Genomic DNA, 60,948 nt, shown 5'->3' with positions numbered 1-60,948 from the left:
CAGTAATCTAATTAATTAACAAAAAATCATTTTAACTACTTAAAAAAAAACAAAACCCTCTCAGAACCTCCCCCGAGGGTAACCACAGAGGAGTCAGGGCTGATAGCAACAGAACAGATGGTCCCCGCCCGCCCAACCCCACCCCCACCCCAACAACCCAGGGGTGAGGACTGTCTTCTGTGCTCAGGACTCCCTGCTTCAGTTTTTGGAGATGTCTCAGCTCCAGCCCCGCACGGCTTACCCTCAGCCTCCGTGACTGACCCAGTGCTCCAGGCTCTGCTCCAAGGATCCAGTAAGTCTTGGGTCACCCTCTTCTGTAGGAGACTGGGTGCTGAGTTCACATCCTCCTAAAGAGACCTCTGCAACCCCAGAGTGGAGGGGGTCAGTCCAGCTCCAGCCTGAGGGTGGAGAGACCCGTTTTACAGATGAAAACAGGAGCTGGGAGCTCTTGTGTTTTGTGTGAGAATCAGTGGTGGGGGGTGGCCAGCGGGAGGGGAGGTTCGATCAGTGCCTGGAGGTTCTTGCACGTGTGCTAAGTCACTTCAGTCATGTCTGACTCTTTGTGACCCTATGGACTGTAGCCCGCCAGGCTGCTCTGTCCATGGAGATTCTCTAGGCGAGAATACTGGAGTAGGTTGCCATTTCCTCCTCCAGGGGTTCTTCCCAACCCAGAGAGCGAACCAGCGTCTCTTACATCTCCTGCATTGGCAGGCAGGCTCTTTATCACTCACTTTTTTTTTTGAATGATGCTCAAACAATAGTGAAGATTATCTTTATACAGGGCTTATGATATATGGGCCACCCACTTCAGTCTCTTGCATACCGTCTGCCTTTTAAATCTATGAGTTCCTCATCTGCTGATATGAGGGAACTGTAAAGGACTTGCATAACAGCAGATGTTGGTGTCTGTAGGTAATGATGGTAGGTTGTTGTTCAGTCACTCAGTCATGCCTGTCTCTTCACGACCCTGTGGACTGTAGCACACCAGGCCTCCCTGTCCTTCACCATCTCCCGAGTTTGCTCAAGTTAATGCTATGTTGATTTGTATTCAATCACCTTAAGGTTTGTACACCCAGCAACACTTTGAAGCTGGTCTCTTATTTATCTTTGGCAATAACAACAGCAAAAAGGTAGTAAAATATACATGACATAATATTTACCATCATAACTGTTCTTTTCAAAATTCAGCCCCAACACCCACATGCTTCACAGGATCTTAGTTCCCCCACCAGGGATCAAATGCAGGTCCATGGCAGTGAAAGTTCTCACTCCTAGCCACTGGACTGCCGGGGAATTCCCACCTACATCATTTTTAAGTGTGCAGTTCACTAATGTTAAGTGTATTTACATTGCTGTCCAGCCAATCTGAAGAGCTCTTTTGTATCTTGTAAAATGGAAACTGTGCCCCATTTAACAATACCTCCCCATTTCCCCCTTAACCCCAGCCCCTGGCAAACCACCATTCAACTTTCTGTCTCTATGGCTTTTATCCTCTTGATACGTCATAGAAATGGAACCATACAATATTTGTATATTGGCGAGTGGCTTAAGGGTGGCTCAGATGGTAAAGAATCTGCCTGCAATGCAGGAGATCTGGGTTCAATCCCTGGGTTAGGACAATCCCGTGGAGGAGGACATGGAAACCCACTCCAGTATCCTTGTCTAGAGAACCCCATGGACAGAGAAGTCTATTGGGGTTGCAAAGACGTGACTGAGCAACTAACACACACAGACAAGGGAGTGACAGGAAGCTTTTCCCAAGCCTTTTGGGTCTTAATTACCTTTAGCTCATAAAGAATCCTTGAGTTAAAATGGCACATTTGGGAAGACATATTCTTGTACCCCTCACTTCTCTTCAAGCAAATCTTCGAGTAATCTTGAAACATTAAAAATCTTCTTTATTTTAAGAAACCAAAGTTCCCACAGAGAGAACTTGCCCAGTGTGTCCTTTTACCACCTGCTCCCCATCCCTCCATTCCTCTGTGGAATTGAGCTTCCAGGGTCAAGGGCAGATGGACATCATTGATGACTTCATGCCTTGCTTTTTCAGCAGATCGTAGCCCCCTCAACTATGTCTACGATGCTGGGTCAGTATCTTCGCCAGTTTGGTCAGAAGCTGGTCCGCAGGAAGCCACAGTTCAGGGAGGAACCTGAGAGTTCTGAGACCCCTCCTCCGAACACCCTGGACCTGGTGGTGATAGGTTTGGACAACATGTTGGGAGCTGGCATATACATCCTGATTGGGGGAGTGGCCAAATACGTAGCTGGACCAGCAATCATCCTTTTCTTACTGGTGGCCGGCCTGACTACTCTGTTGTCTGGGCTGTGTTATGTTGAGTTGGCAGCTGGAGTAGAAAAACCTGGTACTGTGTACTTCATCAGCTATGTCACAATGGGACAACTGTACGCCTTCATCACTGGCTGGAACCTCTTACTGTATTTAATTACTGGTGAGATGATGGGGAGTGGGGAGAAGTGGGCCTTAAGATGGAGAAAGTAGGAGAGATGAGTAGGGGCTTCACTCATTCATCAGAACTCTGTTATCCACCTTTGGGGCAGGGTTGGGAGAGGGGAAATGGTGGCAGGAAAACTGCACAACCTCGTTGCACGCAGGTCTGTCCTGCTTTCCTTAAGTGATGGACAGAGAAACCAGAGTAAAGGGAACTGTAGGGAGCAGGTGAGAGGGAAGCACATCCCTAGGCTCATCCTCTGACCACAGTGAAGTCTTTGCTGAGCTGTTGCCTTCCTGGATTTTCCCTTACACCTCAACTTAAAAATTCAACTCTGATATAGTCCCTCCTAGTCTCATTTACCTGTGTTTCTTTGTTTTCCATCACTTCTATCTTCTAGAATATTAAATAGTTGGCCCTTTTGTGAACCACCTGGGTCTCCCCTGTCCACCCCATGAGAAGAAACTCTTTGAGATCAGGTGTATTTTTGCTCACCTCCTGCCCCAAATATCTCACATGGTGCATAATAGGGGCTCAGTTTCTGTCTGCTTGTAAACATTCCTTCTTCTGTTGCTGCAGCCATTGCCTGTATAGCCCAGGCCTGGAGCTCCATCTTTGACAACCTGATTGGGAACCACATCTCTGAGGCATTAGAGGGAACTTTCTCTCTGCAAATGCCCTACTTCCTGGCCTCATTTCCAGACTTTCTTGCCCTGGGCCTGGTGCTGCTGCTCACAGTTGAGAAGGGACCAGAGACAGAAAGGAAAGAACAGGGTATGGAGGGGGAGCTGGCATGGGGAAGGCTTAGGGTGGCAGAAGGGTGGGGAATTAAGACTGGGAAAAAGGGTTTGGAATAAGAAAGAGAGGAAGGCAAGACAGAGAGCATTTTTTCTACCCTTGGACTATTGGTAACTTAGATTGGATCATTCTTTGGTGTGGGCTGCTGTCCTGTACATTTTCTGTTTTTTTTTTTTTTTTTTTAATGTTGTTGGGGGAATTCCCTGGTGGTCAAATGGTTAGGACACTGTGCTTTCACTGATGAAGTTTTGGGCTCATTCCCTGGTCAGGGAACTAAGATCTCACATGCCAAGAGGGGTACCCCCCAAAAAATCATTCTTGGATGTTGAGTAGCATCTATGATCTTTATGTACTAGGTACCAGTGACACCCAACCCCCAAACTGTGACAATTGGGATGTCAACAGGCAGGGCCAATGTCTCTTAGAGCAAAAAATCACCCCAGCTGATAATCATTTACCTACACCAACAAGTTTCTTCCTCTGTACTGAGATCAAAGCTATGTGTTTTTGTTTTTTTTTTTAACTGAGAGGAAATTCATGTCAATTTAACCATTTTATTGTTTTTCCCAGCTTTAAGTAAGTGTTAGTCACTCAGTCGTGCCCGACACTTTCCCATGGAGTACAGTCCACCAGGCTCCCCTGTCCATGAGATTTTCCAGGCAAGGATACTGGAGTGGGTTGCCATTTCCTTTTCCAGGGGATCTTCCCAACCCAGGGGTCAAACCCAGGTCTCCTGCACTGCAGGCAGATTCTTTATTGACTGAGCTACAAGGGAAGATATAATTCACTTCATGCAAAATAGATGGGGAAAACATGGAAACAGTGAGAGGCTTTATTTTCTTGGGTTCCCAAATCACTGCAGATGGGGACAGCAGCCATGAAATTAAAAGGCACTTGCTCCTTGGAAGGAAAGCTATGACAAACCTAGACAGTATATTAAAAAGCAGAGGCATCACTGCTGACAAAGGTCCATCTAGTCAAAGCTATGGTTTTTCCAGTAGTCATGTACAGATGTGAGAGTTGGACCATACAGAAGGCCGAGTACCAAAGAATTGAGGCTTTTGATTGTAGTGCTGGAGAAGATTCTTCAGAATCTCTTGGGCTGCAAGGAGATCCAATCAGTCCATCCTAAAGGAAATCATTTCTGAATATTTATTGGAGGAACTGATGCCGAAAACATAAGCTCCAATACTTTGGCCACCTGATGAGAAGAATGGACTCATTGGAAAAGACCCTGATGTTGAGAAAGACTGAGGGCAGGAGGAGAAGGGGACGACAGAGGATGAGATGGTTGGACGGCATCGTTGACTCAATGGACATGAGTTTGAGCAATCTGTGGGAGATAGTGAAGGACAGGGGAGCCTGGAGTGCTGCAGTCCATGGGGTCGCAAAGAATCAGACATGACTGAACAACTGAACCACAACAACAGCTGACAAACAGCATTGTAAAAGTTTAAGATGATTTGATAGACATGGATATTGTGAGATGATGGTCACAGTAAGAAAATATCCATCAGCAGGTGTCCAATTCAGCGGCACTTAGTACATTCCCAGTGCTGTGTAACCACCACCCCCATCCAGTACCAAACGTTTCCATGACAGCAAAAGGAAACCCTGTACCCACTGAGCAGTCACTGTCCATCTGTCCACAGCCACCAACCACCAACCACCAGCCCTGGGCAACCACTCATCTGCTTTCTGTCTCTATGGATTTAGTTATTGATTTCTCTAGCGTCACTGCAATGCATGGGGAACTCCCAGACCAGGGATTGAACCTCTGCTCCCTGTAGTGGAAGCTCAGAGTCTTAACCAATGGATTGCTAGGGGAGTGCTGGATTTAGTTATTTTGTTGTCTCATTTTCCATTTTTCCCACAGGACTCCTGGCTCTGAGAGTTTATGAGTCAACCCTGATTTACAAAGTGTTCACAGGCTTGAACATTTTGGTCCTCAGCTTCATCATCCTCTCTGGCTTCATTAAGGGAGACTTGCACAACTGGAAGCTCACGGAACAGGACTACACATTGGCTGCAGCTGGATCTGGTGATGCCTACAGGTTAGGAGGGCACCCTTGGTTGTATTAATGCATGTGTGTGTGGTGTGCAGAGTTGGGAATATGCTGGGGACTAATGAGACCTGGTGTGATTGTCCAAGCGTGGTCCTGGAGCCCAGGACCTGTGGTACTAAGGGAGGAGCCCAGTAGAGATGGCTGAACACAGCTCACCCACATTCTTCCTCTTTGCTTCTCTCACCATAGCTTGGGCCTTCTGGGTTCTGGAGGGTTTCTGCCTTTTGCTTTTGATGGAATTCTCCAGGGAGCAGCTACATGTTTCTACGCATTTGTTGGTTTTGCTGGCATTGTCAATGCAGGTAACATGGGCATCGTGTGTCCCATTGGGGTTTGGGAACAGAATGGGCTGCCCTTGGACACAGGGGTGGGTAGAAGGTTAGGTTGCTTTTGAAGTTTGAAGAGTAAAGTGAGTTTGGTGTTTACTGACCCAATACCTTCTCCGGAAGGGAGAAAAGCCAGCAATCCTCAGTGGTCCATGCCCTTGGCTGTCATGATCTCCCTCTTCATCTGCTTTTTGGTGTGTTTTGGTGTCTCGGCGGCCCTCACCCTCATGGTGCCCTACTACCTGATTCAGCTTGAGAGCCCCTTGCTGCAGCCTTTCATCTATGTTGGGTGGAACTCTGCCAAATATGTCATGGCTGTTGGCACCCTCTCCATTCTTTTATACAGGTCAGTGTCATGGTTTTCTCCTCACCTACTGTCAGATGCTCGGGTATCCCCGGCCCTTGGGACTGAGAGATGAGAGAGAAAGACATCTTGCCCCATGTAGACCAGGGAGCAAAAGCCCCGGTCTCTCCTGCTTCTGCACCTTCTCACACATTCCCATTTTCTCTTCCAGCCTTCTGAGTATCATGTTTATCATGTCTCAGTTGACCTATGCAATGGCAGAGGATGGGCTCCTTTTCCGGGGACTTGCCTGGATCCCTGCCCACACCGATGCCCACACCATCATTATCCGCACCACCTATGCCCGCATCATTGTCCACACCGTTGCCCCCACAGGAACCCCCATCATGGCCATCTTGGTTCCTGGAACTCTTGCAGGTGAATAAACAAAACTCACCCTTTTAAAATCATACTTCTTAACTTGCATATTTCCAGTCGTTTCTAACTCTCCCCCCACCGTCTTTGCTCCCTCATCCCAGCGGTCATGGCGTTACTCTTCGACTTCACTGACCTGGTGGACCTCATGTCATTTCAGTCCCTGCTCGCTCACTCCCTGGTGATATTTTCTGTCCTTGTCCTCAGGTGAGACCCCATGACACCTTGACTGGGGGGGGGGGCGGTCTTTGACTTGTAAGGGTTGATGGGGAGGGAATCATCTTCTACCTTCATGCTGCCTCCTCAACATTCTGTACCATTGATTGGGGAAAGAGAGGCATTAGGCAGACTGATGTTGGATCAGCAGTAGGGGCTGTTACTAATATTGCCTTAGTATTTCAAATTCAGGTATCAACCAGCCCAGAACGGAAGCAAGAAGGAGAAAACAGAGGAGGAAACTGAGACAAAGCCTGAAGTTGAAGGAGGTCCTTTGGAATCTGAACCTGAAGCAGGAACCTCAAACATTCTACAGAGTCTGTGGTTCCCTCCAAGCACCATCCCCACCCGGAAATCTGGCCAGATTGTCTATGGATGTGCCTCCCTTGGTGAGCAGTGGTGATTTCTCTTTGGTCATATTCTGAAATTGACAGGATGGTACTGGAGTGTGTATTTTGTCAGTTGGAGATATGATGGAGATCTTGGAGATATGATGGCTCTTTCTGATGTGGGCATCCTGGGGAGGGATGTGACCCAAGGCCCTGACATCTTCGTCTTTTGAGTCCAGCCTGTTCTCCACCTTGACCCTTACAGTTCTTCTGCTGATAATCCTGAGCCTGATCCTGTACCGTTGGTCCAGCCAGGTGTTCTCTGGAGACCCCGTGCTCACAACAGTGGCTGTGCTGCTGCTGCTGCTCATCACTGGGGTCACGGTCATCATCTGGAGGCAGCCCCAGAACCCCAGTACTCTTCCGTTCAGGGTAGGTGACCTCATGTGCCCAAAGTGTCCACCTCGAGTGAAGGAAGTCTGCGTGCTTTAGGTCTAAACATCCTTTGCTGGACAGGCAATGAGGGGATTTGCTGAAACCAATGGACTCTTCCCTAATCCACCCTCAGTGCTTTACAAACTCAGTCTCACTAAGCACTGAGCACACAGTCTGAGTAGAAGTGGAGTTTTCCTGCCCACAAGGGGTAGGGTCTCCCTTTCAGACATATGGGGTGTGTTCAGGAATGAACTGACTTTGCTCACAGGTCCCTGCTTTGCCTGCCCTCTTCCTGGTGAGCACCTTTATGAATGTTTACTTAATGATTCAGATGACCACTCGGACCTGGGCCCAATTTGGCATCTGGATGGCGATTGGTGAGTGGTTTTCTGGGCTACAGAGGCCTCTTGAGTGACGGAGTCCATTATTCTTCTTACTACCTCTCTCCTAAACTGTGTCAGACACCATGATAGGAGCCTTATTGGGCATCTGTAAGTGAGGAGGGCACCTACTTTCCCTTCTCACTGTCTCATTTCCCTACTAGGATTTGCCATATACTTTGGATATGGGATCCAACACAGCCTGGGAGAGAACAATGATCAACAGCCAGCAGCCTCCACTTTTCAGACTTAACAGAAACATCCCTAGTCATGAATTGTCTTAACTAGAGGACATAGATGCTGTGTGGAATCCCTCCATGCACTGGAAGATCTGCTGGTTCGAGGGGCACTGTGAGCCTCTATGGTCGTGAAGGTGGAATGCATTTACAGCCGTGTATTTATTGCTAGTGGACAAAGTGACTTTAATGCTGCAAATGCTGATGGAAACATTGAAAAGCATAATACACATCCAGAAAAGTGAATTTTCATGAAAAATGTACAAAAATGTAAGCAGAAACCAGAGGAAGAAATAAAGTATTAACTTGAACATAAGCACGGCCTCCTTGTGCCTGTTTCCAGTGAAAACACATAAACTGTCACATGGAAGGAAACACAGGAGCCATATATTGTGACAAGAAAGTCAAAGTCGCTCAGTCGTTTCCGACTCTTTGTGACCCCATGGACTATATAGTCCATGGAACACTCCAGGCCAGAATACTGGAGTGATCAGCCTTTCCCTTCTCCAGGGGATCTTCCCAACTCAGGGATGGAACCTAGGTCTCCCACACTACAGGCGGATTCTTTACCAGTTGAGCTACCAGGGAAGCCCAAGATACTAGAGTGGGTAGCCTATCCCTTCTCCAGCGGATCTTCCTGAGCCAGGTGCCGAACCAGGGTCTCCTGCCTTGCAGGCAGATTCTTTACCAACTTAGCTACCAGGGAAGCCCATATTATGACAAGAGTTGCACTTTAGGGGGTTTCCTGGTCGTCCAGTGGTTAAGACCTGGCCTTCCTATGCAGGGGGTGCCCATTTGATCCCTGGTTGTGGAACTAAGTTCCCACATGCCTCATGGCCAAAAAACCAGAACACAAAATGGAATCAATAAAGACTCTAAAAATGGTCCACATAAAAAATATATATATTAAAAACAAAAGAAAAAGAGTTACACTTAGAGTATTCAATGGAGGTCTAGGAGTTAGGGCTCCGCACTTTCACTGCCTTGGCCATGGTTCAGTCCCCAGTCACCAAACTAAGATTCTAAAAACTGTGCAATGTGGCCAAAAAATAAGAAAAAGAGATTAAAAATGAATTTAAAAGAAAGAATTTCACTTTAAAAAAATTGAAAATCTAATCAGCTTTATTTAATGTCATGACTTTAAACATATTCTCATACTGCTTTTTTTTTTTTTTCTGACAGAGCTTATAAAGTGTCCATATTATTTTTTCTTTAAATATTTGATAGAATTTAAGCAGAGAATTCATCTGAGGCTCAGCTTTGCTTTGTGGGAGGATTTGTAACTACCAATTCATGTTCCTGTTATATGGCAACTCAAATCTTTCTTTAGAAAAAAGAGGTGCAATTTAAACATGAGAAAAGAGACAGGTTGGAAGTAGAAGGAAAGGAACAGATACATCATGCAAACAGTAACATAGAAAGCTAGCATAGCAATATAAATACCAGACAAAGTAGATTTTAAGAAAAAGAGCACAATAACAGATAAGGTGGGTTATTTTACAGTGAGAAAGATAATTAGTCATTTTCATCTTTTCCTCCAGCTTCCCTGAGATACAGAATCACACTGTGTAATAAGCACTTTACTCTTCCATCATAGACCCTAAGAGTTACACAGTAGAATCGATGAGGAAAAGTTCTTAATTGAAAACAAACAAACAAACAAACAAAAACCTCCTGCATTGCCAGAGGTGGGTGAAGGGGATGGGAAGTAGTGGTTGGTTGATAAATGGTTACAGTTGAATGGAAAAGGAACTAAAAGATGGGACATGAAACAGGGAAGTCAAAATAAAAAAGTGTTGCTGCAAACAGAAAGCTTGTAATTGAGATTATAGACATTGAAGATGTTGGTAATAATGAGGTGGAGGACTGTTTGTGGGAACGAGCAACTGAAATACAGTGAAGGAGAGCTGGAGTTCAAGATACTGAGTAGCAAAGTTTTTCAGTTCATTTCAGTTGCTCAGTCGTGTGTGACTCTTTGTGACCCCATGGACTGCAGCATGCCAGGCCTCCCTGTCCATCACCAACTCCTGGAGTTTACTCAAACTCATGTCCATCGAGTTGGTGATGCCATGCAACCATCTCATCCTTTGTCATCCCCTTCCCCTCCTGCCTTCAATCTTTCCTAGCATCAGGGTCTTTTCAAATGAGTCAGCTCTTCGCATCAGGTGGTCAAAGTATTGTCATTAGAAAAAACCAAAGTTATTAAATGAATTTAAAATAGATGGAGGAGGATGAACAGAATTAGGCAAAGTCACTGCCTTGCAAGTTCTAATGAAATCAGATTTAAGACACAATTAATATGACTGATTCTGTCAGGTGAAACTCTGATGGAGGAGGCTGACATCACCTGATGGCTGTTCCTCCCTTACTGCTGGGGGACAACCGGATATCCCGTATTACCCAGGGTGCTGTAACAGGCAGCACAGAACACCGCCTGGAACACAGTCCTGATGAAAAGCTGAATCAGAAAGTCATCAAGCCTCTAGATCAACTACAGCTCATCGTGAACATAAGGGACAGATTCACATTTCGAGTGAAAACACAGTCAACCAAAACCAGAATGTTGACAATTCTCCAGGGCGGAAAAATGATGCACTTTTTATGTTGATTAAATGGTATGACCCACAGCCATAAAAAGGAATGCATTTGACTCAGTTCTAATGAGGTGGATGGACCTAGAGCTTTTAATACAGAGTGAAGTAAGTCAGAAAGAGAATAAATCTTATATATTAACACATGTGTATGGAATCTAGAAAGATGGTGGTACTGAGGAACCTATCTGTAGGGCAGTAGTAGAGACACAGTCATAGAGAACAGACTTGTGGGCACAGTTGGGGAAGGAAACGGTGAGAAGAATTGAGAGAGGAGCATTGAAACACATCCATTACCATGTGTAAAATAGATCACTAATGGGAAGTTGGTCTATAACACCGGGAGCTCAGACCCGGTGCTCTGTGACATCCTAGAGGGGTGGATGGGGTGGGAGGTGGGAGAGGAGGCCCAGGAAGGAGGGGACATACGTGTACCTATGGCTGATTCATGGTGATGTATGGCGGAAACCAACATAATATTGTAAAGCAATTATGTTTCAATTAAAAATAAATAAATTTAAATATAAATAAATAAATAAACGATATGACGCAAAGTGAAGAGCCAATACAGGCATATCTCAGAGATGTTGAGTCATTGGGGTTGTAAAGAGTCAAACATGACTGAGCAACTGAATTGCAGTATTTTACAACTGGTAAGCAGAATTGCAATTTCTCCTTGGAGGCATTATGCCCCCTAGAGGCTAATTGGTGTGACAGTTGGACAGTGTCTAAACTCTCAACAACACCTTAAACGACTTTATTCCACTGTGTGTAGTTGGATTTTTGAAGAAAAAAAAAAATTTACAGTATCATGGGAAATAGATGGGGAAACAGTGGAAATAGTGTCAGACTTTATTTTTCTGGGCTCCAAAATCACTGCAGATGGTGACTGCAGCCATGAAATTAAAAGACGCTTACTCCTTGGAAGGAAAGTTATGACCAACCTAGATAGCATATTGAAAAGCAGGGACATTACTTTGCCAACAAATGTTCGTCTAGTCAAGGCTATGGTTTTTCCTATGGTCATGTATGGATGTGAGAGTTGGACTGTGAGGAAGGCTGAGCGCCGAAGAATTGATGCTTTTGAACTGTGGTGTTGGAGAAGACTCTTGAGAGTCCCTTGGACTGCAAGGAGATCCAACCAGTCCATTCTGAAGGAGATCAGCCCTGGGATTTCTTTGGAAGGAATGATGCTAAAGCTGAAAGTCCAGTACTTTGGCCACCTCATGTGAAGAGTTGACTCTTTGGAAAAGACTCTGATGCTGGGCGGGATTGGGGGCAGGAGGAGAAGGGGACGACAGAGGATGAGATGGCTGGATGGCATCGCTGACTTGATGGACGTGAGTCTGAGTGAACTCCGGGAGTTGGTGATGGACAGGGAGGCCTGGCGTGCTGCGATTCATGGGGTCACAAAGAGTCGGACATGACTGAGCGTCTGATCTGATCTGATACTTCAATTAAAAAAAAGAAGTTAATGTAAGAGTCAACTACTACATTTAAGTCCTGCTTTGACGGTCTGTGTCCAGGGTCTTATCTTAGGGGTTACTTGATAGATTTCAGAATCTAGTCAGCCCTTCACCACTCCACTTCCCGCTCCCTGGTTTTCCTTCCTGAAGACTGGAGCTCCTTACCTCTTACATCCCGTTTCCCTCCTTGCCTGTGTGCTCAGCAAACAGAACTCCTTGAAGGATATTTTCTCATTTACCCTCTTCCACCTCTTTGTGCAAGGCTGGACACAAGTGCGATGTTTATTCAATGCTGTGCTGCTTGAATTAATATCAGATGTTAAATTCCCCTCCTCCTGGTTGGGGTCCAGCTGGGCTTGGGGTGCACCCACACTGGAGTGTCTCAGGTCGTGTACAGACTGTGGGGAGTTGAGAAGTTTAAGAGGACTGGGAGGGAGCAGGGTCTGAGTGGGACCCCCAGTTTCACAGCCCCTAGCCCGCAGGGTCCTTGGTCATCAAAAATTCAAGCAGCCAAAGAAATAATCAATAAACAATCTATAATGGAAATAGGGAAGCATTTTGTTTGAGCCAAATTGAGGATTATACTCTAGAGACAGATGCTCAGATAACTCTGAGGAACTGCTTTCTTGAAGCACCTTTTTCAATACTGTCTTATACCTTGTCTGACCAAAGAGCAAACACCACGCATGACAGGGTTCTCTCCTTCAAGGTTTCAAGAGACAAGCTAGTGCACAGACAGTGAGACGACAGGACCCTGGTGTCTAGGAAGGGAACTTTACCTTCCAGGGTGTGGACCTGTGAGAAGACAGTTGCTCATCCTTATCTTCAAAACAGATTTTCTTTTTTAAAAAATTAATTTAATTATTTTAATTAGAAGCTTATTACTTTACAGTATTGTAGTGGTTTTTGCCAAACATTGACATGAATCAGCCTCGGACCCAAATGTGTTCCCCATCCAGAACCCTCCTCCCACGTCCCTCCTCATCCCATCCCCCAGGGTCATCCCAGTGCACCAGCCCTGAACACCCTGTCTCATTCATCAAACCTGGACTGGCGATCCGCTTCACATATGATAATATACACGTTTCAATGCTATCCTCTCAAATCATCCCACCCTCACTTTCTCCCACAGAGTCCAAACAACTGTCCTTTAAATCTGTGTCTCTTTTACTGTCTCACATATAGGATCATCGTTACCATCTTCCTAAATTCCATATATATGCATTAGTAACTGTATTGGTGTTTTTCTTCCTGACTTACTTCACTCTGTATAATAGGATCCAGTTTCATCCACCTCATTAGAACTGATTCAAATGAATTCTTTTAATGGCTGAGTAATACTCCATCGTTTATATGTACCACTGCTTTCTTATCCATTCGTCTGCTGATGGACATCTAGGTTGCTTCCATGTCCTGGCTATTATAAACAGTGCTGCGATGAACATTGGGGTACACGTGTCTCATTCAATTCTGGTTTCTGCAGTGTGTATGCCCAGCAGTGGCATTGCTGGGTCATATTGCAGTTCTATTTCCAGTGTTTTAAGGAATCTCCACACTGTTCTCCACAGTGGCTGTACTAGTTTGCATTCCCACCAACAGTATAAGAGGGTTCCCTTTTCTTTGCACCCTCTCCAGCATTTACTGTTTGTAGACTTTTTAATAGCAGCCATTCTGACCAGTGTGAGATGGTACCTCATTGTGGTTTTGGCTGGCATTTCTCTGATAATGAGTGATGTTGAGCATCTTTTCTTGTGTTAGCCATGTGTATGTCTTCTTTGAAGAAATGTCTGTTTAGTTCTTTGGTCCATTTTTTGATTGGGCCATTTATTTTTCTGGAATTGAGCTGCAGGAGCTGCTTGTTTATTTTTGAGATTAATTCTTTGTCAATTGCTTTGTTTGCTATTCTTTTCTCCAATTCTGAAGGCTGTCTTTTCACCTTGCTTACGGTTTCATTCATTGTGCAAAAGCTTTTAGGTTTAATTAGGTCCCATTTGTTTATCTTTGCTTTTATTTCCATTGCTCTGGGAGGTGGGCCATAGAAGATCCTGCTGTGATTTATGTCAGAGAGTGTTTTGCCTACGTTTTCCTTTACAAGTTTTATAGTTTCTGGTCTTATATTTAGATCTTTAATCTGTTTTGAGTTTATTTTTGTGTATGGTGTTAGAAAGTGTTCTAGTTTCATTCTTTAGCAATTGGTTGGCCAGTTGTCCCAGCAGCACTTGTTAAAGAGATCGTCTTTTCTCCATTGTATATTCTTGTCTCCTTTGTTAAAGATGAGGTGTCCATAGGTGCGTGGATTTATTTCTGGGCTTTCCATTTTGTTCCATTGATCTATATTTCTGTCTTTGTGCCAGTACCGTACTGTCTTGATGACTGTAGCTGTGTAGTATAGTTTGAAGTTAGGCAGGTTGATTCCTCCAGTTCCATTTTTCTTTCTCAAGATTACTTTGGCTATTCGAGGTTTTTTGTATTTCCATGCAAATTGTGAAAGCATTTGTTCTAGGTCTCTGAAAAACACCATTGGTAGCTTGATAGGGATTGCATTGAATGTGTAGATTGCTTTGGGCAGTATACTCATTTCCAGTATATTGATTCTTCCAATCCATGAACATGGTATATTTCTCCATCTATTTGTGTCCTCTTTGATTTCTGTCATCAGTGCTTTATAGTTTTCTATATATAGGTCTTTTCTTTCTTTAGGTAGACTTATTCCTAAGTATTTTATTCTTTTTGTTGCAATAGTGAATGGAATTTTTTCCCTTAATTTCTCTTTCTGTTTTCTTATTGTTAGTGTATAGGAATGCAAGGGATTTCTGTGTGTTAATTTTATATCCTGCAACTTTACTATAGTCATTGATTAGCTCTAGTAATTTTCTGGTGGAGTCTTTAGGGTTTTCCATGTAAAGGATCATGTCATCTGCAAACAGTGAGAGTTTTACTTCTTCTTTTCCAATCTGGATTCATTTCTTTTACTTCTCTGATTGCTGTGGCTAAAACTTCCAAAACTATGTTGAATAGTAGTGGTGAGAATGGGCACTTGTCTTGTTCCTGACTCTTGGGGAAATGCTTTCAATTTTTTCCCCATTGAGGATAATGTTTGCTGTGGGTTTATAATATATGGCTTTTATTATGTTGAGGTATGTTCCTTCTACTCCTGCTTTCTGGAGGATTTTTATCATAAATGGATGTTGAAATTTATCAAAGGCTTTCTCTACATCTATTGAGATAGTCATATGGTTTTTATCTTTTAATTTGTTAACATGGTGTATCAAATTGATTGATTTGTGGATATTAAAGAATCCTTGCATCCTTGGGATAAAGCCCACTTGGTCATGATGTATGATTTTTTAATATGTTGTTGGATTCTGTTTGCTGAATTTCGTTAAGGATTTTTGCATCTATGTTCATCAGTGATATTGGCCTGTAGTTTTCTTTTTTTTTTGTGGCATCTTTGTCAGGTTTTGGTATTAGGGTGATGGTGGCCTCATAGAATGACATTGGAAGTTTATCTTTCTGCAATTTTCTGGAAGAGTTTGGGTAGGATTGGTGTTAACTCTCTTTAAATTTTTGATAGAATTCAGCTGTGAAGCCATCTGCTCCTGGGCTTTTGTTTGCTGGAAGATTTCTGATTACAGTTTCGATTTCCGTGCTTGTGAGGAGTCTGTTAAGATTTTCTATTTGGTCCTGGTTCAGTTTTGGAAGGTTATACTTTTCTAAGAATTTCCCCATTTCTTCCAAGTTGTCCATTTTATTGGCATATAGTTGCTGATAGTAGTCTCTTATGATCCTGTGTATTTCTGTGTTGTCTGCTGTGATTTCTGCATTTTCATTTCTAATTGTGTTGATTTGCTTCTTCTGCCTTTGTTTCTTGATGAGTCTGGCTAACGGTTTGTCTATTTTATTTATCTTCTCAAAGAACCAGCCTTAGCTTTGTTGATTTTGGCTATGATCACCTTTGTTTCTTTTGTATTTCTTTCTGCCCTAATTTTTAAGATTTCTTTCCTTCTACTAACCCTGGGGTTCTTCGTTCCTTCTTTTTCTAGTTGCTTTAGGTGTAGAGCTAGGTTATTTATTTGGCTTTTCTCTTGTTTCTTGAGGTAAGCTTGTATTGTTATGAACGTTCTCCTTAGCACTGAGTCCCATAGGTATTGGGTTGTTGTGTTTTCATTATCATTCGTTTCTATGCATATTTTGATTTCTTTTTGATTTCTTCAGTGATTCGTGTTGTTTAGCCTCCATACGTTTGTATTTTCAACAGTAGTCTTTTTTTTTTTTTTTTGTATTTTTTCCTGTAGTCTTACTGCATTGTGATCAGACAAAATGCTTGGAATGATTTCAATTTTTTTGAATTTACCAAGCCTAGATATATGGCCCAGGATGTGATTTATCCTCTAGAAGGTACTGTGTGCACTTGAGAAAAGGGTAAAATTCATTGTTGGGGTAAATGTCTTATAGATATCAATTAAGTCTAACTGGCCCATTGTGTTATTTAAAGCTTGTGTTTCCTTGTTAATTTTCTGTTTAGTTAATCTATCCATAGGTGTGAGTGGGGTATTAAAGTCTCCCACTATTATTGTGTTCCTGTTAACTTCCCCTTTCACAGTTGTTAGCGTTGCCTTACATATTGTGGTGCTCCTATGTTGGGTGCATGTACATTTTTAATTGTTATATCTTCTTCTTGGATTGGACCTTTGATCATTATGTAGTGTCCTTCTTTGAATCTTTCATGGCCTCTATTTCAAAGTCTATTTTATCTGATGAGTATCACTACTCCTGCTTTCTTTTAGTCTCCATTTGTGTGAAATATCTTTTTCCAGCTCTTCAGTTTCAGTCTGTATGTGTCCCTTGTTTTGAGGTAGGTCTCTTGTAGACAACAGATATAGGGGTCTTGTTTTTTGTATCCATTCAGCCAGTCTTTGTCTTTTGGCTGGGACATTAAGCCCATTTACATTTATGGTAATTATTGATAAGTATGATCCTGTTGCCATTTAATTTGTTGTTTTGGGTTTGAGTTTATAAACTATTTCTGTGTTTCCTGTCTAGAGAAGATCCTTTAGCATTTGTTGAAGAGTTGGTTTGGTGGTGCTGAAATTTTCAGCTTTTGCTTGTCCGTAAAGCTTTTGATTTCTCCTTCATATGTGAATGAGATCCTTGCTGGGTACAGTCATCTGGGTTGTAGGTTTTTCTCTTTCATCAGTATAAGTATGTCCTGCCATTCCTTTCTGGCCTGTAGAGTTTCTATTGAAAGACCAGCTGTTATCCTTATGGGAATCCCCTTGTGTGTCATTTGTTGTTTTTCCCTTGCTGCTTTTAATATTTCAAAACAGTTTTCTTTACCTCAAGGTTAAAGCAGATGTGCTTTGAGGGTCTGACAGGCTGTGTTTTTTACACAAAGTTCAGGCTGAACCACAGATAAGCCAAACTGACTTCCCCATACCTCAGTATGTGAACTATTTCTCCATCACAGAATATAAAATATCTTAAAAACATATAATCCTGCAATTCTACTTCTGAGGATAAACCCAGAAGAGTTGAAATCACACTTGGGAAGAGACATGTGTACACACATGTTCACAGCACCATTATTCACAGTAACTAATCCTGGAATGTGAAGTCAAGTGGGCCTTAGAAAGCATCACTACAAACAAAGCTAGTGGGGGTGATAGAATTCCAGTTGAGTTATTCCAAATCGTGAAGGATGATGCTGTGAAAGTGTTGCACTCAATATGCCAGCAAATTTGGAAAACTCAGCAGAGGCCACAGGACTGGAAAAGGTCAGTTTTCATTCCAATCCCAAAGAAAGGCAATGCCAAAGAATGCTCAAACTACCACACAATTGCACTCATCTCATACGCTAGTAAAGAAATGCTCAAAATTCTCCAAGCCAGCCTTCAGCAATATGTGAACCGTGAGCTTCCTGATGTTCAAGTTGGTTTTAGAAAAGGCAGAGGAACCAGAGATCAAGTTGCCAACATCTGCTGGATCATCAAAAAAGCAAGAGAATTCCAGAAAAATATCTATTTCTGCTTTACTGACTATGCCAAAGCCTTTGACTGTGTGGATCACAATAAACTGTGGAAAATTCTGAAAAAGATGGGAATACCAGACCACCTGATCTGCCTCTTGAGAAATTTGTATGCAGGTCAGGAAGCAACAGTTAGAACTGGACATGGAACAACAGACTGGTTCCAAATAGGAAAAGGAGTTCATCAAGGCTGTATATTGTCACCCTGTTTATTTAACTTATATGCAGAGTACATGATGAGAAACGCTGAACTGGAAGAAACACAAACTGGAATCAAGATTGCCGGGAGAAATATCAATAACCTCAGATATGCAGATGACACCACCCTTATGGCAGAAAGTGAAGAGGAACTAAAAAGCCTCTTGATGAAGGTGAAAGAGGAGAGTGAAAAAGTTGGCTTAAAACTCAACATTCAGAAAACGAAGATCATGACATCCGGTCCCACCACTTCATGGGAAATAGATGGGGAAACAGTAGAAATAGTGTCAGACCTTATTTTTCTGGGCTCCAAAGTCACTGCAGATGGTGACTGCAGCCATGAAATTAAAAGACACTTACTCCTTGGAAGGAAAGTTATGACCAACCTAGATATCATATTGAAAAGCAGAGACATTACTTTGTCAACAAACGTTTGTCTAGTCAAGGCTATGGTTTTTCCAGTGGAAATGTATGGATGTAAGAGTTGGACCGTGAAGAAAGCTGAGCACCAAAGAATTGATGCCTTTGAACTGTGGTATTGGAGAAGCCTCTTGAGAGTCCCTTGGACTGCAAGGAGATCCAACCAGTCCATTCTGAAGGAAATCAGACCTGGGATTTCTTTGGAAGGAATGATGCTAAAGCTGAAACTCCAGTACTTTGGCCACCTCATGCGAAGAGTTGACTCATTGGAAGAGACTCTGATGCTGGGAGGGATTGGAGGCAGGAGGAGAAGGGGACGACAGAGGATGAAATGGCTGGATGGCATCACTGACTCGATGGACGTGAGTCTGGGTGAACTCTGGGAGTTGGTGATGGACAGGGAGGCCTGGCGTGCTGCGATTCATGGGGTTGCAAAGAGTCGGACACAACTGAGCGCCTGATCTGATCTGATTTGAAGATATGAAAGCAACCCAAGTGCCTATTGACCAAAGTATGGTTAAGCCAATGTGGTAGGTACCAATAACACAGTATATTCCACATTTAAAAGGAATAGAATATAATACATGCTACAACATGGGCACACCTAGTGGACATTATACAAATAAAATAAGGCTGACAAGAGAGGACAAATATTGGATGGTTCCACTGAAATGAAGTGGTCAGCGTGGTCAGATTCATAGGGAGAAAGTAGAATGGTGTTGCCAGGAGCTGGGGAAGGAAAAAGGGGGAATTGTTGGTTAATGTGTACAGAGTTTCTGTTTTTCCAGAGGAAAAAAAGTCCTGGGGTTTGGTTGCACAAAATGTGAATGTACTTAACATGGAAATGGGGGAGGTCGTTGACCCCCATGTCCTCTGCCTGCCTTCTGTCTGTGGTAAAAGCTTATCAAAAGAATAAATTTACTCCAAGAAGGGAGAACATGCAGAAACAAAGGAAAACAGTCAAAGGAGAACACATAATAATAATAATAATATAGTGATTAAGCATAGTCAAAGACCATTAGTTCCTTCTCAAGGGCTACAGACAATATTCTGAGAGCATGTAGATACAGACATTTCCACCAGCTGGAAGAAGTTATCTAACTGATGACCAGAGGGTAGCCATGACAACAGGTGCCCCAATTCTGAGAACTAGCCTCAAGGAAATGGGAACAAGCTGACCTTGTTACTGAAGTTTAACTGTACCTAAAACAGTCAAGACAACGCTGGTCAGCTCACTGATGACCAATTTCAAGATGACTGTCAGAGTGAACTGTGCTGTTTCTGAATGTATCACCCTCTCTGAGACTATAAAAGCTCTTGTGCTCTGCTCAGGTATGTCTGACTCTTTTCAAACCTATGGACTGTAGCCCACCAGGCTCCTCTGTCCATGGGATTCTCCAGGCAAGAATACTGGAGTGGGTTGCCATGCCCTCTCAGGGAATCTCCCAACCTAGGGTTTGAACCCAGGGCTTTTGCATCCAGGCAGATTCTTCAGTGTTTCAGCCACCAGGGAAACCCAAGGATACTGGAATGGGTAGCCTATTCCTTCTCCAGGTGATCTACCTGACCCAGAAACTGAAGTGCTATCTCCTGTACTGCGGGTGGAATCTTTACCAGTTGAACAACAGGGAAACCCACTGAAGCTGTTACTGTCTGCTTGTTGGGGTGGGCAGGGGAGTTGACCTTTGGCAGTAGTATAACCCTCCTCCCACCCATTGCTGGCATCCAAAATAAAGCAAACTTTCCTTCCACCAACCTGGCCTTCTTAATGGCTTTTGAGGAGCCAGCAGCCAGACTCTGCTTTTGGTTATGACACAACTGAACTAATTAGTTAAAGAGGGTTCAGTTAAGTTCAGTTCAGTTGCTCGGTCATGTCTGACTCTTTGTGACCCCATGAATCACAGCACACCAGGCCTCCCTGTCCATCACCAACTCCCAGAGTTCACCCAGACTCACGTCCATCGAGTCAGTGATGCCATCCAGCCATTTCATCCTCTGTCGTCGCCTTCTCCTCCTGCCTCCAATCCCTCCCAGCATCAGAGTCTCTTCCAATGAGTCAACTCTTCGCATGAGGTGGCCAAAGTACTGGAGTTTCAGCTTTAGCATCATTCCTTCCAAAGAAATCCCAGGTCTGATTTCCTTCAGAATGGACTGGTTGGATCTCCTTGCAGTCCAAGGGACTCTCAAGAGGCTTCTCCAATACCACAGTTCAAAGGCATCAATTCTTTGGTGCTCAGCTTTCTTCACGGTCCAACTCTTACATCCATACATTTCCACTGGAAAAACCATAGCCTTGACTAGACAAACGTTTGTTGACAAAGTAATGTCTCTGCTTTTCAATATGATATCTAGGTTGGTCATAACTTTCCTTCCAAGGAGTAAGTGTCTTTTAATTTCATGGCTGCAGTCACCATCTGCAGTGATTTTGGAGCCACCCAAAATAAACTCTGACACTGTTTCCACTGTTTCCCCATCTATTTCCCATGAAGTGGTGGGACCGGTTGCCATAATCTTCGTTTTCTGAATGTTGAATTTTAAGTCAACTTTTTCACTCTCCTCTTTCACCTTCATCAACAGGCTTTTTAGTTTCTCTTCACTTTCTGCCATAAGGGTGTTGTCATCTACATATCTGAGGTTATTGATATTTCTCCCGGCAATCTTGATTCCAGTTTGTGTTTCTTCCAGCCCAGCGTTTTCTCATGATGTACTCTACATATAAGTTAAATAAGCAGGGTGACAATATACAGCCTTGACATACTCCTTTTCCTATTTAGAACCAGTCTGTTGTTCCATTAAAATTGTCAATTTCCTGTTATTTGTACATTGTTGGTGGTTTATTCACTAAGACATGTCCGAGTCTTGCGATCCGATGCACTTTAGCTTGCCAGGCTCCTCTGTGTATGGGATTCTCCAGGGGAGAATACTAGAGTAGGTAGCCTATCCCTTCTGCAGAGGATCTTCTCAACCCAGGAATCGAACCTGGTATCCTGCATTGCAGGCAGATTCTTTACCGACTGAGCTATGAGGGAGATGTCATTTGTATGTTACCCCAGTTAAAAAACATCTTTGAAAATCCCGTGACGGTAACCACAGACATGTTAAGGGCTGACAGGAACTTTGCATAAGCTTCCGGTCCTCCCAGCCTCCTCCCCACCACAACTACCCAGGAGTTAAAGGTTGTCTTCTGTGCTCAGTGACTTCCCTCTTTGGTTTTTGGACAAACATCAGCTCCTGCCCTGCGCGCCTTAACTTCAGCCTCCCTGACTGACCCAGTGCTTCAGACTCTGCTCCAAGGATCCAGTAAGTCTCGGGTCACCCTCTTCTGTAGGAGACTGGGTGCTGAGTTCACATCCTCCCAAAGAGACCTCTGCAACCCCAGAGTGCAGAGGGGTCAGCCCGGGTCCAGCCTGAGGGTGGAGAGACCTGTTTTCCAGATGAAAGTAGAAGGAGCTGTGAGCTATTGTGTTTGTGTGAGAAGAGTAGGGGCTGCGAGAGATGGGATCTATGTCCAAAGGCTCTTCGACCGGTTTTAGTCTGGTGCTCACTCAACACTCAGATGACCCTCACATAGAGTTTGTGATTTGGGTACCACTGCCTTCAGTCTCCTGTCTCCTTTCTGCCCTCCATGTCTGCTGATGCCTCATCTAGGAGCTGAGCATTCTGCTGGGGATGACTCACTGGTGTTTCATGTTAAGTTACCTTGGAGTTGTGTACACTCAACAACTCTGTGAAGCTGGCTCTCCTGTTTATCACTGGCATCATTTTTTTTTTCTTAATTGTGGTAAAATATGCATAAATTTGCCATCTTCACCATTTTTAAATGAACGGTTCAGCAATATTGGGTAAATTTACACAGCTGTGACACTAATTTGCAGAACTCTTTTTGTCTTGTAAAACCGAAACCGGGTTCTCATTTAACAATGACTCCCTATTTTTCCTCTCACCCAGTCCCTAGTAAACCACCGATCTATTTCTGTCTGTGTAAATTTGACTATATCAGGTACTTCATTGAAGTGAACCATACAGTATTTGTCTTTTGGAGACTGCCTTTTTATCATTTAGCATATTGTTCTCAAGTCTCTTGTCCACTAGGGTATTGTCCCTGTTGTAGCATGGGTCAGAATTTCCTGTCTTTTTATTGCTGAATAATATTCCTCTGTCGGCACACATCACTTTCTAGTCATCCATTTTTCGTGGATGGCTGTTTGGGTTGCTTTCATCTTTCAGCTATTGTGAACAAAGCTGCTACAAACATGGGTGTGCAAATGTCTCCTGTGACCTCACTTTCAGTTCTTTTGAGTGTATTCTGAGAAGTGGGATTGCCCAACCATGATGGTAATTTCAGTTTTGGTTTTTTTGAGGAACCACCATACTTTATCCATAGCAACTGCACCATTTTATGTTCCTAACGAGAGGTCTCAAAGGTTCATCAGCAGTGTTTGACCGAGAAGGAAACACAGGTCCAGAGAAGTATATGACTTGTTCAAGGGCCGAGAGGTGTTCGTGGGGCCAAGATGCTAATCATAGCTTCCTGACTCTTTGAATGCTTTCCCTCAACCATAATGCTCAACTTGGACCTTAGAGTAACATGGACAGAAGCCCCCTGCCCTTAACTAGTGTTCACTGAGTCAGCCTAGCCTTGCAGAGCAGTGTAATGGGGAGACATTCTATGTCCCAAAGGATTGAAAACACAGTCTCTCGTTTCTGATTCAGAATGAAGATTAGTCCTCCCTCCCTCCAGGCACTTGGGAGGCCATCTGTTTTTCCTTTTTTTTATTTCCAAAAATTTAATAATACTTTATTTTTTAAATGTTTACAATTTTTTTTTTTTTTAGTTGGAGGATAATTGCTTTACAATGTTGTGCTGGTTTCTGTGTAAAACAAGGAGGCTCAGTCATAATTATGTGTATATGTCCCCATCCCTCTAGGTCAGCACGGAGCTCCAGACTGAGCTCCTCATGTTCTACAGCGGCTTCCACGAGCTATCTGTTTCACACATAATCGTGTATAAATGTCAGCGCTACTTTCTCAGTTCGTCCCACCCTCTCCTACCTCAACTGTGTCCACAAGTCTGTTCTTACATCCTTCCCTACAAATAGGTTCATCTGTCCTATTTTTTTAGATTCCATACATATTCATGATACACAATATGTGTTTTTCTCTTTCTGAGTTTTTTCACACTGTATAACAGACTCTAGTTTATTTATCTCACTACAAGTGACTCACATTCATTCTTTTTTATGGCTGAGTAATACTTCATTGTCTATATGTACCACATCTTCTTTATCCATTCATCTATCTATACACATCCAGGTTGCTTCCATGTCCTGCCTGTTGTAAACCGGGCTGCAAAGAACATTCATGTACATGTACCTTTGTGATTTGGTTTGATTTGACTTTGGTTTTCTCAGGGTTTATGCCCAGTAATGGGTTGCCGGGTCATACGGTAGTTTTATTCCTAGTTTGTTCAGGAACGTCCATCCTGTTCTCCATAATCACTGTGTCAGCTTACTTTCCCACCAACAGTGCAGAAGAGTTCCCTTCTCTCCACATCCTCTCCACCATTTATTGTTTGTAGATTTTCCAATTGTGACCATTCTGACATCTGTGAGGTGACAGCTCACTGACATGTGGACCCAGTGGGGGAAGGAGAAGGTTGAACAAACTGGGGGATTAGGATTGACATGCATACACTACATGTGCAAAACAGAAAGCTAATAGGAACCTGCAGAGAGCACAGGCACCTCAGCTTGCAGCTCTGTGATGCCCTAGAAGGTTGGGATGGGGGGTGGGGGATGGGGTGGGAGGGACTCCCAGCAGGTAGGGGATATATGTATACATATAGCTATTCACTGGGCTTCCTTCCCTTGTGGCTCAGCAGTAAAGGATCCACCTGCCAATGCAGGAGATGCCGGTTTGATCCCTGGGTTGGGAAGATTCCTTGGAAAAGGAAATAACAACCCAGTCCAGTATTCTTGCCTGGAGAATCCCATGGACAGAAGAGCCTGGTGGGCTACAGTTCATGGGGTGGCACAGAGTCAGACACAACTGAGCGACTGAACAGCGACAAAGCTGATTCACTTCTTTGTGTCATAGAAACTAACACAACATTGTAAAGCAATACACCCGTGGCTGACTCATGTCAATGTATGGCCAAAACCACTACAATATTGTAAAATAATTAGCCTCCAATTAAGATAAACAATTTTTTAAAAATTTAAAAATAGAACACTCAAATGAATAAAATCAGAAAGGAGATATTATAAATGGTACTTTAAATATAGAGTCTTATAAGAAACTACTATGAAAAACTATATGCCAACAAATTGGATAACCTAGAAGAAACAGATCAAATTTTTAGAAGCATCCAACATATCAAGACAAAGTCAGGCTAAAATAAACAATATGAATAACAAACAAGTAAGGAGGTAAAATCAGTGATCAGAAACCTCTCAGCACAAAAACAAGATAGTTTCACTGGCAAATTTTACAAAACATTTGATTTTTTAAGAACTGTTAAAATGTTGGCCACACTAGGTTTTAGTTGCTGCATGTAGGGTTTCTCTCTGGTTGTGGCGAGGGGGCTGCTCTTTGCTTTGGTGTGCATGCTTCTTGCGGTGGCTTCTCTTATTGTGGCGCACAGGCTCAGTAGTTGTGGAGCACAGGCTTAGTTGCTCCATGGCACGTGGGATCTTCCCAGACCAGGAATCGAATCTATGTACCCTGCATTAGCTGGTGGATTCTCATCCACTGTGCCACCAGGGAAGTCCAAAAAGTAAGAATATCAACAAACACGAAAAAACTACATTTATTTCTAGACTCCTTCCGTTTACAAGATAATGGAGAAAACTCGTGGTGTGTGTGTATGCGTGTTCCCGAGAGGGTCCCCTCATAATGGAAGAATCTTTGACGATACCATGATTGGGAATTTTTTCATCCTCTTCCCAGGTCACATGATTTTCTCTCGACTCCCCTGTGATTTAGTTTCCATTCTGTCAGGGTTAGCCTGGATTTGGTATTTGGATTGGTTTCCAAATGCAACCAAGAAAGGAAACCCACTGGTCTAAGGCACAGTGATGAATTCATGTCAAAAACAGGATGCACGGGGGAGGGGGCAGAAGGCAAGAGAGAAATAGAGTGAGATGAAAAAGTGTTTCCATCTGAGACAGAAGAGGCAGGAAGAGGAGGCACAGATGGGAGGACTAACATGCTGAAGACTGGGTTGGGGGCAGGGGCCAGGGTGGGGCAGGTTATCAACTGTGAATCACAGGTCACAGTGAACTCAACATCAGTGTAAAATATTCACATATAATGTAAACACAAAGTACCCAAACTCAGCGATGGTTATGGAATTGAGTAACAATTTCAGACACTTTTGGAAGTACATAAAAATGAAAAGATGTTAGTATTTGAGAGATAGAGGGCAGGGAAGTTAGGGGAGGGATAATGATCAGCACACTCACTTGGAAACACAGGGTAACTGTTGAATGAAAAAGGAAAAAGAACAGGAATGTGAGCGTACCTCTGACAGTTACCGCAGTCACCGTGAGATGAATTAAAAACATGGGAAATTATGTTGAAAAGATGAGAGGGTGGGGAGAAAGCAGCAGAGTTGGACCTGAGTGACTCTCATGAATCATAACAGGAAGAGACTGCCTGTCAGTTGGGGTTGTCTACTGGGCTTCCCTGGTGCATCAGTGGTAAAGAACCTGCCTGCCAAATCAGGAGACGTGGGTTTGACCCCTGGGACTGGAAGATCCCCTAAAGGAGGAAATAGCAACCCTCTCCAGTATTCTTGCCTGGGAAACCCCATGGACAGAGGAACTTGGCATGTTACAGTCCATGGGGCCACAAAACAGTCAGACATGACTGAGTGACTAAACAAGAAGAAAATTCTGTACAATGTGATATCAGACATGCCATTCTCATGGCTTAAGTCTCTGTCCTTACATTACTTTAAACTCTGTATGTTTTCTCCTATTAAATTACAGTTGTTTAAAAAGTCAGATTTTTAAAAAACCAATGTGGAATTTTTTTCAATATAAGATATGTGGGTTGGATTCCAAATGTCCTGCTGTTGTGAAAGGGGGGAGTGCTCCTTACTACTAAATCCCTAATGCCTATTTTAGATGTCTTATTTTTTAAAATTTAGACTCTCACTCATTGGCTGCTTCAATTTGAGCTATTTTCTTTTCATTTTATTGAAGTATAGTTGATTTACAGTGTTGAGATAATTTCTTCTGTACAGCAAAGTGACTCAAATATACATATATATTGATATATTCTTTTCAATGACATGTATCACAAGATATTGATTATAGTTCCCTGTGCTATACAGTAGGATCTTGTGTATCTATATAGAATAGTTTGCATGTGCTAATCCCAAACTCCCAATCCTTCCTTCTCCCTCTCCCTTGGCCATCATATGTCTGGTCTCTATGTCTGTGAGTCTCTTTCTGTCTCATAGATAGGTTCACTTGCATTGTATTTTAGATTCCACATATAAGTGATATCATATGGTATTGGTCTTTCTCTTTCTGACTTATTTCAGTAACTATGATAAGCTCTAGGTCCATACTGCTGCAAGTATCATTGTTACATTTTTCATGGCTGAGATACATTCCATTGTATGCATGTATGAATATATATGTATGTGTATATATATATATATATATATATATATATATATATATATATATATATTTGTTGTTGGTTAGTCACTCAGTTGTGTCTGGCTCTTTTGTGACCCCACGGACTATATCCTGCGAGGTTTCTCTGTCCATTGGATTACCCAGGTAAGAATACTGGAGTGGGTTGCCATTCTTTTCTCCAGGAGATCTTCCTGACCCAGAGATGGAACTGGGAACTAGTGCATTGCATGCAGATTCTTTACATCTGAGCCACCAGGGAAGCCCTCATCATATTGTAGAAGCATTTAAATTTATTGTTCTTGGGGCAGATAATCTTGTCCTCTATCCTCCTAGGTTCTCTGTCTAGAGCCTGCAAAGAAGACACAGGAAGGGTAGATGAACAGGAGAAAGAACTCCATCTACAACTAGCCTTCTGTTTACATTTCCTGAGGAATGAAGCAGGTGAGGTCCAGGCTAGGTGTTTACATTAGACTTCTGTTTGCACTTTGAGATGGAAATGCCAGGAACAGGGTAAATAGCTGGACTTTGCCTGCTGTGGACATGTTACTATAACAATCATGGCAGGGACAGAAAGGGGCTAAACCCTGTGTGTGTAAAAGATCAAGAGGTCACATATTTTCTATCTTTGGGGCACAACACATGTGCAGAAAGACTCTTTGGGGGGCAAAAAGGAGGTGGTGCCATCTTGTAATAGGTGATGTCCAGGCCCTCACAGGCCTGTGTGCTGGAATTCATCCAGAAAAATAGCTGCACACACCTGTCAGGGAGGATCCTAGGGCAGGTCAGGTGTGGAAAAAGAAACCAGGTAATTGGCCAAGGTAAACAAAGACGGGAGAACTGCCCTGCATAGGCGATTTAACAGTCTCTTTATGGGGCTCCTCCTCCTTCGGGGGGGACTCCCACAGCCTTTCTCTTGAGTGTGAGCTCTGCCTGGCTTCTGTCTTAACTAAACAAACTGTTCCTCTGTGTGCTCCTGCACGACTGTGCTGTGTCTCTAGTAATACACTTTTAACATATTTTTAGTTTTTACCTCCTGGAAAAATGCTTCTTCTTCTTCTTCTTTTTTTTAAACTCTGTACTAGAACCAGGAGAACCTTGTTTCTAGTTTCTAGCCCCCAATGTACTGGCGACTAGGGGTCCTGGTTTTCATACAGCATACTAGAGCCCAATTCTTGGGCAGAGAACTAAGCCAGCACTCCCGGCTCTCTCTCTCCGAGATCATTTGGGGCTGAAACCCAGGATTTCAAGGTAAACTGCCGGTCTCCCCAAACTGCTGGCTGGAGACTTCTGACTCTCTCTCTCTTGCAGGAGGACTTGCTCTCACTCTCTGCTCTGTTCTCTTTCTAAGACCTGCAGGGGTTAATCTAGGTCTGCTCAATGAAGGAGCCCCAGTTATCTTTTTCTTGCCCCTTTCCCCATTTCTCCCATTCTGCCTAAATGACAATCCCCAGCCTGTCCCTCACCCAAGCAGAGCTTCCTCATCAACTTTGGGAGAACCATGCCTGGAATCAAGGCACATCACCTACCACCACAGCCAGCAAATTGCTCCCACTCTGTTGTAGCTGTTGTTTAGTCACTAAGTCACGTGCAACTCTTTGCAACCCTGTGGACTGTTGCCTACCAGGCTCCTCTGTCCATGGGATTCTCCAGGCAAGGATACTAGAGTGGGTTTCCATTCCCTTCTCCAGGGCATCTTCCCCACCCAGGGATCGAATCTGTGTCTCCTGCACTGCAGGTGGATTCTTTACTGCCTGAGCCCGCAGGGAAGCTCAACCCGGGAGGATTCCCTTCAAAAGCCAGATGGGCCAAGAAAAGGAAAACTCGGGTTTGCTTTAACAATGTCTGGCCTTTATTTAAATTGGGAATTGGGAAGTGGCCTAAAACTTGGGTGTCTAGATTATAATGCTATCTTACAATTAGATCTTTGTTGTCCCCAATTGAGAAAATGGCCCAAGGGCCAAGGGCGGGTGGACCTTGCTGATGGCTTCGTGTCTTGTTTCCTGAGCAGATCACAGCTTCTCAACTCTATCCGGGATGCAGTGTCAGGATCTCCACCACTTCGGTCAGAAGCTGGTCCGCAGGCGGCTCCTGGAGCCCACCGAGGATTCTGAGAGTCCCATGGCTCCTCTGAACCCCATGAAGCTGGTGGCCTTCGGTGTGGCCAGCACTCTGGGGGCTGGCGTGTACATCCTGGTGGGAGAAGTGGCCATGTTCATCGCTGGACCAGCGATTGTCATCTCCTTCTTGGTGGCCGCTGTGTCTTCTGTGTTGTCTGGGCTCTGCTATGCCGAATTTGGGACACGGGTCTCATGGACCGGTTCTGCGTATCTCTACAGCTACATCAGTGTGGGAGAACTGTGGGCTTTCATCACTGCCTGGAACCTCATACTGTCCTATGTCGTTGGTGAGGGCATGGATGGCGGGTAGGTGTGGGGCTGAAGTTCTGGAGACCAGGAGCAGGCATTTGGGTCTTCGGTCGTGCACGAGAACTGTGTCATCCACTCTGTGAGGAGAGGAGGGAAATAACGTCAGGAAAAGTCCACAACTTCATTCTTCTCAGCTCTCCCCTGCTGTCCTTAAATGATGGACCAAGAATCGAGAGGAAAGGGCACTGTTGGGAGGCATGGCCCTCAGGCTTATCCCCTCACCATACTGAAGTCTCTGTTTAGCGGTTGCCTTCATAGAGTTCCATTAGCATTTGAACTAAAATTTTAATCCTTATCGCCCAGACATCTTGCTCCTTTGATCTCCCACTGACATTAAATAGTTAACCTATTTTAGAATTATCTGGGTCTATTTCCCCCACCCCATGAAAAGAAGCTCTCTGAGATTTGGTATTTTGTATTTTTTTCACAACATACATGACTTTGTATATTTGTTGTTGTTGTTCCATCACTAAACTGTGTCCAATTCTTTGCAACCCCATGGGCTACCGCTCACCAGGCTCCTCTGTCCTCCACTCTCTCCTGGAATTTGCTCAAACTCGTGTTCACTGAGTCAGTGATGCTGTCCAACCATCTCATCCTCTGCCACTCCCTTCTTCTTTTACCTTCAATCTTTCCCATGTTGGACACCTTCTGACATGGGGGCCTCCTCTTTGGGGCGTCATAACTTTCTGCCTTTTCATGCTGTCCATGGGGTCCTCCTGGCAAGAATACTGGAGTGGGTTGCCATTTCCTTCTCCAGTGGCCCATGCTTTGTCAGAACTCTTCACTGTGACCCGTCCGTCTTGAGTGGTCCTGCATAGCATGATTGAGCTATGCTAGCCCTTCACCATGACAAGGCTGTATCCCTGAAGGGTTCTTGGTTTCTACGAGGGTGCAATTTATATTTGTCAATGAATGTTCCTTCTCATTCTGCTGCAGTCACGGGCAGCGTGGCCAGGGCCTGGAGCATCGCCTTTGACAGCCTGATTGGGAACCACATCTTTCAGGCCTTAGAGGGAACTTTCTCTCCATATATGCCCTACTATCTGGCCAAGTACCCGGACTTTGTCGCCCTATCCCTGGTGCTGTTGCTTACAGGTGAGACAGGGGTCCAAGTTAGGATGGGAAAACTGGGATGTGGGGCAGTGGGGGAACTAGGGTGGGAAAGGCGTGAGGTGGAGGAACTGTGGGAACTAGAAATTAGGGTCTGTGATACGAAAGCAAGAAGTCAAGATGTAGAGCATTGTTTCCCACCCTTGGCATTACTGACCTTCCAGGCTGAAACAGCCTTTGGTGTTGGGGCGTGATGCAGGCACTGCAGGATTTTCTTAATCAATCACTGTCAGGTGTGTAGCATCTTTGGACTTCATTCACTAAACACCTGTGATTCATATTTCCCAAATGTGACAATCGGGATGTCTCCAGACATTGCCAAATGTCCCTTGGGGACCCAAATCACCCCCAGCTGAGAATCATTTACTTAGAGTGACAAGTTTCTTCCTCTCTACTGAGACTTTTTTCAATTGGGAGGAAATTAACATAGCATAAAATTAGCCATTTTATTATTTTTCCTTAGCCTTATTGATATATAATTGACATACAACATTATGTAAGCTGAAGGTGAACATCATGATGCTTTGATAGATGTGTATATTATGTGACTGGAGTAGGAAATGGCAACCCACTCCAGTAATCTTGCCTGGAAAATTCCATGGACAGAGGAGCCTGGCAGGCCACAGTCCATGGGTCAAGGTGTCGGACACGACTGAGTGACTGAGCCCATATTATATGATAATGGCCACAGTAAGAAACTAACCATGTTAAAGTATGCAATTCAGTGGTACTTAGGGCATTCAAGACATATAACAATCACCTTCATCTAGCTTCAAACATCTTCATTATAGCAAAATGAAACCCAGTAAGACAGACTATCCATCTTAATCTCACAGCCCCCTAACCTCTGGCAACTACTAGTCTGCTTTCTATGTCTATGGATTTGATTTGGCTATCTTGGAATGTCTCATATTCCATCTTTCCCACAGGAGTACTGGTTCTGGGAGTTCGTGAGTCAGTCCTGGTTGGAAAAATATCCACAGGCATCAACCTTTTGGTTCTCAGCTTCATCATCCTGTCTGGCTTCATTAAGGGAGACCTGCACAACTGGAAGCTCACTGAACAGGACTATACATTGAACACGTCTGAATCCAGTGACATCTATAGGTCAGGAGGGTGCTCCTGGTCCTTGTCATGCTTGTTGGGGCTGGTGCAAAGCTGGGAATCTGGCGAGGACTAAAGAGATCTGGGCTGGTGGATCTGGATAACGAGGTCCTGGAGCCCAGGGCTGGTGGCATTAACTGTGAAGTCCTGTAGAGATGACTGAACGCACCTCTCTCATGGTCTTTCTTGCCTCTTCTCTCACTGTAGCTTGGGCCCTCTAGGTTCTGGAGGGTTTGTGCCCTTCGACTATGATGGAATTCTCCATGGAGCAGCTCTATGTTTCTACTCGTTTGTGGGTTTTGATGACATTGTCACGAAAGGTAACTGGGTCCTTGTGTGTCCCATCAGGGGATTGGGCTGCCCTTGGGCATAGGGGTTGATAGAAGATTTTGAAAACCTTTTGAAAGTTCAAGAGGAAAGTGGATTTTGTGCTGTGCCATCAGTGTTTTCCTAACCCGAGATGTTCACCCACCCTGCAGGGGAAGAAGCCCCAAATCCTCATCGCTCCATCCCCATCAGCATCATGTCCACGGTCTTCATCTGCTTTTTGGCATATTTTGGTGTCTCAGCGACTCTCACCCTCATGGTGCCCTACTACCAGATTCAGTCTGACAGCCCCTTTCCGCAAGCTTTCCTCCATGTTGGGTGGGGTCCTGCCAGATATGTCGTGGCTGTTGGCATCCTCTGTTTTCTTTTATACAGGTCAGTGTCAAGGCCTTCTCTCCATGAACTGTTCAGATGCTCAGGTGTTTCAGCCCTGGGGATTGAGACAAGAGAGGGAAAGACCCCTGACCCCATGTAGACTAGAGAGCCAGAGCCCTGGTCTCTCCTCCTTCTCAACATTCCCACCTGTGTTCCCACCATCCCTTCCAGACTGCAGAGCTCCTTGTTCCCCGTGCCTCAGGTGATCCAGGAAATGGCAGAGGACGGGCTCCTTTTCCGAGGACTTGCCCAGACCCATGCCCGCACGAAGACCCCCATCATGGCCACCGTGTCCTCTGGAATTCTTGCAGGTGAGCAACAGAACCCACTCCTCCTTTGATCCCATTCCTTATCTGGGTATGTCCAGTGGTTTCTCACTGCCGACCCCCACCTCGTTTGTGCCCTCATTCTAGGGATCATGGCATTGCTCTTTGAGTTCAGTAATCTGGTGGAGCTCATGTCGATTGGACACCTGCTGGTTTACTCCTTGGTTGCGTTTTTTGTCCTTGTCCTCAGGTGAGATTCCACTGTACCCTGACTGGGGCACGTACGTTCCTAAAGACTCAGTGGCAGTTCATCGTCTTCAAGTTTTTTTTTTTTTTTAATTGGAGGCTAATTACTTTACAATATTGGACTGGTTTTTGCCATACATTGACATGAATCAGCCAAGTTTACACATATTCCCTATCCTGAACACCACTCCCACCTCCCGCCCCATCCCATCCCTCTGGGTCATCCCAGTGCACCAGCCCTGAGCACCCTATCTCATGCATCGAACCTGGACTGGTGATCTGTTTCACATATGATAATGTACGTGTTTCAATGCTATTCTCTCAGATCATCCCACTCTTGTCTTCTCCCACAGAGTCCAAAAGACTCTGCTATACATCTGTGTCTCTTTTGCTGTCTCTCATATAGGGTTATTGTTACCATCTTTCTAAATTCCATATATATGTATTAGTATACTGTATTGCTGTTTTTCTTTCTGCCTTACCTCACTCTGTATAATAGGCTCCAGCTTCATCCACCTCATTAGAACTGATTCAAATGTATTCTTTTCAATGGCTGCATAATATTCCATTGTGTATATGTACCAAAGCATTCTTATATATTTGTCTGCTGATGGACATCTAGGTTGCTTCCATGTCCTGGCTATTATAAACAGTGTTGTGATGAACATTGGGGTACATGTGTCTCTTTCAATTCTGATTTCCCCAGTGTGTATGCCCAGCAGTGGGATTGCTGGGTCCTATGGCAGTTCAATTTCCAGGGTTTTAATGAATCTCCACACTGTTCTCCATAGTAGCTGTACTAGTTTGCATTCCCCCCAACAGTGTAAGAGGGTTCCCTTTTCTCCACATCCTCTCCAGCATTTATTGTTTGTGGATTTTTGAATAGCAGCCATTCTGACCAGCGTGAGTTGGTACCTCATTGTGGTTTTGATTTGCATTTCTCTGATAATAAGTGATGTTGAGCATCTTTTCATGTGTTTGTTAGCCATCTGTATGTCTTCTTTGGAGAAATGTCTGTTTAGTTTTTTGACCCATTTTTTGATTGGGCCATTTATTTTTCTGGAATTGAGCTGCAGGAGCTGCTTGTACATTTTTGAGATTAATTCTTTGTCAGTTGCTTTGTTTGCTATTCTTTTCCCCAATTCTGAAAGCTGTCTTTCACCTTGCTTATGGTTTCCTTTGTTGTGCAAAAACTTTTCAGTTTAATTAGGTTTCATTTGTTTATGTTTCCTTTTATTTCCATTACTTTGGGAGGTGGGTCATAGAGGATCCTGCTGTGATTTTTGTTGGAGAGTGTTTTGCCTATGTTTTCCTCTAGGAGTTTTATATTTTCTAGTCTTACATTTAGATCTTTAATCCATTTTGAGTTTATTTTTGTGTATGGTCTTAGAAAGTGTTCTAATTTCATTCTTTTTTTTAAAATTTTATTTTATTTTTAAACTTTACAATATTGTATTAGTTTTGCCAAATATCAAAATGAATCTGCCACAGGTATACCTGTGTTCCCCATCCTGAACCTTCCTCCCTCCCCATACCCTCCCTCTGGGTCGTCCCAGTGCACCAGCCCCAAGCATCCAGTATCGTGCATCAAACCTGGACTGGCGACTCGTTTCATACATGATATTCTATATGTTTCAATGCCATTCTCCCAAATCTCCCCACCCTCTCCCTCTCCCACAGAGTCCATAAGACTGATATATACATCAGTGTCTCTTTTGCTGTCTCGTACACAGGGTTATTGTTACCATCTTTCTAAATTCCATTTATATGAGTTAGTATACTGTATTGATGTTTTTCTTTCTGGCTTACTTCACTCTGTATAATAGGTTCCAGTTTCATCCACCTCATTAGAACTGATTCAAATGTATTCTTTTTACGCCAGTCAGAATGGCTGCTATCCAAAATTCTACAAGCAATAAATGCTGGAGAGGGTGTGGAGAAAAGGGAACCCTCTTACACTGTTGGTGGGAATGCAAACTAGTACAGCCACTATGGAGAACAGTGTGGAGATTCCTTAAAAAACTGGAAATAGAACTGCCTTATGGTCCAGCAATCCCACTGCTGGGCATACACACTGAGGAAACCAGAAGGGAAAGAGACACGTGTACCCCAATGTTCATCGCAGCACTGTTTATAATAGCCAGGACATGGAAGCAACCTAGATGCCCATCAGCAGAGGAATGGATAAGAAAGCTGTGGTACATATACACAATGGAGTATTACTCAGCCATTAATTTCATTCTTTTACTAGTGGTTGACCAGTTTTCCCAGCACCACTTGTTAAAGAGATCATATTTCCTCCATTGTATATTCTTGCCTCCTTTGTCAAAGATAAGCTGTCCATAGGTGTGTGGATTTATCTCCGGGCTTTCCATTTTGTTCCATTGATCTATATTTCTGTCTTTGTGCCAGTACCATACTGTCTTGATGACTGTAGCTTTGTAGTATAGTCTGATGTCAGGCAGGTTGATTCCTCCAGTTCCGTTCTTCTTTCTGAGGATGGCTTTGGCTATTCGAGGTTTTTGTATTTCCAAAAAATTGTGAAATTATTTGTTCTAGTTCTGTGAAATAACTGTTGGTAGCTTGAAAGGGATTGCATTGAATCTATAGATTGCTTTGGGTAGTATACTCATTTTCACTATATTTATTCTTGCAATCTATGAACATGGTATATTTTTCCATCTATTTATGTCCTCTTTGATTTCTTTCATTGGTGTTTTATGGTTTTCTATATATAGGTCTTTTGTTTCTTTAGGTAGATACATTCCTAAGTATTTTATTCTTTTCGTTGCAATGGTGAATGGAATTGTTTCCTTAATTTCTCTTTCTGTTTTCTCATTGTTAGTGTATAGGAATGCAAGGAATTTCTGTGTGTTAATTTTATATCCTGCAACTTTACTATAGTCATTGATTAGCTCCAGTAATTTTCTGGTAGAGTCTTTAGGGTTTTCTATGTGGAGGATCATGTTATCTGCAAACAGTGAGAGTTTTAATTGTGAAATTGTGAAATTATTTGTTCTAGTTCTGTGAAATAACTGTTGGTAGCTTGATAGGGATTGCATTGAATCTATAGATTGTTTAGTGTAGTATACTCATTTTCACTATATTTATTCTTGCAATCTATGAACATGGTATATTTTTCCATCTATTTATGTCCTGTTTGATTTCTTTCATTGGTGTTTTATGGTTTTCTATATATAGGTCTTTTGTTTCTTTAGGTAGATACATTCCTAAGTATTTTATTCTTTTCGTTGCAATGGTGAATGGAATTGTTTCCTTAATTTCTCTTTCTGTTTTCTCATTGTTAGTGTATAGGAATGCAAGGAATTTCTGTGTGTTAATTTTATATCCTGCAACTTTACTATAGTCATTGATTAGCTCCAGTAATTTTCTGGTAGAGTCTTTAGGGTTTTCTATGTGGAGGATCATGTCATCTGCAAACAATGAGAGTTTTAATTCTTCTTTTCCAATCTGGATTTCTTTTATTTCTTTTTCTGCTCTAATTGCCTTGGCCAAAACTTCCAAAACTATGTTGAATAGTAGTGGTGAGAATGGGCACCCTTGCCATGTTCCTGACTTTAGGGGAAATGCTTTTAATTTTTCCCCATTGAGGATAATGTTTGCTTTGGGTTTGTCATATATACCTTTTATGATGTTGAGGTATGCACCTTCTCTTCCTGTTTTCTGGAGAGTTTTTTTTTTTTTTTTTTTTTAATCATAAATGGATGTTGAATTTTGTCAAAGGCTTTCTCTGCATCTGTTGAGAGAATCATATGGTTTTTATCTTTTAATTTGTAATGTGGTGTATTTCATTGATTGATTTGTGGATATTAAAGAATGCTTGCATTCTTGGTATAAAGCCCACTTGGTCATGGTGTATGATCTTTTAAATATGTTGTTAGATTCTGTTTGCTAGCATTTTGTTAAGGATTTTTACATCTATATTAATCAGTGATATTGGCCTGCAGTTTTCTTTTTTGTGGCATCTTTGTCTGATTTTGGTATTAGGGTGATGTTGGCCTCATAGAATGACTTTGGCAGTTTACCTTCCTCTGCAATTTTCTGGAAGAGTTTGAGTAGGATAGGTGTTGCTGCTGCTTCTGCTGCTGCTAAGTTGCTTCAGTCGTGTCCAACTCTGTGCGACCCATAGACGACAGCCCACTAGGCTCCTCTGTCCCTGGGATTCTCCAGGCAAGAATTCTGGAGTGGGTTGCCATTTCCTTCTTCAATGAATGAAAGTGAAAAGTGAAAGTGAAGTCGGTCAGTCGTGCCCGACTCCTAGCGACCCCATGGACTTCAGCCTACCAGGCTTCTCCGTCCATGGGATTTTCCAGGCAAGAGTACTGGAGTGGGGTGCCATTGCCTTCTCCAAGGATAGGTGTTAGCTCTTCTTTAAATTTTTGGTAGAATTCAGCTGTGAAGCCATCTGGGCTTTTGTTTGCTGGAAGATTTCTGATTATAGTTTCGATTTCCGTGCTTGTGATGGGTCTGTTAAGATTTTCTATTTCTTTCTGGTTCACTTTTGGAAAGTTATACTTTTCTAAGAATTTGCCCATTTCTTCCATGCTGTCCATCTTATTGGCATATAATTGCTGATAGTAGTCTCTTATGATCCTTTATATTTCTGTATTGTCTGTAGCGATTTCTCCATTTTCATTTCTAATTGTGTTGATTTGATTCTTCTCTCTTTGTTTCTTGATGAGTCTGGCTAATATTTTGTCAATGTTATTTATCTTCTCAAAGAAGCAGCTTTTAGCTTTATTGATTTTGGCTATGATCTCCTTTGTTTCTTTTGCATTTATTTCTGCCCTAATTTTTAAGATGTCTTTCATTCTACTAACCCTGGAGTTCTTAATTTCTTCCTTTTCTAGTTGCTTTAGGTGTAGAGTTAGGTTATTTATTTGACTTTTTTCTTGTGTCTTGAGGTGAGCCTGTCTTGCTATGACCCTTCCCCTTAGCACTGCTTTTACAGTGTCCCATAGGTTTGGGGTTGTTGTGATTTCATTTTCATTCATTTCTATGCATATTTGATTTCTTTTTTTATTTTTTCTATGATTTGTTTGTTATTCAGAAGTGTATTGTTTAGCCTCTGTATGTTGGAATTAAAAAAAATTTTTTTTCCTGTAATTGACATCTAATCTTACTGTATTGTGGTCAGAAAAGATGCATAGAATTATTTCAATTTTTTTGAATTTACCAGGGCTAGATTTATGGCCCAGGATGTGATCTATCCTCAAGAAGGTTCCGTGTGAACTTGAGAAAAGGGTGAAATTCATTGTTTTGGGGTGAAATGTCCTATAGATATCAATTAGGCCTAACTAGTCCATTGTGTTATTTAAGTCTGTGTTTCCTTGTTAATTTTCTGTTTAGTTGATCTATCCCACATAGATCAACTCTATCCCACAATAATAGTGGGTGAGTGGGGTATTAAGGTGTGAGTGGGGTATTAAGGCCTCCCACTATTATTGTGTTAGTGTTAATTTCCCCTTTCATGCTTGTTAGCATTTGCATTACATATTGCGGTGAGCCTATGTTGGATGCATATATATTTATAATTGTTATATCTTCTTCTTGCATTGACCCTTTGATCATTATGTAGTGTCCTTCTTTGTCTCTTTTCACAGCCTTTTTTAAAGTCTTTTTTATCTGATATGAATATCACTACTCCTGCTTTTTGTTGTTAGTTTCCATTTACGTGAAATATCTTTTTCCAGCCCTTCGCTTTCAGCCTGTATGTGTCCCTTGTTTTTAGGTGCGTCTATTGTAGACAGCATATATAGGGGTCTTCTTTTTGTATCCATTCAGCCAGTCTTTGTCTTTTGCCTGGGGCATTCAACCCATTTACATTTAGGGTAATTATTGATAAGTATGATCCCGTTGCCATTTACTTTGTTGTTTTGGGTTTGAGTTTATAAACCGTTTCTGTGTTTCCTGTCTAGAGAAGATCCTTTAGCATTTGTTGAAGAGCTGGTTTGGTGGTGCTGAATTTCTCAGCTTTTGCTTGTGTGTAAAGCTTTTGATTTCTCCTTCATATTTGAATGAGATCCTTGCTGGGTACAGTCATCTGGGTTGTAGGTTTTTCTCTTTCATCAGTTTAAGTATGCCCTGCCATTCCCTTCTGGCCTGAAGAGTTTCTATTGAAAGATCAGCCGTTATTGTTATGGGAATCCCCTTGTGTGTTATTTGTTGTTTTTTCCTTACTGCTTTTGATATTTATTTTTTGTGTTTGATCTTTGTTAATTTGATTAGTATGTGTCTTGGGGTGTTTCACCTTGGGTTTATCCTCTTTGAGACTCTCTGGGTTTCTTGGACTTGGGTGACTACTTCTTTCTCCATTTTAGGGACGTTTTCAACTATTATCTCTTTAAGTATTTTCTCACGGCCTTTCTTTTTGTCTTCTTCTTCTGGGACTCCCATCATTCGACTGTTAGGGACTTTCACATTGTCCCAGAGGTCCCTGAGGTTGTCCTCATTTCTTTTAATTCTTTTTTCCTCTGTGCTTCATTTATTTCTACCATTCTATCTTCTACCTCACTTATCCTATCTTCTGCCTCGGTTAAACTACTGTTGGTTCCCTCCAGAGTTGTTTTTAATCTCATTTATTGCATTATTCATTATTGATTGACTCATATTTCTTTCAGGTTCTTGTTAAACATTTCTTGCATCTTCTCAATCCTGTCTCCAGGCTACTTATCTGTAACACCATTTTGTTTTCAGGATTTTGGCTCATTTTCACTATCACTTTTCTGAATTCTTTTTCAGGTAAACTCCCTATTTCCTCCTCTTTGGTTTGGTTTGGTGGGCTTTAATCATGTTCCTTTACCTGCTGAGTATTCTCTGCCTTTTCATCTTATTTAGATTGCTGTGTTTGGGGTGGCCTTTCTGCATTCTGGCAGTTTGTTGTTCTCCTTTATTGTGGAGGTTCCTCTCTGTGGGTAGGGTTGGACGGGCAGCTTGTCAAGGTTTCCTGGTTAGGGAAGCTTGTGTCAGTGTTCTGGTGGGTGGAGCTGGATTTCTTCTGTCTGGAGTGTAATGAAGTGTCCAGTAGTGAGTTTTGAGATGTCTATGGGTTTGGTGTGACTTTGGGCAGCCTGTACACCTATGCTCAGGGCTATGTTTCTGCATTGCTGGAGAATGTGCATGGTATGTATGCTCTGGAACTTTTTGGCTCTTGGGTGGTGCTTGGTTTCAGTGTAGGTATGGAGGCTTTTGGATGATCTCTTATCAATGAATGTTCCCTGGAGTCAGGAGTTCTCTGGTGTTCTCAGGTTTGGGGCTTAAGCCTCCTGCCTCTGGTTTTCAGTCTTATTCTTACAGTAGCCTCAAGACTTCTCCATCCATACAGCACTGATGATAAAACTTCTAGGTTAACGGTGAAAAGATTCTCCACAGTGAGGGACACCCAGAGAGGTTCACAGAGTTACATGGAGAAGAGAAGAGGGAGGACGGAGATAGAGGTGACCAGGAGGAGAAGAGGGGGAATCAAAAGGGGAGAGAGCAAGCTAGCCAGTAAACAATTCCCTATGTGTTCTCCACAGTCTGGAACCCTCAGAGAGGTTCACAGAGTTACACAGAGAAGAGAAGAGGGAGGAAGGAGATAGAGGTGACAAGAAGGAGAAGAGGGGGAATCAGAAGGGGAGAGAGCTATCTAGCCAGTATCAATTCCCCATGTGCTCTCCACATTCCTGAAATGTGAAGTCAAGTGGGTCTTAGGAAGCATCACTACGAACAAAGCTAGTGGAGATGATGGAATTCTAGTTGAGCTATTCCAAATCTTGAAAGATGATGCTGTGAAAGTGCTGCACGCAATATGCCAGCACATTTGGAAAACTCAGCAGTGGCCACAGGACTGGAAATGCTCAGTTTCCATTCCAATTCCAAAGAAAGGCAATGCCAAAGAATGCTCAAACTACCGCACAATTGCACTCATCTCGCATGCTAGTAAAATAATGCTCAAAATTCTCCAAGCCAGGCTTCAGCAATGTGTGAATAATGAACTTCCTGATGTTCAAGCTGGTTTTAGGAAAGGCAGAGGAACCAGAGATGAAATTGGCAACATCTGCTGGATCATGGAAAAAGCAAGAGAGTTCCAGAAAAGCATTTATTTCTGATTTATTGACTATGCCAAAGCCTTTGACTGTGTGCATCAGAATAAACTGGAAAATTCTGAAAGAGATGGGAATACCAGACCACCTGATCTGCCTCTTGAGAAATTTGTATGCAGGTCAGGAAGCAACAGTTAGAACTGGACATGGAACAACAGACTGGTTCCAAATATGAAAAGGAGTTCGTCAAGGCTGTATATTGTCACCCTGTTTATTTAACTTATATGCAGAGTACATCATGAGAAACGCTGGACTGGAAGAAAACAAGCTGGAATCAAGATTGCCAGGAGAAATATCAATAATCTCAGATATGCAGATGACACCACTGTTATGGCAGAAAGTGAAGAGGAACTAAAAAGCCTCTTGATGAAAGTGAAAGTGGAGAGTGAAAAAGTTGGCTTAAAGCTCAACATTCAGAAAACGAAGATCATGGCATCCGGTCCCATCACTTCATGGGAAGTAGATGGGGAAACAGTGAAAACAGTGTCAGACTTTATTTTTCTGGGTTCCAAAATCACTACAGATGGTGACTGCAGCCATGAAATTAAAAGACGCTTACTCCTTGGAAGGAAATTTATGACCAACCTAGATAGCATATTCAAAAGCAGAGATATTACTTTGTCAACAAAAGTTCGTCTAGTCAAGGCTATGGTTTTTCCTGTGGTCATGTATGGATGTGAGAGTTGGACTGTGAAGAAGGCTGAGCGCAAAAGAATTGATGCTTTTGAAGTGTGGTATTGGAGAAGACTCTTGAGAATCCCTTGGACTGCAAGGAGATCCAACCAGTCCATTCTGAAGGAGATCAGCCCTGGGATTTATTTGGAGGGAATGATGCTAAAGCTGAAAGTCCAGTACTTTGGCTACCTCATGTGAAGAGTTGACTCATTGGAAAAGACTCTGATGCTGGGAGGGATTGGGGGCAGGAGGAGAAGGGGACGACAGAGGATGAGGTGGCTGGATGGCATCACTGACTCGATGGACGTGAGTCTGAGTGAACTCTGGGAGTTGGTGATGGACAGGGAGGCCTGGCGTGCTGTGATTCATGGGGTCGCAAAGAGTCAGACACGACTGAGCGACTGATCTGGTCTGATGTGCTCTCCACAGTCTCGAACCCTCAGAGAGGTTCATGGAGTTACATAAAGAAGAGGAGAGGGAGGAAGGAAATAGAGGTGAGCAGGAGGAGAAAGGGGGGAATCAAAAGGAGAGAGATAGATCTAGGCCGTATTCTGTTCCCTAAGTGTTCTCAACAGCCTGGAACACACACAGAGATTTACAGAGTTCGTGTGAGGAGAGAAACGGGAGAGAGGAGATAGAGGTGACCTGGGCTAGAAAAAGGAGAGTCAAAAGGGGGAGAGAGTGATCAAGCCAGTAATCACACTCCTAAGTAAAAATCTTTACTGAATATTGGATTCTTAAATGTACAAAATTGATAACAAATACCATAAAGCAAAGATTAAAAAGCTAGAGTAGAGGTTAGACTCTCAAAAATACAGTATTATTTTTTAAAAATCACAAAATGTATGAGAAACATATATGAAGTTTGCTTTAAAAATAGGGTCTTTTTTTGCAATGTAATAGTTGCTTATAAAAATAAAAATTAAAGGAGTAATAGAGGAATTTAAAAAATGAAAAAAAAATTAATTAAAAAAATGATAATAGTAATAGTAAAAATATATGTTGGAGTTTCTCTGGAGCTGTTGTGGGCAGTGTGGGGTCAGTTCAGTTCCAGATAGTTCCTTGTTCCAGCTTATACTTCTCAAGATGTATAGGCCCCTTCCAGTGTAGTCGGTGTTAACTACAGGGATTTTAATCTGTTGCACCTGTCACTTCCAAAGCGGTTCCCTGTGTTTATTTGGCTTCTTGTGTTTGCAGGTCTCTTCAGTGTGTAATATCTGACCTGACACAAGGGGGCGAAGGTGGTCTCTTGTTTAGGCTCACTTGTTCAGTCGTGCTGTGGGGAGGGAGGAACACTGCAAACAAATATCCCTGGCCTGTGTGGGAAGTGCTCACAGTGTCTCAGCCACACTGGGTTTGCCCCTGCTCACGGCGTGTGTGCTTTCCCAGTCTACACTGCTCAGGCTTTAGGTTGCTGTGCAGGGAGCGGGCCCTGGGTTGCATGCACTTCCCAGGTCTAAGCTGCTCAGGTTCAGCTTCTCAGGTACTCCATAAAGGCACAGACTTGGTTGGGCCCGCGTTTTGTGCCCATCCGTGATCCGAGCAGCTCAGGTGACCAGGTGCTTGGCGAGCGCACTCTCCTAGGGTGTGGTGCATCTTATCACCTCCCAGGTCCTAGCTTCTCTGTTTCTGGGGCACACCCGTCTCCGGTGTGCAGTGTGTCTTTTCTGGGGAGCTGATCTCTGGCTGCAACCCTCCTGGCGGATGTTAACCTCGGAGAATCTCAGGAAGTCTTGGTTAGAAACTGGAAGCCTTTTCGCAGTTTGGTAGGGGATGCCCTCTCTGGGGCTGAGATTGCCTCTTTCCGGCTCTGGCTGCCCCCCACCTGCCTCCAGCTGGGGATGGCCGGATCCGCAGCCAGCTAGCTCTCCTCTGGTATTCGTTCAGTCCTTTGTTCTGTGAGCAGGCCGGCAGTGCCTTAGGTTCGGGCTTTTCGCAGGATATTCTCTCTCTATCCCTTTTTCCCTCTCTCTCTCTCTGGCTATCCCACAGTTTAGGTTAGTATCTCATGTTAGCTCCCTCAGATTGCCCTCAAGGCATTCAGGCCTGGTCCTTACCCTAAACAATGCAGCCTGCTCCTCCCCATTCACTGCCACACACACCCCCCTGCCCCCGCCCCTCGCTGGTGGCGGAGGAAAGCATCTGGGGTACTTCTCCGCTGGGAGTTGCCATTAGGGACATAACATGTGGGTTTTATTTATTTTTCCTTTAGGTTTTGTTGCCCTCTGAGATTCCAAACCTCCCCCACAGACCCACCGGTGAGAGGGTTTCCTGGTGTTTGGAAACTTCTCTTTTAAGAATCCCTTCCTGGGGCAGATCTCTGTCCCTAACTATTTTGTCTCTCTTTTTATCTTTTATATTTGGTCCTACTTCCCTTTGAAGACAATGGGCTGCTTTTCTGGGTGGCTGATGTCCTCTGCCAGCGTTCAGAATTTGTTTTGTGGAGTGTGCTCAGTATTCAAATGTTCTTTCAGTGAATTTGTGGCAGAGAAAGTGGTCTCCCCATCCTATTCCTCTGCCATCTTGGCCTCATCCCACCCCCCCCCAACCCCCCACCCCTAGCCCCGACCGGCCACCTCCTTTGGCCTTCTAAACTCCTGCTCTGCCTAAGGCAGGAAAGTGGTGCATTAGGATGCCTGTTTTTGAATGAGTAGGGACTGCTGTTAATATTCCTATAATATCTCGAATTCAGGTACCAGCCAGACTGCAATTTAAGCAAGAATGAGAAAATTGAAGACAAAATTCAGATGAAGCCTCTAGTCAAGGAAAATCCTTTGGACTCTGAACCTGAAGCGGGAAGCTCAAAGACTCTAAAGAGTCTGTGGTTGCCTGTCAGCACCACCCCCACCCAGAAATCTGCCCAGATTGTCTATGGATGTGCCTTCCTGCTTGGTGAGCACTGGGAAGTCTCTTTGGTCATATTTTGAACTTGACAGGACAGAGTGAGTGTGTGTATTTTATCAGTGGAGGAGTCTAGAAGATATGATGGCCTTTCCTGATATTGGTGGTTTCAGGGAGGGATGTTACCCGAGATCCTGACGTCTTTGTTTTCTGGGTCCAGCCTGTTCTTCTCCTCCTTGATCCTTGCAGTTCTTCTGCTGACCATCCTGAGCCTGATCCTGGTCCAGTGGCCCAGCCAGGTGTTCTCTGGAGACCCCGTGCTCACAACAGTGGCTGTGCTGCTGCTGCTGCTCACCACTGGGATCACGGTCATCATCTGGAGGCAGCCCCAGGACCCCTCTCCTCTTCCATTCAAAGTAAGTGAGCTCATGTGTCCAAAGTGTCCACCTTTGGTGAATGAAGTCTGTGTCCTTTGATGGCAAAATATCCTTTCCTGTACAGGGAATGAGGGGAGTTACTGAAACCAATGGACTCTTCCCTGATCCACACTCGGGGCTTTGTGTACACAGTCTCAGTAAGCACTGAGTGCAAAGCCTGAGGAGGACAGGAGTCTCCCACCCACGTGGGGTAGGGTCTCCCTTTCAGACATCTGGACTGTGTTCAGTGATGAACTGACTCTGCCCACAGGTCCCTGCTCTGCCTGTCCTCCCACTGCTCAGCATCTTCGTGAATGTTTACCTGATGATGCAGACGACCTCTGGGACCTGGGCCCTGTTTGGCATCTGGAATGCCTTTGGTAAGTTGCTTTCTGGAATAAAGAGGTTTCTTGAATGACTGAACCCAGCATCTTCCTACGATTTCTCCCCACACTGTATCAGATGCCATAGAAGGTCTACTGGGCATTTGTAAATGAGGTGAGCGCCTACATTTCCTTCTTATCGTCTCATTTCCCTACTAGGATTTCTCATATACTTTGGATATGGGATCCAACACAGCCTGGCAGGGAACAATCATCAACAGCCACCAGCCACCAGCCTCCACCTCCCAGACTCTTGACAAAAACATCCCTGGTGCTGAGTCATCTTAACCACAGGAGGTAGATGCTGCCTGGAATCCCTCCATGCCCTGGAGGATCTGCTGGTTCAAGGGACACTGTGAGCCTCGGTGGAGTGTGAAGGTGGAGGCATGTAAAGCCTGTATTTGTTGCTTGTGGAGAAAGTGACTGGACCATTGTGCAATTTTCGGTAAACTTTTAAAAGCATACTATACATACTTGTAAGTGCATACTTCATAAGTGTGCAGCAAGATGAATTTTCACAAACAAAGTACCACAATGTAAGCAGCAACTAGAAGAAGAAATAAATTATTATGGGCACATTAGAAACACCTTCTTGTACTTATTTTTAACAAGAACACAGAGACTGCCCCATTGGAAGGAAACTCAGGTGAGGATGAATTATATGAAGAGTTATACTCCACGGACTTCCCTGGCAGTCCAGTGGCTAAGACTCCACGCTCCCAGTGCAGAGAGCATGGGTTCAACCCCTGGTAGGGGAACAATGCACTGCATGCCCAATGGTGTAGCCAAAAAAAAAAAAAAAATTGGTTTAAGAATGACTGACTTCCTCCCCACGCTTACCCTTATTAAAATGCAGGTGGACCATACAAGCAAGAGAATCTCCAATTGCAGGTGGGTCACTCGAGCAAGACAGTGTACTGGAGAAAAGAGGAAGTCAGCAGGCTTGCAGCAATGGAAAAATGATCGTGACTTCCTCCCTTAATGATTAACTGAGATTGTTTCCCTTTAAAGATGGTCATGACTGAGCAGAACTCTGATGGATGCAAGTCCACTTTTTCCTCAGATCACTGGCTTTTCGGAATAAAGCATCTTTCTTCTCAATGAAAGCTTGCCCCATGATTTATTGGCAGTTGAGCAGCAAGTGGCTGAACCTGCATTTGGTTACAAATCTAACTCCGGGTGCAGAATAGCCAGTGGGTCCATATGAGTCACCATGTCTCTGAGTTAATATGCTCAGGGGGAATCTTCTATCTTCAAGAGCAAAGAGTGAAAATGGTAATTTATAGTTAGGATGGCCTAATGCTGGAGCCTGGTCTATCGCATATTTTAAAGCATTTATAGCTTTACGGCTTTTGTCATTTGTTCAATGGGTCTGATTGGGTAGAGGTTATTAAGGCACAGAGAGATTGGACAATGTGGAAAAAACTAGGTACCGAATTTCTGTAAAATCGTGTTGTTGTTGTTCAATTGCCAAGTCATGTCAGACTCTTTGCGACCTCATGGACTGCAGCACATCAGGCTTCCCTGTCTTTCACTATCTCCTGGAGTTTGTTCAAATTCATGGCCACTTAGTCGGAAACCCCCTGAGAGATTTCTTTATTCTTAGAATTGAAAAAGCCAGAATTCTCTCAATTCTTTCAGAATCAATTAGTAAGCCTGTCTTAGTGGTGTGTGTGTTTACAAAATCAAGTCTCACTCTTTGCAACCCCATGGACTGTAGCCTGCCAGGCTCCCTTGTCCATGGGATTCTCCAGGCAGGAATACTGGAGTGGGTTGCCATATCCTCATCCAGGGGATCTTCCTGACCCAAGGATCAAACTGGTGTCTTCTGCTTGGCAGGCGGATTCTTTACCACTGAGCCACCTGGGAAGCCTATGAGAAGGGAGTTACTCATCCTTATCCTCAAAATAGATCTTCTTTACCCCAGGGGTTAAAGTAGATGAGCTCTAAGGGTTGGACAATGCACCTTGGTTCACATAAAGTTCAGGCTGATCCATGTATAAGCCAAATTGACCTCCTCTCAATATTTGAACATTTTCTCCATTCATCAATCACCAACAGATAAAAACCTTAGAAACCCATGGTCCAGCAATTCTACCTCTGATGATATACCCAGAGGAATTGAAAGCACACTCTGGAAGAGATATTTGTACGCTCATGTTCATAGCAGCGTTATTCACAATAACTAAAGCATGAGAGCAATCCAAGTGCCCACTGACTGAGAAATAGATGAACCGATGTGGCAGGCACAAATAATAGTGTATCACTTATAATTAAAAAGAAGGGCATTCTGACACATACTACAACATGAAGAAACCTCATGAACTCATTCTCTAAGTGAAATAAACCAGAAGGAAAGGACAAATATTCTTTGATTCCACTTAAATGGAGTATTCGGAGTGGTCACATTCATCAAGACAGAGAGGAGAAGGGTAATTTCCAGGAACTGGTGGAGGAGAAAAGCTCAGCTGGAATTCCATCACCTCCACAAGCTTTGTTCGTAGTGATGCTTTCTAAGGCACACTTCACTTCACACTCCAGGATGTCTGGCTCTAGGTGAGTGATCACACCATCGTGGTTATCTGGGTCATGAAGATCTTTTTTTGTGCAGTTCTTCTGTGTATTCTTGTCACCTCTTTGTAATATCTTCTGCTTCTGTTAGTTTCATACTGTGTCTGTCCTTTATTGTGCCCACCCATGTTTGCATGAAATGTTCCCTTGGTATCTCTAGTTTTCTTGGCGAGATCTCTAGTCTTTCCCATTCTATTGTTTTCTTCTTCTTCTTCTTTTTTTTTTTTTTTTTTGTTGTTGTTGCATTGATCACTTAGGAAGGCTTTCTAATCGCTCCTTGCTATTCTTTGGAACTCTGCATTCAGATGGATATTATCTTTCCTTTTCTCCTTTGCCTTTCTCTTCTTTTCTAACTTATTTCTAAGGCCTCCTCAGACAACCTTTTTGCATTTTCTTTTCTTGGGGATAGTCTTAATCACGGCTGTGAATGTGCTGCACTTAGTATGCCAGCAAATTTGGAAAACTCAGCAGTGACCACAGGACTGGAAAAGATCAGTTTTCATTCCAATATCAAAGAAAGGCATTTCCAAGGAATGTTCAAACTACTGCACAATTACACTCATCTCACACGCTAGCAAAGTAATGCTCAAAATTCTCCAAGCTAGGCTTCAACAGTACGGGAAACAAGAACTTCCAGATGTTGAAGCTGGGAATGTGAGGCTTGAAGAGATCTCTGGCTTCCCTGGTGGCTCAGACAGTAAAGAATGTGCCTGCAATGCAGGAGCTGCTGCTGCTGTTAAGTTGCTTCAGTCATGTCTGACTCTGTGCGACCCCATGGACTGCAGCCCACCAGGCTCTGTGCATAGGATTTTCCAGGCAAGAGTACTGGAGTGGGGTGCCATTGCCTTCTCCAGCAATGCAGGAGACCAGGGTTCAATTCATGGGTCTTCCTGATCCCCTGGAGAAGGGAATGGCACCCCACTCTAGTATTCTTGCCTGAAAGATCCCATGCACAGAGGATCCTGTTGGGCTACAGTCCATGAGTTTGAAGTCAGACACAACTGAGAAACTAACCTAAGGAAACCTGGCCTAATGGGTGCAGGTTGAGGAGGTTCTGGGGCCCAGGACTTGTCATATTAAGGGAGGAATCCAGTATACATGGCCAAACACACCTCACCCACCTTCTTTCTTGCTTCTCTCATGATAACTTCAACCCTCTGCGTTCTGGAGGGTTTGTGCTTTTTGGCCTTGATGGGATTCTCCGAGGAGCAGCTTTATGTTTCCACATGTCTATTGGTTTTGATTCCACTGTCACTACAGGTAACACCCTGTGTCCCATCCAGGGTGTGGGCACGGATTGGGCTGCCCTTGGGCATAGGGGTTTCTTTTGGAGGTTTAACAGTAAAGGGGATTTTGTGCTTTCACTCTGGTGTGTTTCCTGACCCAGTATTTCCTCCAGTCCTGCAGGGGAAAAAGCCCCAAATCCCCAGCGGTCCATCCCATCAGCATCATGGTCTCAGTCTTGATCTGCTTTGTGGTGTACTTTGGTGTCTCAGCAGCTCTCACCCTCATGGTGCCCTACTACCAAATTCACCCTGACAGCCCCTTTCTACAGGCTTTTCTCCATGTTGGGTGGGGCCCTGCCAGATATGCCATGGCTGTTGGCATCCTCTGTGCGCTTTCATCCAGGTCAGTGGCATGGCTTTCTCCTCGTTGACTGTCAGATGCTTGGGTATCCCAGCCATTGGGATTGAGAGACAAGAGAGAAAGACACCTTACCCCATGTAGACGAGGGAGTGGATGCCCTGGTCTCTCCTGCTTCTGCACATTCTCACTCCTCTCTTTTCTTTTGCAGCCTCCAGAACACCCCATGTTTGCCATGTCTTGGTTGATCTACACAATGGCAGAGGACGGGCTCCTTTTATGAGTCCTTGCCCAGATCAACACCCGTACATGTACCCACATCAGGATCATCATGATTTCTGGAAACCTTGAAGGTAGATAAACAAAACCCACCCCCTTTGGATTATCTTTCTTGGCTTGCATATTTCCAGCTGTTTCTCACTCCATCCCCCCAGCTTGTTTATGCCCTCCTTCTAGGGGTCTTGGCATTACTCTTCCATTTCAGTGATCTGATGGATCTCATGTCACTTCGGTCCCTGCTTGCTAACTTGGTGGTCTGCCGGGGTCCAGCCCTGGCTGATCCAGGGTATTCGAAGGAGAGACGGCGTTGGCGAGGATCAGGAAACAATTGCTTAATTAAACGTTAATTAAGGATATAAAGAGTAATAGAATGAGGATAGCTCAGTAGGAAAATTCAGTGAAGAAAAGAGGCTGAAATAAGGATAACTCAGTGAGGAAATTCAGTGGAGAAAAGAGGCTGAATAATTCAGCCAGAAGGTAAGAAAAAGAACGACATGGTGAGACCAAGTTTCGGTGAACAAGGCCCACACTTTATTTTCCAAAGTAGTTTTTATACCTTAAGTTATGCATAGAGGATAATGGGGGAAGGGGTAGAGTCATGCAGCAAGCCAGGCTTTCTTCCTGCAAACTTATCATATGCAAAAGCTTAGGTGATTTGCATCATCTTCTGGCCCGGAGGCCTGTTAACATTTTAAGACCTTTTCTTCAGAAAACTTATTTTTCTCTAAAGGTGATTGGTCAGGAGCCACCCTCCAAAAGCATTAGATAAAGTTGCATTCCTACAGAGCACAGGTGTGGTGGGCTATAACAAGAAAAAGAATTAACTCAAGGGTCCCAGGTTACAAACATTAAAGCTACTACTTACACCAATTATATTAATCAATACACTGCCAGGGACACAGCAGGTAAGGGATATGGAAACTTAGCAGCAAACATTGGCCCAACAAGTGAAAATCCCTTCACCAATACAATTTCTAATCAATCTTTTAACTACTCAAAAGAATCTGTGTTTAGACAGTTCAGAACATCTCCTGCCTCTCACAGTTGGGAGGCTCTGAACAATCACATGTGGCCGGAAAAACCTATTCAGACAGGCTAGAGGATTTCCAAAGGAGTTTGTAGGTTAAACACTGTCACACCCAGGAATTATTAACTGGAACTGTAAGCTAACTCTTTTTTCAGAGAGAGGTAGTGGGGGGCAGCACCCCGTAAAGTCAGAGGTGTAGGTGAAAGCACAAAGCAGAAAGTAGGCAGACACTGGTTTTGGGGCTAGATGCTCGAGAATTTCCAGGGGGACTCCTGAAGCTCGATCCCGCCTTTGCGTATGCCGAGCCTCCTTCCTCATGACCTTTGTCATGGGCGGAGTTCCTCACGCTGGCTCCCAGCAGTGATAGAATTCCAGTTGAGCTATTCCAGATCCTGAAAGATGATGCTGTGGAAAGTGCTGCACTCAATATGCAATATGCCAGCTCCCAGCAGTGGTCGATTTTTCTGCCCTTGTGTTCAGGTGAGACTCCACTCCACCCTGACTGGGGGTCTTAGGCTCGTGGGGATTGATGCGGGCTAATCCTCTCTGCTTCATGGTGCCTTCTAAATGTCCTGCTCTGCTTTTGTGGGAAAAGAGATGGATTCGGCTGTGTGATATTGGGTGAATAGGGATTGCTGTTCATGTTGCCATCATACCTCTAATTCAGGTATCACTCAGACCAGAATTTAAGCAAGAACAGAGGAAGAAACTGAGATGGAGCTTATAGTCAAAGAAAGGTCTTTGGACTCTGTACTTGAAGCCGACACCTCAAGGATTCTAAAGAGTCTGTGGTTCCGTCCCAGCACCATCCCCACCTGGAAATCTGGCCAGATTGTCTATGGATGTGCCTTCCTGCTTGGTGAGCAGTGGGACTTCTCTTTGGTGATACTCTGAAATTGCCAGGATGGATAGGAATGTATATTTGTCTATTGAGTCTTGGAAATACGATGTCCGTTCCTGATGTGGGCAGCCTGGGGAAGGGTGTGACCCGAGGTCCTGACGTCTTTGTTTTCCGGGTCCAGCCTGTTGTCTTCCACCTTGACCCTTGCAGTACTCCTGCTGACCATCCTGAGCCTGATCCTGGCCCAGTGGCCCAGCTAGGTGTTCTCTGGAGACCCCGTGCTCACAACAGTGGCTGTGCTGCTGCTGCTGCTGCTCATCACTGGGGTCACGGTCAACATCTGGAGGCAGCCCCAGGACCCCACTACTCTTCACTTCAGGGTAGGTGACCTCATGTGCCCAAAGTGTCCACCTTGAGTGAAGGAGGTCTGTGTGCTTTAGGTCTAAGCTTCCTTTGTTGGACCAGGGAAGAAGGGGAGTTGCTGAAACCTATGGACCCTTCCCTGATCCACACTCAGTGCTTTACATGCACTATCTAAGTAGGCACTGAACACACAGCCTGAATGGCACTGAACTTGTCCCTCCCACATGGGATAGAATCTCCCTTTCAGATGCCTAGGGTGTGTTCAGGGATGAACTGATGCTGCCCACAGGTCCATGCTTTGCCTTTCCATCCACTGGTAAGCATCTTTGTGAAAGTTTACCTGATGGTGCACATGACCACTTGGACCGGCGTCCTATTTGGCATCTGGATGGGGATTGGTAAGTGATTTTTTGGAGTCAAGAGGCCTCTTGGGTGACTGAACCCAATCCTCTTCCTACCACCTCTCCCCTAAATTGTGTCAGATTCCATAAGAGGAGGCCTATCGGGCATTTATAAGTGAGGAGAGCATCTGTTTTTGCTTCTCATCTTCTCATTTCCCTACTAGGATTTACCATATACTTTGGATATGGGATCCGACACAAGTTGGAGGAGAACACTGAGCAACACACCAGCCTCCAACTCCTAATTACTGGACAAAAACATCCCTGGTGCTGAGTCATCCTAAGCACAGGAGAGAGATGCTGTGTGGAATCCCTCCACGCCCTGGAGGATCTGCTGGTTCGAGGGGCACTGTGAGCCTCTATGGACGTGAAGGTGGAATGCATTTACAGCCGTGTATTTATTGCTAGTGGACAAAGTGACTTTAATGCTGCAAATGCTGAAGGAAACATTTACAAGCATAATAGACATCCAGAAAAAAGGATTTTCATGAAAAATGTACAAAAATGTAACCAGAAACCAGAGGAAGAAATGAAGTATTAACTTGAACATAAGCAGTTCCTTCTTGTGCCTGTTTCCGGTGAAAACACATAGATTGTCACGTGGGAAGGAAACACAGGTAACCATATATTGTGACAAGAGCGGTACTTTAGGGGGTTTCCCTGGCGTCCAGAGATTAGGACTTCCCTTTTAAAGCAGGGGGTGCAGGTTCAATCCCTGGTCAAGGGACTAGGATCCCATATGCCTCACAGCCAAAACACCAAAACATAAAGCAGAAGCAATAAAGACTTTAAAAATATTTTTAAAATCTTATTAAAAAAAAAAAAAAAAAGGTTGCACTTTAGGGAATTTCCTGGAGGTCCAGGATTTAGGATGCAGCACTTTCACGGCCATGGTTGGTCAGGGTTCATTCCCTGGTTGGTGAACTAAGATCCTGTAAACTGTGCAATGTGGCCAAAAATTAAGGAAAAAACATAAATGTAAATTTTAAAAAAGAGTTGCATTTTAAATATGAGAAAGCAGATGGGTTGGAAGCAGAAGGAAAGGAAGAGATACATTGTGCAAACAATAACACAAGAAAGATGTATAGCCATATTAATATCAGGTGAAGGAGAATTTAAGAAAAAGAGAATAATAATACATAAAATGGATTGTTTTACTCAGGAAGAGAAATGGTCATTTTCATCTTTCCAGCCAGCTTTGCTGCTGCTGCTGCTGCTGCTAAGTCACGTCAGTGGTGTCCGACTCTGTGCGACCCCATAGAGGGCAGCCACCAGGCTTCCCCGTCCCTGGGATTCTCCAGGCAAGAACACTTGAGTGGGCTGCCATTTCCTTCTCCAGTGCATGAAAGTGAAAAGTGAAAGGGAAGTCGCTCAGTTGTGTCTGACTCTTCACGACCCCATGGACTGCAGCCTACCAGGCTCCTCCATCCATGGGATTTTCCAGGCAAGAGTACTGGAGTGGGGTGCCATTGCCTTCTCCCCCCGCCAGTTTTACTGAGACATATATCACACTGTATAATAAGCACTTTACTTTTCTGTCACAGACTTTTAGAATTACATAGTAGAGTTGATGAAGAAAAGTTCTTTAATTGGAAAAATAAAAACCCTGCATTGCCAGAAGTGAGGAAAGAGGGTTGGGAAGTAATGGTTGGTTGATGAATGGTTATGGCTGGGTGGAACTAAAAGACAGGAAGTGAAACTAGAGAAGTAAAAATAAAAAGATGTTACTGAAGAAAATAATGCTTGAAACGGAGATTATGGACATGGAAGACATTGGTAATCATGAAGTAGAGGACTGTTTGTGGGAATGAGCAGCTGCAGTAGAGAGAAGGGGAGATGGAGGTCAAGAAACTGAGCAGCAAGGTTAATAAATGAATTTCAAAATAGAAGACGATGAACAGGAAAATTCTGCATGTTCACTGTCTTGCAAGGTCTACTGAAATACAGACTTGGGAAACAATGGAGACTGAAACTGTTGATGAAACTTTGATGGAAGAGGCTGACATCACCTGATTGCTGTTCTTCCCTTACCGCTGGGGGACAGCCAGATATCCCGTGTTACCCAGTGTGCTGTAACAGGCAACACAGAACACCGCCCAGAACAGAGTCCTGATGAAAAACTGAATCAGAAAGTCATCAAGCCTCTAGATCAACCACAGCTCATCATGAACATAAGGGATAGATTCACATTTCCACTGGAAACACAATCAGCCAAACCAGAATGTTGACAATTCCCCAGGGCAGAAGAATGGTCCAGTGTTTATACCAATTAAATGTATGATCCACAGCCATAAACAGGAAATTATTTGACTCAATTCTAATGAGGTGAATGGACGTAGAGCCTTTAATACAGAGTGAAGTAAGTCTGAAAGAGAAGAACCAATATTCTACATTAACGCATATATATAGAACTAGAAAGATGGTGGTACTGATGAACCTATCTGTAGGGCAGCAATAGAGACACAGACATAGAGAACAGACTTGTGGGCACAGTGGGGGAAGGAGAGGGTGGACGAATTGAGAGAGGAGAATTGAAACATTTCCATTTTCGGATATTGAAGAATCCTTGAATCCCTGGGATAAAGCCCACTTGGTCATGCTGTATGATCTTTTTAATGTGTTGATGGATTCTGATTGCTAGAATTTTGTTAAGGACTTTTACATCTATGTTCATAGTGATATTGGCCTGTAGTTTTCTTTTTTTGTGGCATCTTGGTCAGGTTTTGGAATTAGGGTGACAGTGGCCTCATAGAATGAGTTTTGAAGTTTACCTTCCTCTGCAATTTTCTGGAAGAGTTTGGGTAGGATAGATGTTACGTGAACGTGAAGTCGCTCAGTCGTGTCCGACTCTTTGTGACCCCATAGGCTGTAGCCTACCAGGTTCCTCTGTCCATGGGATTTTCCAGGCAGTAGTACTGGAGTGGATTGCCATTTCCTTCTCCATGGATAGGTGTTAGCTTTTCTCTAAATTTTTGGTAGAATTCAGTTGCGAAGCTGTCTGGACCTGGGCTTTTGTTTGCTGCAAGATTTCTGATTACAGTTTCAATTTCTGTGCTTGTGATGGGTCTGTTAAGATTTTCTATTTCTTCCTGGTCCAGTTTTGGAAAGTTGTATTTTTCTAAGAATTTGTCCATTTCTTCCACGTTGTCCATTTTATTGGCATATAATTGCTGATAGTAGTCTTTTATGATCCTTTGTATTTCTGTGTTGTCTGTTGTGATCCCTCCGTTTTAATTTCTAATTTTATTGATTTGATTTTTCTCTCTTTGTTTTTTGATGAGTCTGGCTAATGGTTTGTCAATTTTATGTATCCTTTCAAAGAACCGGCTTTTGGCTTTGTTGATTTTTGCTATGATCACCTTTTTTTCTTTTGCAATTATTTCTGCTCTAATTTTTAAGATGTCTTTCATTCTACTAACCCTGGAGTTCTTAATTTCCTCCTTTTCTAGTTGCTTTAGGTGTAGAGTTAGGTTATTTATTTGACTTTTTTCTTGTTTCTTGAGGTATGCCTGTATTGCTATGAACTTTCCCCTTAGCACTGCTTTTACGGTGTCCCATAGATTTTGGGTTGTTGTGTTTTCATTTTCATTCATTTCTATGCATATTTTGATTTATTTTTTGATTTCTTCTGTGATTTGTTGCTTCTTCAGAAACGTGTTGTTCAGTCTCCATATATTGGAATTTTTAATAGTTTTTCTCCTGTAACAGATCTAATCTTACTGCATTGTGGTCAGAAAGGATGCTTGGAATGATTTCAATTTTTTTGAATTTACCAAGGCTAGATTTATGGCCCAGAATGTGATCTATCCTGGAGAAGGATAGAAAACTATAAAACACTGGTGAAAGAAATCAAAGAGGACACTAACAGATAGAGAAATATACCACGTTCATGGATCGGAAGAATCAATATACTGAAAATGAGTATACTACCCAAAGCAATCTAGAGACTCAATGCAATTCCTATCAAGCTACCAATGGTATTTTTCACAGAGCTAGAACAAATAATTTCACAATTTGTATGGAAATACACAAAACCTCGAATAGCCAAAGCAATCTTGAGAAAGAAGAATGGAACTGGAGGAATCAACCTGCCTGACTTCAGGCTCTACTACAAAGCCATAGTCATCAAGACAGTATGGTACTGGCACAAAGACAGAAATATAGATCAATGGAACAAAATAGAAAGCCCAGAGATAAACCCACGCACCTATGGACACCTTATCTTTGACAAAGGAGGCAAGAATATACAGTGGAGAAAAGACAATCTCTTTAACAAGTGGTCTTGGGAAAACTTGTAAAAGGATGAAACTAGAACACTTTCTAACACCATACACAAAAATAAACTCAAAATGGATTAAAGATCTAAACATAAGACCAGAAACTATAAAACTCTTAGAGGAGAACATAGGCAAAACACTCTCCAACAAACATCACAGCAAGATCCTCTATGACCCACCTCCCAGAATATTGGAAATAAAAGCAAAAATAAACAAATGGGATCTAATTAAAATTAAAAACTTCTGCACAACAAAATAAACTATAAGCAAGGTGAAAAGACAGCCTTAAGAATGGGAGAAAATAATAGCAAATGAAGCAACTGACAAACAACTAATCTCAAAAATATACAAGCAACTCCTGTAGCTCAATTCCAGAAAAATAAACGACCCAATCAAAAAATGGGCCAAAGAACTAAACAGACATTTCTCCAGAGAAGACATACAGATGGCTAACAAACACATGAAAAGATGCTCAACATCACTCATTATCAGAGAGTTGCAAATCCAAACCACAATGAGGTACCATTTCACGCCAGTCAGAATGGCTGTGATCCAAAAGTCTACAAGCAATAAATGCTGGAGAGGATGTGGAGAAAAGGGAACCCTCTTACACTGTTAGTAGGAATGCAAACTAGTAGAGCCACTATGGAGAACAGTGTGCAGATTCCTTAAAACACTGGAAATAGAACTGCCATACAACCTAGCAATCCCACTGCTGGACATACACACTGAGGAAACCAGAATTGAAAGAGACATGTGTACCCCAATGTTCATCGCAGCACTGTTTATAATAGCCAGGACATGGAAGCAACCTAGATGTCCATCAGCAGATCGATAGATAAGAAAGCTGTGGTACATATACACAATGGAATATTACTCAGCCATTAAAAAGAATACATTTGAATCAGTTCTAATGAGGTGGATGAAACTGGAGCCTATTATACTGAGTGAAGTAAGCCAGAAAGAAAAACACCAATAAAGTATACTAACGCACATATATGGAATTTAGAAAGATGGTAATGATAACCCTGTATGGGAGACAGCAAAAGAGACACAGATGTACAGAACAGTCTTTTGGACTCTGTGGGAGAGGGAGGGGGTATGATTTGGGAGAATGGCATTGAAACATGTATAATATCATATAAGAAACGAATCACCAGTCCAGGTTTGATGCAGGATACAGGAAGCTTGGGGCTGGTGCAGTGGGATGACCCAGAGGTATAGTATGGGGAGGGAGGTGGGAGGGGGCTTCAGGATTGGGAACACGTGTACACCGTGGCGGATTCATGTTGATGTATGGCAAAACCAATACAATATTGTAAAGTAATTTGCCTCTAATTAAAATAAATAAATTTAATTTAAAAAAAGAAACATTTCCATTACCAGGTGTAAAACAGATCGCTAATGGGAAGTTGCTGTATGACCCAGGGAGCTCAGACCCAGTGCTCTGTGACAACCTAGAGGGGTGGATGGGGTGGGAGGTGGGAGAGGAGGCCCAAGAGGGAGGGGACGTACGTGTACCTATGGCTAATTCACGACGATGTGTGGCAGAAACCAATAAGCCATTGTAAAGCAATTATCCTCCAATTAAAAATTTTAAAAAAATGATGTGTGAAATGGATTTCAGATAAACTGTCTCCAATGCCCCCTGTTGTAAAGTGGGCAGTGCTCTTTCCTTCTTAGTCTCTGATGCCTATTTTAGTTCCTGGCACATAGTCGTCTCTATGGCAACATTAAATGCTTGAATTCTGTCCACTACTTCCTTTACCTGGCCACACATTTTATTCAGTAGCAACATCATATTGTGGGAACAGTTAAACTTTGCTGCTCTTGGAACACAAACACTTCCCCACTTTATCTTCTTAGGTTTTTTGACCGAAGTCTGCCAAAAAGACACAGAAAAGACAAATTGCCAGGAGGAAGGATTATATGCAGGAGACAACCAAAGTATAACTTGCTAAATGATTAAAGCTGCAGGCTTCTGTACATAACTTAGTAGAGGGGTGTAGGAAGAAAAAGCTTTTATGGGAAGAATAAATGGATTTCTTTGGGAAAGACAAATTAAGAAATCAGAGATGAGATGCTTTGTAAATATTTGTGTCTGCAGGTATGAGTGGTCTTTCCAGCTTCTTCAGGCTAGAAAACTCCCAGAGAGCAAAATTTAAAAAAAAAAAAAAAAAAGTAAATGTCTCTGTTTTTAATTGAAGGATAATTGCCTTACAACTTTGTATTGGTTTCTGCCATACATCTGCATGAATCAACCATGGGCAGACATGTGTCCTCTTCCTCTTGAGCCTCCCTCTCACTTCCCACCCTATCCCACCCCTCTAGGTGTCACAGAGCATCAGGTCTGAGCTCCCTGCATCATACATATTTCCACCGGCCATCTGCTTTACATATGATCACATGTATGTGTCCATGCTCCTCTCTCAATGTGTCCCACCCTCTCCTTCCCCCACTGTGTCCACGATTATTGTCCTAATTTTACTCACCATTGGGCTCTTGGGAGCCGTTGGGCACAGCCTCTCCTCAGAGAGGGACTTTCTGGCAGCTGTACTTACCAGAACTTTCTGCTTTAAGTCTGATAAGGGAGGCTCCAAGAAGGCTTCTTTCTGCATCCGTTGCATCTCCAATGTCTTCTTTTAAAGTAATCCCCCTGACCACTGAGCCTGTGCTCTAGACCCCTGTGCCACAGCTGAAGCCTGTGACCCTAGGGTCTGTGCTCCCCAACAAGAGAAGCCTGAGCACCGCGGCTAGAGAGCAGCCTCCCCACCATCACTGCAACTGGAGAAAGCCCCCGCAGCATGAAGACCCTGCCCAGCCAACAAGAAACACAGAAGTGCCTCAGATGGTAAAGACTCCGCCTGCAATGCAGGAGACCCTGGTTCAAATACAGGGTTTGGGAAGATCCCCTGGAGAAGAAAATGGCAACCCACTCCAGTATTCTTGCCTGGAGAATCCCATGGACAGAGGACCCTGGCGGGCCACAGTCCATGGACTCACAGAGTCAGACCCGACTGAACGACGAACACTAGACTTTTTTTTTTTTTTTAACCAACTTTGGGGATTCAAGTGCATCCTCACTCAACAAACTAAAACTTTCTGAAATAGGTTAAGCCTCTTTCTTCTTGTGTAGCAGTTTTTCTTTTCTTTTAAACTTACAATATTGTAAATCAACTATACTTCAATGTTAAAAAAAGAAGCAAATGTGAGAGTCCATCAAGTACTGCATCTATGTCTCCTTTTGCTGGTTTGTGCCCAGTGTTCTAGCATGTGGGTCACTTGACTTGGGTCAGAATATAGTCACCACTTCACTAGCATCCTCCAAAGCTGCAACATTTCCCTCTCACTCTCGGGTTTTCCTTCCAGGAGGAGCAGGGCTCCTGATCTCTTGCATCGTTTTCCTTCTCCATCTCTGTGCTCAGCTCTCCCAACAAACAGAGCTCCCTGAAGAAGCAGTCCAAGTCACACCCCCTTTACCCTCTTCCATCCTTTTGTGCAAGGCTGGGTGCAGGCGCGATGCTGGTTCCATGTTTGTGTTGCTTGAATTAACATCAGAGTCGTTAAGCTCCCCTTCTCCTGGTTGGGGTCCAGCTGGGCTTGTGTGTTCCCCCGCACTGGAGTGTCTCAGGTCATGTGTAGACAGTGGGTATCCAGCAAGAGGACTGGGAGGGAGCAGGGTTGTAAGTCGGGTCCCAAGTCTTACAGCTCACATGTCTCATGGTCCTTTATGATCAAATGAGTTCAAGTGTCCATGGAAAGAATCAATATACAATCTAACAGGAATAAAAGAGTTTTACTTGAGCCAAGCTGAGCACTATAGCTTGGGAGGCAGCCTCTTAAATAACTCTGAAGAACTGCTCTGGTTTTCTTTTCTTTTTTGGGCCTGCTGCATGGCGTGTGGGAGGAGGGGAGTGTGCAGGGTCCTTAGTTCATACCAGGGATCGAACCCATGCCCACTGCAGTGAACACACAGAATACTGCCAGGGAATTCTCAGAACTGTCCCACTGAAGCATGGTTTC

General features: G+C 43.5%; 2 protein-coding genes and 1 long non-coding RNA gene across 7 annotated transcripts; all 3 read left to right on the top strand.

Moving 5' to 3' along the window:
* Window positions 1–228: 228 nt before the first annotated feature.
* Window positions 229–8,270, top strand: LOC113876039 (cationic amino acid transporter 3-like). Of its 4 annotated transcripts, none has more exons than XM_027514840.1 (12): window positions 229–292; window positions 2,054–2,450; window positions 3,030–3,188; window positions 5,125–5,302; window positions 5,504–5,616; window positions 5,761–5,986; window positions 6,156–6,361; window positions 6,463–6,565; window positions 6,767–6,963; window positions 7,169–7,335; window positions 7,607–7,715; window positions 7,883–8,270. In XM_027514840.1, exons 2-12 carry the CDS (start codon window positions 2,072–2,074, stop codon window positions 7,969–7,971), a joined length of 1,926 nt encoding a protein of 641 aa, XP_027370641.1. In that variant the 5' UTR covers window positions 229–292; window positions 2,054–2,071; the 3' UTR covers window positions 7,972–8,270. The 4 variants fall into 4 exon arrangements, with proteins under 4 accessions (XP_027370641.1, XP_027370642.1, XP_027370640.1 ...); XM_027514841.1 differs by having other exon boundaries at window positions 231–292; window positions 2,051–2,450; window positions 5,764–5,986; XM_027514839.1 differs by having other exon boundaries at window positions 231–292; window positions 2,051–2,450.
* A 13,546-nt stretch (window positions 8,271–21,816) lies between these two features.
* LOC113876040 (cationic amino acid transporter 3-like) lies at window positions 21,817–46,688 on the top strand. 2 transcript variants are annotated; one of them, XM_027514844.1, is made up of 13 exons: window positions 21,817–21,954; window positions 27,639–27,746; window positions 29,314–29,709; window positions 30,671–30,829; window positions 31,774–31,951; window positions 32,156–32,268; window positions 32,428–32,650; window positions 32,822–32,961; window positions 33,064–33,166; window positions 44,635–44,834; window positions 45,033–45,199; window positions 45,471–45,579; window positions 45,742–46,688. In XM_027514844.1, exons 3-13 carry the CDS (start codon window positions 29,340–29,342, stop codon window positions 45,837–45,839), a joined length of 1,860 nt encoding a protein of 619 aa, XP_027370645.1. In that variant the 5' UTR covers window positions 21,817–21,954; window positions 27,639–27,746; window positions 29,314–29,339; the 3' UTR covers window positions 45,840–46,688. The 2 variants fall into 2 exon arrangements, with proteins under 2 accessions (XP_027370645.1, XP_027370646.1); XM_027514845.1 differs by lacking the exons at window positions 21,817–21,954; window positions 27,639–27,746 and having other exon boundaries at window positions 29,314–29,728.
* A 5,122-nt stretch (window positions 46,689–51,810) lies between these two features.
* Window positions 51,811–53,406, top strand: LOC113876045. Its single transcript, XR_003506380.1, has 3 exons — window positions 51,811–51,902; window positions 52,095–52,264; window positions 52,813–53,406. It is a non-coding gene; the product is annotated as an uncharacterized LOC113876045 (long non-coding RNA).
* The last annotated feature ends 7,542 nt before the right edge of the window (window positions 53,407–60,948 follow it).

This window comes from Bos indicus x Bos taurus, chromosome 18, assembly GCF_003369695.1.
Source record: "Bos indicus x Bos taurus breed Angus x Brahman F1 hybrid chromosome 18, Bos_hybrid_MaternalHap_v2.0, whole genome shotgun sequence".
In the NCBI taxonomy this organism is placed as follows: Eukaryota; Metazoa; Chordata; class Mammalia; order Artiodactyla; family Bovidae; genus Bos; species Bos indicus x Bos taurus.
The sequence above is the reverse complement of the archived record's forward strand: the minus strand, read 5'-3'. Positions and strand labels throughout refer to the sequence as shown.

Coding starts and splice junctions, on each gene's coding strand:
- LOC113876039 (XM_027514840.1), top strand. CDS start 2,072: ATGTCTACGATGCTGGGTCAGTATCTTCGCCAGTTTGGTCAGAAGCTG. Junction 7,336..7,606: donor CCAGTACTCTTCCGTTCAGG/GTAGGTGACCTC, acceptor CTTTGCTCACAG/GTCCCTGCTTTGCCTGCCCT. Junction 7,716..7,882: donor TGGCATCTGGATGGCGATTG/GTGAGTGGTTTT, acceptor TTTCCCTACTAG/GATTTGCCATATACTTTGGA.
- LOC113876040 (XM_027514844.1), top strand. CDS start 29,340: ATGCAGTGTCAGGATCTCCACCACTTCGGTCAGAAGCTGGTCCGCAGG. Junction 31,952..32,155: donor GAATCCAGTGACATCTATAG/GTCAGGAGGGTG, acceptor CTCTCACTGTAG/CTTGGGCCCTCTAGGTTCTG. Junction 32,269..32,427: donor TGATGACATTGTCACGAAAG/GTAACTGGGTCC, acceptor CCCACCCTGCAG/GGGAAGAAGCCCCAAATCCT.